Source organism: Citrus clementina, unplaced genomic scaffold (assembly GCF_000493195.1).
Source record: "Citrus clementina cultivar Clemenules unplaced genomic scaffold, Citrus_clementina_v1.0 scaffold_3, whole genome shotgun sequence".
Lineage (NCBI taxonomy): Eukaryota > Viridiplantae > Streptophyta > Magnoliopsida > Sapindales > Rutaceae > Citrus > Citrus x clementina.
The window spans coordinates 39000365-39069831 of record NW_006262339.1 but is presented as its reverse complement, the minus strand read 5'-3'; the positions used below and the strand labels follow the sequence as shown (position 1 = coordinate 39069831).

General features: G+C 34.7%; 9 protein-coding genes and 1 pseudogene across 14 annotated transcripts in view; 4 read left to right on the top strand and 6 right to left on the bottom strand.

Annotated features, from left to right (window-relative positions):
* LOC18046841 (inositol transporter 1) overlaps window positions 1–308 on the bottom strand; it is a 7416-nt gene extending 7108 nt beyond the window's left edge. Inside the window, exon 1 of the mRNA XM_024188752.1 lies at window positions 1–308. This exon is cut by the window's left edge and continues 324 nt beyond it. The gene's annotated coding sequence lies outside the window, so the exon portion shown is untranslated.
* Window positions 309–10491: 10183 nt separating this feature from the next.
* Window positions 10492–20219, top strand: LOC18046840 (probable E3 ubiquitin-protein ligase ARI7). The gene is made up of 15 exons (XM_006443006.2): window positions 10492–10972; window positions 12464–12588; window positions 12667–12772; window positions 12879–12969; window positions 13466–13638; window positions 15457–15561; window positions 15661–15749; window positions 16319–16426; window positions 16646–16736; window positions 16828–16917; window positions 17885–17932; window positions 18356–18427; window positions 19079–19178; window positions 19271–19397; window positions 19607–20219. Exons 1-15 carry the CDS (start codon window positions 10784–10786, stop codon window positions 19794–19796), a joined length of 1704 nt encoding a protein of 567 aa, XP_006443069.1. The 5' UTR covers window positions 10492–10783; the 3' UTR covers window positions 19797–20219.
* Window positions 20220–21317: 1098 nt separating this feature from the next.
* Window positions 21318–23911, bottom strand: LOC18046839 (calcium-dependent protein kinase 24). Its single transcript, XM_024188971.1, has 8 exons — window positions 23211–23911; window positions 23010–23133; window positions 22769–22912; window positions 22530–22682; window positions 22335–22450; window positions 22064–22231; window positions 21716–21949; window positions 21318–21606 (listed from the first exon to the last, which is right to left on the bottom strand). The coding sequence occupies exons 1-8, from the start codon at window positions 23796–23798 to the stop codon at window positions 21373–21375; spliced, it is 1761 nt and encodes a 586-aa protein (XP_024044739.1). The 5' UTR covers window positions 23799–23911; the 3' UTR covers window positions 21318–21372.
* A 7539-nt stretch (window positions 23912–31450) lies between these two features.
* Window positions 31451–34600, top strand: LOC18047606. Its single transcript, XM_006443004.2, has 3 exons — window positions 31451–31511; window positions 32673–32701; window positions 33788–34600. Exons 1-3 carry the CDS (start codon window positions 31451–31453, stop codon window positions 34598–34600), a joined length of 903 nt encoding a protein of 300 aa, XP_006443067.2.
* Window positions 34601–39874: 5274 nt separating this feature from the next.
* On the bottom strand, window positions 39875–40684 carry LOC112099971. The gene has a single exon (XM_024187510.1). It carries the CDS (start codon window positions 40682–40684, stop codon window positions 39875–39877), a length of 810 nt encoding a protein of 269 aa, XP_024043278.1.
* A 3577-nt stretch (window positions 40685–44261) lies between these two features.
* Window positions 44262–48641, top strand: LOC18047605. Of its 3 annotated transcripts, none has more exons than XM_006443003.2 (8): window positions 44262–44492; window positions 45084–45262; window positions 45438–45500; window positions 45936–46002; window positions 46182–46282; window positions 46706–46750; window positions 47485–47955; window positions 48172–48641. In XM_006443003.2, the coding sequence occupies exons 2-8, from the start codon at window positions 45125–45127 to the stop codon at window positions 48340–48342; spliced, it is 1056 nt and encodes a 351-aa protein (XP_006443066.1). In that variant the 5' UTR covers window positions 44262–44492; window positions 45084–45124; the 3' UTR covers window positions 48343–48641. The 3 variants fall into 3 exon arrangements, with proteins under 3 accessions (XP_006443066.1, XP_006443065.1, XP_024044895.1); XM_006443002.2 differs by having other exon boundaries at window positions 45063–45262; XM_024189127.1 differs by lacking the exon at window positions 45438–45500.
* A 558-nt stretch (window positions 48642–49199) lies between these two features.
* Window positions 49200–52991, bottom strand: LOC18047604 (gamma-secretase subunit APH1-like). Of its 2 annotated transcripts, XM_006443001.2 has the most exons (6): window positions 52718–52991; window positions 52224–52379; window positions 51419–51504; window positions 50529–50654; window positions 50199–50326; window positions 49200–49654 (listed from the first exon to the last, which is right to left on the bottom strand). In XM_006443001.2, exons 1-6 carry the CDS (start codon window positions 52828–52830, stop codon window positions 49535–49537), a joined length of 729 nt encoding a protein of 242 aa, XP_006443064.1. In that variant the 5' UTR covers window positions 52831–52991; the 3' UTR covers window positions 49200–49534. The 2 variants fall into 2 exon arrangements, with proteins under 2 accessions (XP_006443064.1, XP_024045574.1); XM_024189806.1 differs by lacking the exon at window positions 50199–50326.
* A 1106-nt stretch (window positions 52992–54097) lies between these two features.
* LOC18047603 (protein farnesyltransferase/geranylgeranyltransferase type-1 subunit alpha) lies at window positions 54098–58414 on the top strand. Its single transcript, XM_006443000.2, has 5 exons — window positions 54098–54403; window positions 54561–54670; window positions 56158–56278; window positions 56475–56570; window positions 57508–58414. The coding sequence occupies exons 1-5, from the start codon at window positions 54152–54154 to the stop codon at window positions 57946–57948; spliced, it is 1020 nt and encodes a 339-aa protein (XP_006443063.1). The 5' UTR covers window positions 54098–54151; the 3' UTR covers window positions 57949–58414.
* A 362-nt stretch (window positions 58415–58776) lies between these two features.
* LOC18047602 lies at window positions 58777–62870 on the bottom strand (annotated as a pseudogene).
* Window positions 62871–63036: 166 nt separating this feature from the next.
* On the bottom strand, window positions 63037–69034 carry LOC18047601 (endonuclease III homolog 1, chloroplastic). 3 transcript variants are annotated; one of them, XM_006442997.2, is made up of 11 exons: window positions 68915–69034; window positions 68735–68826; window positions 67298–67373; window positions 66308–66376; window positions 65776–65894; window positions 65360–65426; window positions 65046–65137; window positions 64489–64626; window positions 64237–64341; window positions 63633–63716; window positions 63037–63368 (listed from the first exon to the last, which is right to left on the bottom strand). In XM_006442997.2, exons 1-11 carry the CDS (start codon window positions 69009–69011, stop codon window positions 63234–63236), a joined length of 1074 nt encoding a protein of 357 aa, XP_006443060.1. In that variant the 5' UTR covers window positions 69012–69034; the 3' UTR covers window positions 63037–63233. The 3 variants fall into 3 exon arrangements, with proteins under 3 accessions (XP_006443060.1, XP_024044503.1, XP_024044504.1); XM_024188735.1 differs by having other exon boundaries at window positions 67310–67373; XM_024188736.1 differs by having other exon boundaries at window positions 63358–63440.
* Between the last annotated feature and the right edge of the window lie 433 nt (window positions 69035–69467).

Below are 69467 nucleotides of genomic sequence, written 5' to 3'. Positions count from 1 at the left end.
ATGTCAAGGAATAGAAAAATTTTAAACGATTTAAACGGCGGCGTTTTGCCGAGACGAAGGTTTTCTGTTTTTGTTTTCCGTTAAGTGGGAGCTGAATTGTAGGCTTTAAAACTTTGTAAAGCGAGCAGGAAAAGATTTGATTTGGTTCGTAAAAATTTTCTCGGGAAGGTTTGGGGGAATATTTTTCCTTCCGAGAAACTTGTGTTGAAGGAAATGGAAACAAAGTTAAGTGGTTGTTGAGACAGCAAGGCCAGACGGCGAGAAAATTTTAAAGAAAATTTGGAAACGTTACGTGGGCAGCCAGCAATAAGATTGGGATCCTCATTGTTATGCGTTTTCATAAATAACTGCATAGTCTACGCATTTGTATCAAATCAGTCGCCAATCTTACCGAAATGACCATACTACCCGTTTTGTTATGGAACTTTTGCCGTGACAATGTGAGGACATACTTGAGAATGTGGTCGATTCCTCAGCAATCACTTTGATAATTTTCAATGTATTAATAAAAATAATTCGACAATTCAAACATACAGCCTATTGTGCTGAGAATTTTGCAGCTATTCTTACAATTGAGCTTGCATACAGTAAATGTTAGAGAACTTTATAGCTAGAATGTAATTTTATGTTAGTTTTACATTTTTTTTAATAATAAGTCTCTTCAGCTTTATTGGATCTTACAAAACTGTTGGTTGAATTGTTGTCATCTCCTCAGCCAGATGGACTGTAGAATTAGTCATGCTTTTCGTGAAGTTAATTATGTGGCAGATCATTTGGCGAACCTACGATTAAAATGCTCTACTTACATTTAGTGGGATAATTCACCACATGAGATTTCTAGATTTATCTCTAATGATACTAATTGAGTTCTTAGTTATCGTTTCTCTTAAGATTATTCTTTTTACTTTTTTTCTTATTTTACTGTTTATTTTTTTTAACTTTTCTTGTAGTTGTAGTTTTTTTAGTTATTTTGAGAGATAAGACTCACTGTATCTCCCCCTAAGTAGGAGTATATTGTTATTTATCTTCAACAGTTGTCTTGTTTGATGAAAAAATTTTGACGACCCAAATATAATTAAAAAGTAGATTCTTAGATAAATGTGTATTTGAAAATTTACAATTATTTAAAATACACAATTAGAAAAAAAATTAAAATTAGAATATGAAATTTTCATGTGTTAAATAATTATTAATTTTATTATCCAATCATTGATAATATTGATATGAAATTATTTATTTATTAAATGACAAATTAAATGTTATATATTCTAACTTTTTTGTATTTGTAGTGTTACTCTTTTATTATGTCATTAGGGGTCACTTGGTCAGGTACCTATTTATTACAAATGGACAAACTATGTCCTTCCTTGCGAAATCATAAAATATTAGGTGTCCCACAGGCTATTTTCTGGAGACAGCTTTGTTGGAAATTGATATTGTTTTATTACCTGCCTGTGAGTCACAGACCAATGAGCTTCAACCATTTGGCCAGACAAGTTGTCCCGGACGTCAGGTCTTTCCAGCGTTCTTGGTCTACGAGTTTAGCAACTCGTTTGAGTAACGAATGACAACGTGGAATTTTAGAAAGATAAAGCTTTCAGGACAATGAGTTCCACGAGGGCATAACACTCCCACACGCTCCTGGCGCTAGATCATTAATTTTGATACTCGCTTTTCGGGTTCTCTGAGCCTTGGGTCGCTGTTTCACGCAAGGGTAGTCTTGGGACTCCAAAGTGTTTCGCCTTCTGTGTGCTACACGCGCCGTGTTATGAGGTTTTGCGTCTGGTTCACCCGTGCATGAACCGAAGTTTGTGGCTGCAATTGGGTTTTAGAAAGAAGACGCAATGTTGTCATGTAATAGAGCGCGTGTGTATACACGCTCTCGTTGGGAAATTTACTTAAGGATAAGTTAATGCGGTACCGTACTCTACACAAAAAGCAACGATACACATCACAAATTTTTATTTTAAATAATATATTATTTATTAAATAATTGATAATTTTTTTATAATATTTAAGTGTACTAATTATATTATCTAACCAATAAATTTATAAATATTGTATTATTTATGATAATTTTAAGATAAAAAATTTAGAATGTATAATATTATTCTCTAGACACAATCGTATTCTAAAGAAAAATTAATAAAATCCAAAGTAAAATTACTATTGCATCATCTTATCTTTGATGTCAACTATTCGAATTTCTATAGATGTATAAAGAACATATTTATTTATTATTTTATTTTATTTTAAATTTTTTGATTGAGTTTTAATTTAAACACATCATTTTTTTTTCGGCACATACACATTGGTTGGGCTTTTTAAGTGCCAACACACACATTGAATTATTTGTTTTGCACTATCCAACGTAATATTCAAATAAAGTGAAGGAGACACGCCCTCACATCAATTGCAACTGAATCTCTTTCTAGTGTCTATCAATGGGAAGGCCACTTAAATAAAAGGTGGTCCTTCAATTTTATAAATCATGTCATTTTAAGTTCTCAACAAAAAAAAAAAAAAAACCAAAATAAAAATAAATTTTACCAAAAATAATTTTATTAAGCATAGACAATAACACCATTATCATAGTCACGTATGACGTAACTAGATCGGCTTTGATCTTAATTAGATTTTAATTATCGTATTTTGACTAAAATTGGGTAGTATGGCTTAATCGGACGACGGTCGTTGCTCGACAACCTCTCCTTGATTATCAAATCAACATTGATTCTTTCTTTAATCAGAGAAATAATTAATCACCGTACAGTTAATCTCTTTTCGTCGCAGTCACCATCAAGAAGAAGAAACCATGAAATTAGTTGCTCAAACTTTTTTCTGTACAAATTTGGTGGTTGCTTCGAAAATGAAATGGCCTGCCTTTTTCGCCATCAGTTTCTGCATCCCACAATAGAAAACAAACTGTTGCATGTGAAAGGGTAAGGGGAAGACCGAAGACAACTTGGCTTTCGCTACACGTGAAAGCGCAAGGAGAAGACAAGTTGGTTTCCGCTGCCAATTTAACACTTGGCACGAGCGTGCACCACTAAATTCACTGGCCCTTTGCGGCTTTGCCACCTGTTTGGTGTCTTTCAGGTACCATGTTGACTCCATTCCGTAATCAATATAATAATGCACGGTTACTTTAACACCTAAAAGTTGGGACTCTTTCTCTTTCCAATATAGGACTCGACTAGCTTACAGAATCTGTAAGCTACAGACTGCAGCATCAGCCGTTGGATGTGGTTGGATGTGGAGTGAGAAACTGAACAATAGAAAATCGAATGGTGGGATGACGGGAGATGTTTGTTACAGAATCTGTACCATAGACAGGTCCTCCAATATAATATAATTAAGTCGACGTAAAATTCTCCTCGCTTAATTTCAGATTGACTATCTTCTTTATTTTTATTAGGAAAGTTATCATTATTCCACTTTTTTTTTGTCTTATATTCATACAATTATTATAAAATTTTAACATATTTTTTGTATTATTTTTCTTTTAAAATTTATATCAATTAGTCATTTTTTATACTAATACCGTTAAATAATTTAAACGAAATGGTAATTTTATCCCTAAATAAATTAAAAGATCATTTTATCTTATAAAAACTTTAAAAATAAAAAAAATATAATTATAAAAATACCCATACATTTAATAAAGAAACAAATCCAAAAATTAGAATTTTTATTTTTAATAAAAATTATTTTAATAAAAAATTATAATTATAAAAATTATTACAAAATTTTGGGATTTAATAAAAATCCCCTAAATTATTAAAATTTTGGGATTTATTTTTTAATAAATAAATTCAGTTATTTTAATAAAATTTTGCAAAATTATAATTTTTAATAAATAAATCCAGTTATTTTTTTATTAAAATTTTGCAAAATTATAAATTTTTAATAAAAATAATTATTAAAATTTTGTAAAATCTAAATTTAATAAAAATCAACCGAGCACCTCTATTTTGGATTTATTTTTTTAAATTTAAGGGTATTTTTATAATTATACTTTTTTATTTTCGAAATTTTTATAAGATAAAATGATCTTTTAATTTATTTAGGGATAAAATTATTATTTCGTTTAAATTATTTAACGGTGTTAGTGTAAAAATGACTAATTGATACAAATTTAAAAAGAAATGTGGTGTAAATAACATGTTATAATTTTGTGATAGTTGGATTAATATAAGGCAATAGAAAGGCGGTGTAATGATAATTTCTCTTTTTATTAAGAAGATTAAAAATATTCATCAACTCTTTTTTTTTTTCATTATCTTCTGGTTAAATATAAAAATTATTAAAATTAAGAGAAAATTTGAAAATAATTAATGAATAAAAAATTATTTAAAATTTATCTATTTCTTTTTTATTAATTTATGAATAGAATAAATATATCTCTTTAAATTAATGAGACTAAAAATTTAAACTCTATCATAATAAAATTGATCCAAATGAGTCCCAATGTTGCCAAATTTTAAGTTTTAATATTACAATGTACGTATACGATTCCCCAATCCCAAGTATCAAACAATTGATGACACTCTCAAGCGGATAAGGACGCGTGGCAAATTATAATTAGAACAATCATCAATCACTAACCATCACTCACTTTATTAATAAATTGTGTTATATCTATTTTGCTTCCATGAGATTAATGCATATTACATATATAATGACAAAACTTCTTGCCATCCCTGTCGGATTCTCCATGCCACCATGGCCTGCTCGGTATTATCAAATTCATTTCATGATCCTTTTTTATTTAGAAAAGAAAAAAAAAAAATTTATTAACTTGTCTCTATCGAAAGTAACTGATCTTATGCCACGTGTCCACTATTTATAGGAGAAGTCTATGTTACGGCTTCTGTAAGTAACAGCAGCTAATGGGGAACTTCCACGGGTGCTGGAGGAGAGAGAAAGAGGTCCCAATGCAAGGTGATGGAAATGGGTGTCCATATAATATATTGTAAGAACATTAAATTTTGCACAAGAGTTAAATAAGCACACGAGCCACTCGGCCAAAGGCCGAGTGGTGAGAGCTGCTGCTCTCGAACTTGGAGAGCAGCAGTTCGAACCCTTATAATATATTGGGGGATCTTTTTTTTTCAAATAAATTTAAATTAAGATAATTTATTTCTTTATTTAAGTGTGAGGAGTAGACATTCCTCGAATATTTGAGAGGGTTAAAATATGGGCAATGCTTTATTAGTATTAATGTATGTTGGTCCCAGTTATAGTCTTATTTATAAATATCAGTTATATTCTCATGTAATATGAGTTATAATTTGAGCAATAATCTCGTGTAATAAAAAAAAATAAAAAATAAGCACACAACTCACTTTTGTCTTTCCACTTGTCTGAGAGGGATAAGCTCAAAAATTCTATTGTGATCCGTTTAGGGTTTGACAACGAGACGGGACAGGTCAGGATTTTCCCAGTTTGATCCTATTTTGTACAGTAAATCAAAATAATAATGTGTCATAGTATAATATTTTTCGTCATACATTGTAGAGTCTGTTATAAACGACATGTTATACTAATGTAATCGACACTTACGATACATTTTTAAAAACTAGATTTAAGGACATTTTTTAAGATCCCGATCAGAATTTTCAAACATCTTGAATCCCAACCTCAATAGTAAATTTGTATAGAATTTTATCCCAAATCTTGTCCAGAATGAGCTAGATCCTGAATCCGATCAAGATTATGGAAATTTTGCCAATCCCAGATTCGTCATTCCACCCTAAAAAAAAAAAAAAAAAAAAAATCAAATTCAAGAATAGATATTTAAAGTAAAAATTTAACGTTTAATATTTCTAATTCCAACCATTCGATTTATACAGTGCTTCATTTTCGGTGAAAATCTTTTTGATGCCTCATTTTCGACTTCAATTCATCTCTTTTGCACTCAAACAACCAAACTACATTAGTTTAGCCAAACATGTGTAATAAAAAGTCATGGCTTCAAAAATCATTAAATTGCTTGGTACAAAGTATAGTTGTTTATTTAACTTTTTAAAGTTGTTGAATACTTGGAAGGCCGCTAAAAGAACTACATAATTAGTTTTAGAGTGGAGCTATTGGCACCCTTTTAAAACTCTCGTAATTTAATGTAAAAAAAAAAATCTCATATTTTTTTTTAATTTATAATTTTAACCCTGATTAAATAAGCCTAATTAAACCATGAAAATATTGAGAATTTGGAATGGGAATTAAAGATCGAATTTTAGATGATTAGCCTTCCTAATTTTCGACATAAAATACAAGAGTGAATGGCATTGTAAAATTAATTCCACAAATAATCCTATAATCTTTTTTTTCCCTTTAAAAATGGCATAAAAATAAAATTCATTTATTATAGAAAGTTTTTACTAGTTTAAGATTCATGGACGAGTATAATAATGATGATTTTAAGGTCTGTTCGGTACCATTTGTGGGCCTTTGTTTTCATTTTTATTTTGAGAGTACAAAAATAATACATGTTCGACGGCTTGAATTCAAGAAATAAATTACAAAATAAGTAATTTAGATTCACTTTAATAGTTTAATAGTTATAAAAAGTGAGAACATCTCTAACATGTTTTCTGTGTATTACAAAACTAAATTTAAAAATAAATTACAAAACAAAATCCAAAAGCCCTCCCCCTCCCCTAAAATATTATCCCAATCTAATTGTGCACCACTCTCTCTTCTTACTTCTTCATGCTAATCTAACCACAGTGGCTGTTTACTCTCTCTCCATGCCCAAATAGGCTGCTGTTGCCCTCCGTCTCCGCTGCTGCTGCAATTTGTTTCTGCTACTGTTGCTACTTCAACTTTGCTGCTGGTGTTGCTTCGTCTTCACCTATGCCGCTACTGCTTTCTCTGAATTGCTACTGCTGCTCTCTTGACTCCGTCCATGATGCCGTAACAACAAAACTCATCCGTGGCACTGTACATGATATGGAAAAAAAAATTGACAAGCATGATTTGATCAGAACCAGCAAAACAAAAAGAACTATCATATGCAAATTTCCTTAAGAAAATGGAATGATATAGACCATGGTTGGGAAATGATCAACTAAACGAAGTAAATGGTATCTGTTACTAGAATATGAAAGGGAATTACAAAAACATATAGCTTGATTATAGCCAATGTGTATATTGGTAGTGCTTACTCCATATCTGGTATAATTTGTTAAAAGTTTTATCCCGTATTTTAATTCATATGTGTTGTAATATATTGTTTAATTCTAGTGTATAAAACAATGACAATATAAAACTTGTTTTTATTAATGCTAATACTAAAACTTTATCATCATGTTATTTTTTTATAATTATTATATTTAACTTATTTATGGTATGTTTGTGTATATATTAGTTAAATAGTTTTTTTTTTCTAGCTACAAATATGACTTAAATGTTTCGTAAACTGTTTTTAAAATTAGTGTCACCAAACATATATTTACTGTTTTTATCATTTTTAATTGTCTCTACCGAACAAATATTATTATTTTTAATTTTAAAATAATGATACACAAAATAATATCAGACGCATATTTAAATTCAAAATATAACAACTGCAAAATACCATCTTCATTCTCATTTTTATTTTCAGAAAATACTAATTCAAAAACAATATTGAATAGCCCTTAAAGGTTTAACTAGACTTATTTAATTAGTGGTTAAAATTGTAAATTTCCAAAAAAAGAGGGTTTTTTTTTCAAAGTTCTAGAGGCGTCCCACTAGCTCCACTCTTAGTTTTGAAGGATTCATAATTTGACAAAGTTATTAGAATGAGTGCCATTATAGGCACCCTCAAAAAATCCTCATCAAACCCCTCTCCTATAATTACAAGTTTATCTATATTTAAATTTACAATAATAGATAAAAGAAAATTAAATTTTAATAAAATCACTTGTCTCCATAACTGTAATTTTGTGAAACCAAAATTCAAGTGAACAATTTACTATTTTTTTTTTTAACGATAATTGGTTAACATTCCTCATTAACCAAGCTATAACGTATTTCTTTAAATTTTGATACAAGTTTATTCTTTTATTATTGTTATTTAAGATCAAATCTCAAAATGTCAATAACTAATAATGGGTTTTTTTTTATATTTTATAATAAACTCCAATGAAGGTGTTTATGGCAACAGCCATGACAAGTACAAGCTTTAATCGAGATGTTGATTATTCAAAAGCCGAAGCCATCAGATTTGTCGTTCAAGACTTCAAGTTGCGAAGATGGTCTTCATCTGCTGTGGAATTGGACTCCAAAACTATTCGGAAGAAGACGAAAATGTGAAAATGGAGTTGGGGTGTAAGCCAAGGGTGCTTTTTTTGGAATCAAGCTTCGTGGGTTTAGAAGTATTGTATTTTTTGAATGATATGGTTGGGGTATTTTGAGTAAAGGATTCTATGAGGACTTTTAATGGGTGCAAATAGTTGTCCTCTAATGCAATTGGCACATGGGCTGGCCCAAATAAGTAGTCTTTTAGATCCTTAAACTCACTTTTTTTGTTTTTTGAGTCGAAGATTTTGAGAAATTAATAGAAATTTATATATTAAAAATTCTCTTATATACATGGTGGGGTCGAACTATGATACTCTAAAGGTGCAATACCGTACAGTCTAGACTTACTCTTAGAAATAAAATTTGGTAATCCAATGATGTTTAGGTTTTAGGATATGGTACCCTAAAAGTATAGTAATCACAATATACATGGTGATATAATTGTTTTCACTAAACAACGAACTGTGTGATTATTCTTTTTCCAATATTGAAAAATGGATACTTACATCCATAATATAAAAAAAAAAAATTGATGCTTACATCCATAAGGTTTAGAGAAATGATTATAAAAACTTCTAAATTTTTAATGAATGACGTCCAAACCCTTTTTTTTTTTTTATCATAATACCCTTTAACTCTATAAATTCAAAAGAACTGATCCCAAAATTTTATAATGAATAGAGACATGACATTAAAATAAATGTAATAATATATACATTTTAAAATAACTTTAATATTTATTTTTTTATATTTTACAATACATTTGACCTATTTTATTATATTAAAGTAATTCTTAATAATAAATAGAAGCATAATATTGAAATAAATTAAAATTATTTTTAATATTATGTAAAAGATAATTTTAATATTATTAATAGGGAGATATTTTATCAACTGTAAAATTATTTAAGCTAAAGATTTGTTTAAAATCTTTATAATAAATACAAATATATTATTAAAATAAATATAATAATTTAAAAAATTAATAGTATTTTAAATATAAAAGTAAATTTAACATTATTACTCTGCTAGATAGAATATATTATTTGTATTTATTAAAAAACTTTAAAACAAATTTTCTAATTACTATATTATAAAAGTATAGTGGTTAAAAATAGGGTTTTAATATGAATTGACTCTGCTTTGGTCACTAGTTCCGTAGGTTCCTAATCAACTCCTCTCATCACTAGTCACTATGCCCGAAGGTTAGCAAGCCTGTCCAAAAAGAGATTTTAATGTCTCTTTTTGAAAATTTGAAATCTTTATAAACATTTCCTCAAACTTTGGAGGCGTATCTATCATTTTCCCTCTAATAAATAACTATTCAGTTGGACCAATAAATCAAACTATTTGATACACGAAATAGCTTTCTTAAAATTGGATGACTAAAATTCTACAAAAGAATCCTTGGGGTTTTTCAATCAACAATAATTTTACCAAATAGTTATTAATAATCATCATGAACTTGGACAATTTCATCGTCACAAATTTGAAAAATCTTTTTCATTCAACTGTTTCTATTTAAAGTTGGGTGTTGTTTTCTTTAAAAGCCGGCTCAAGTCAACTTAAGAAGAATAAAGGTGAACCTGCGCTGATTTTATGGATTTTATTTTTTGGAAAATAATTTTTTTGATATTTTTTTTCTTTTTCTTAAAAAAAAAAAAAGAAGAAAACTCAACTCAACTCTTTTCTCAAGGATACGACGCTTGTATTGTTGTAGTTAACTTTCCCTTCCAGCAATTGTGTTTTCCAAGTCCGGAATTAGGCCATTAATGTCTTTGTCTAATGCTAGGCATGCCTCTTAATAAAGACATAAGTTATTAAGTTTGAGTACTTATAAAAATTCAAATATTTCTCCTCTCATGTATGTTAACAAGATAGATATTTACCTTAATGAGAGGAAGTAAATTTTCATTCCACAAATGTGTATATTAGATTTATAGTCTCCAAAAACCATTAAATTCTGCTTAAATTTTAACCCATATTAATATTAAATACCTCTACATTGTACTCATGGAGATTTGCACTTGGAGGACAACAGTCCTGACCACTCGGCCATTAAGTATTAATTAATTAGCTTTAAGTTTTTTTTTTAAATAAATATCAAACTCATTACTCATCTTTGTGGGTAAAATTGCTTAAGTGCCCTACCACTTACACTCCTTTTTCAACTTTCCCACTTGAAAAGTAGTTGAGCTTACAAACCCACACTAGTGACAAAACACGGCCACCAGGCTCCAGCCCTCCACCAACTCGAAAATACTTCAACAACACACAATAAAATCTCGATTAATTAATTAATTAATTTTTTTTTTTTCAAGTGAAATTGAAAAGCTAAAGAGGAGTAAAAACATTCTCTTAATTCCAAGTAAAGCGAGAGCCGAGAGGAGTCTCATTGGGCTACAAATTCTTTTTCCTTTTGTTTTGTTTTTTTTTTCTTTTTAATTTTCTCTCCATCCAAACAAGACCTTCGCTAGGGTTTTCGAGTTGGCGCATGGATTCTGAGGAGGATGATTTCTACAGCGGCGAGGCAATGGACGATGACAACGATTACTACAACTCCGACGATGCCGCCGCCGATTACGGCGTCGAAGATGACGAAGACGACGACGACGGTTACGGGTTCATCGAGGAGGATCCTGATCATGATGATTTCGATAATGCCTCCTTCCGTCGCCAGCAGGTTTATTTTTTGCTCAATTTTAGTTGTTCATCTAGTTTATTAATTTATATTTCTTTTGGGATTTTTTGTTTAGTGATAAAAGCTGTTAGCTTTTTTCATTTCTTGTGCTCTCTGTTTGGTTCTTGCTTCGAGTTGTGGAGAAATTGTTGTACTTTATGATGTTTATTTGGACTAATTGAGTGAGGATAGAAATATCGTTGTTTTTTGAAGCATTGAGGGTTGGTGTTTTGCCTTTGTAGGTATAAGGAACTTGAAAGATATGAATTCTTTGGTGCTAACTTAACTTAGTATCAGAACCTGCTTGATCAAGTGGTCTTGTGATTTGTCCTCTATATTTGATTAATTAATTGTAATATGCAGTGTTTGTGTTTTTTTTTTTTTTTTAAATCATGCTTTTGCTTGTGGTTGTGTTTTATTCATGTGTCTTCCATGCGAAGCAGCCTAATTAAGCTTAAATAGTTTCTGCTTTCTTCTTTCTCATGAAATGACGGAGTATTGTGTTGGTTTGGTTAGTTGCTGAGGAAATTGACTTAGAGTGACAGCCGGGGTTTCATACAGAAGTCTGTTTGGTTACTTAGGAAATTAATTGAATAGAGTGAGACAGTGGCTTACCGATTGATTGGTGTTGGGGTTGTGAGAGCAGAAAAGGTCAGTTTGATTACTCAGGAAAATTGATTGAATAGAATGAGACAGTTGATTACAGATTGATATTGGATTGTGAGAGCAGAAAAGGCTTTTCCATGAATGTAGCATGCTGTGGAGGTGCAATGTATGTGTGTAGCTTGGCTGCAATGATTCATTTGAATGCTAGGAAATTTTGGAAATTTGAACCAATGATTTGGTTTTTTTCAATTAGTAGTTTTCTGGTGATTTCGTTTTTTATTTGAATTTAATTAAGAGATCAGCTAAATCAAGCCAAGTTCTGATGCTGGACTCAGTTGCGTGAAAATCATAAATAGAGCTGATAGTTTGAAACTAGGTTTTAGGGTTTTGAAGGTATTGCTTTGCTTTTTCTGTTTTTCTTAGAAGGGATATGGATTCAATTTATTTGAAACATTCACTTTTAAGCTGGTGCAAGTCTATTTATCTTGGTGTTGAGTTGACAGCTCCTTTGATGTTTCCAGACCTTGCAACCCCCTCATTTTTCTTCCTTTGCTTGTACAATCTGAAGATACAGGATGTTAAGCACAATGTTTTGTATGAGTACATCCACAAACAACCAGTGGAAATATAAGAAGTTGGATTATTAGACTTGTTGTATGTCTTCAACTCCAGATTACTTGCAAGCTAATTTGGCACGACTGAATGCACACTTAAGAACCTCAGGTTGAGCAAAATTATAACAAACATTTGACTCATCAATAACTGTGATCCTTAGAGAATGCCTTACATTTTCATGTATTATCAAATTCTCATATTTTGTGGTTGATTGGCCCTGGTGTATTCTTTTTGTATCTTGTCAGTATTTTAACTTGGTGTTTACTGTTTCAGCATAGTTACACCGTATTGAGGGAAGCAGATATAAAATGTCAGCAGGAGGATGATATTACAAAAGTTTCTACTGTCCTTTCAATATCAAGAGTAGATGCAAGTATCCTACTCCGTCATTATAACTGGTAAGCAATTCACTATTTGGTGCTTGTCTGCTATGTTTGCTGTTCAAGTTGATGTTCTGAAGAAATTTGTCGTTTCAGGAGTGTTAGTAAAGTGCATGATGCATGGTTCGCTGATGAAGATGCAGTTCGGAAATCAGTTGGCTTTTTGGACAAACCAGTTGTTGAGTTCTCCAATGCTAGAGAAGTAAGCCTTGGGTCTATGGTTGTGAAATTTTAGAGTTGATTGTCTTGTTTTATTGCTTTCGTGTTTCTGTGTTGTACTTATAATACTCTGATTGTTTCCTGGCCAGCTAACTTGTGGGATTTGTTTTGATACCTATTCATGTGACAAAGTTGTGTCAGCGGCTTGTGGTCATCCCTTTTGCCGTGCATGCTGGAGAGGTTTGTCTTTGATGCCTTTTCTATTTTGGCTTCTGATCTCTCTCTTGTTCTTTATCTACCTTCATGTTAGGTGGTTTTTAAGGTTTCAAATTTTCATATTTTTGAGTTGCGGTTCTATTAATACCTTTTAGTTTAGCTTCATCCTTTACAAATAAACTGTTACCAATATTCAAAGTCTGAACTTTATGTTCATCAATATTAAATGGCTGTTTATTTATTTATCTTACCCAATTAAACCCTGACCATTTTTTTTTTCTGTTACAAATTGGGGTTGTAGTATTAATCTTTATATTTGACTTCTTGGTTGTTTGTTTAGATGGTAATCTGTAGTTTGCCTTGCCTGAATGCATGGCATACATTGTTTATTACTCATATGCAGATGTCCAATACATTCTGGGCAGTTGATCTTCCTGACATAACATTTCCTTCTCAATTTTTTGACTACCACCAACATTTTTTATGAATTTTTCTGGCTACATTTCATCTTCTACCATAGGTTATATTAGTGCGACAGTTAATGATGGTCCGGGGTGCCTGATGCTTAGATGTCCTGATCCATCTTGCTGTGCTGCTGTTGGTCAAGACATGATTGATATGTTGGCCTCTGATGAAGACAAGAAAAAGTATTCTCGTTACCTTCTTAGATCTTATGTCGAAGACAATAGAAAGGTATGTATGGGATTTTAAACCTTGATGATATTATAATCGATCATCCATTTGTATGTATTGGCTGACAACTTAAATTGGAGGTTGGGCCATTTATTTTTGGGTAAACTGTGACTCTTTGTACTTTAACCCATGGACATTTTCTGTAGTTACTGTTTTTTAGGACCATATAACCCATGAACAGAACAGGAAGAAGTATACCATTAGACCCTTCTTCTTGCACCCTTTTTGTAAAAACTAGCGAGAACTGTCTGAAGTAAGTCCAGGCTAGCAAAACCTTCAGCATAAATCCTCTCTATATCTATCTGTCTTTTCCCTTGATTTTGGACTGATTTATTTTGATTAATTATTTTTTGAGTCGCTTTAATCAGTCCAAATGTAGTTCTATGGTCACAATTTACTAGGCTCAATGCTGGTGATGGAGTTAGACTGGAAGTTCTTAAGAGAGAAATTAGAGGGAAAACACACAGTTTCAGATAGAGAAAGATAAGTTGCAAAAGAGGCTTATGTTTTGTCAAAACCCATATTCTACTTGAAGAAGCAAAGGATAAAAAGTTTAAACCAGGAAATAGTCTCTTGAGCATTGTTGACTATGAAGCCATGCCCAAAGTCATTGAAAGAGCTTTAATAGAAATTGAACCAATCTGATTGATCTCTCTGAGAAAACTTATAAAACCTAGCAGTGGTCTCTATATTAGATTTCTGATTGATCAAAGAAGTCTCAAGAATGCATTTCTTCCACCTCCCTCTACGAAGAAATTGATTGGAAGTTAGAGATGAAAGTAGATAGATTTGGATGCATAGAGTGTGCATGGTGATAATGTTCTGGTGATGGTGGTTGTAGATTGGGAGTTGAAAACTTATTTTCTGGATTATGTTTTTATATATCAGAAGAGTTGGTTGGCAAAGATAATATGTATATTTGAGGTTGATATTGAGAACTAACAAGAATCTGTTTTCATGTCACTTTGAGTTGTGTGGGTTTTCTTTTTCAAATGAAAGTTCTGAGGATTTTACTTCTTTTTGGGTCATAGTATGAAGAATATCAGTAAGATTCGCCTTTCTTAGATTCACCTTTCTTTTTTCTTTACAGACTGTCTTAGGTATTTCATTTTGATTTTTTATTGTGTTGAAGGATCCAGTTATTGTGGATATTCTTATGCTGATGAGGGTAGTTGCAAATTAAAAATTCTTATAAACCAATGTTGCAGTGCTGTTTACATTGGACATTTATGCTTATGATATTGTTCTCTTTTTGTATTTCCTAGATTTATGTTATTTTATTTTTCAGGCAACGAGTGAGTCTGGAGTACCCCATTTCAATTACATAGTTCACACTTCCTCATTGAAAATTATTATCTTTTCGTATCTCTTTATGATTCTGCAGTATAGAGAATGATTGTAAACATTTAAGTTCTCAATGATTGTTGTAGATTTCATTCAAATTGTGAACCCCTCTGTTGCCATTAGTGAGATTGGAGTCCAATGTTATTATTATTATTATTATATATCTTTTCATTAGATTGAAAAGTTGAATTGAATATTGTTTCTGTAATTTATTCTTTTAATGAGATTGTACAGTCTTGAATGTCAAACCTGCATTTGGATCTTTTATAACAAAAAATATAACCTTTTTTTTTTAAAAAAAAGAGACAAAACAGTTTACTCCTACAATCGTAGGGAGACTTCGCATAAGGGGAAGAGGTGCTAACCTACTCAAGTTGTTGGCACCCAAAATGTAACTTTATTTGCTTCCTTCCATGTTTTCTGTAATTCTGAGCCATGTAGTTCTTACCCTCCTTTTCTATTGCATACTGCTAGACCAAGTGGTGTCCTGCTCCAGGGTGCGAGCATGCTATTGATTTTGCTGCTGGAAGTGGAAATTTTGATGTTTCCTGCTTATGCTCATATAACTTCTGCTGGAATGTAAGTTTCGCTCTCTGAAACTGTCATGGTTAGATTCTGTAAGAATTATTAGCTATATGTCAGACCAGATTGATGAGCTGCATTGGATCTGAAATGCAGTGCACTGAGGAAGCTCACCGTCCAGTGGATTGCGGCACTGTGGCAAAGTGGATTTTGAAGAACTGTGCCGAGTCTGAAAACATGAATTGGTAGGGCATATATGTTTGTGCATTTAGAATTCTATGTTGTTTTGTGATTATTCTTGCCTGGATCTGTCTTTTGGATATGTTATTTCTTTTCTCCATATGATGAGTGATCTTTTGTTGCATTTTTTTCCCCCACTCTCCTATATGTACTTTTCCTAGATCTTTTGTTGCATTCTGTGATGAGATTTCTCTGGCCTGCCGTATAACCCAAGACAGATTTCAGCTTGTGACAACACTGACTGGTTTCTACCATATTATATCAGTGTCTGTTTGGAACCTTATTTTAGGTTCCTGGTTTCTTTTATTACTTGTATTTTTCGCCCTTGTTTCTGTCAGCAAAAACTCTGATACGGACTATCTGGTAATTGCTTTTAGTTTGAAAAAATATATGATGTTTTCTCTTGCAAGCTTGGTTAGAGATAATCAAGAAGGAAATGCTATAGATATAATTTAAATGGATATTTCAAATTGTCTGTTTATCACACAACTTTAATGAGATATAGTGGAATTATTAGTATGTTGATTTTGTACTTTTTGATTGCCATTTTAATCTTCAATCTAACAAACTGCAGGATACTAGCCAATTCTAAACCTTGTCCCAAGTGCAAGCGACCGATTGAGAAAAATCAAGGGTGTATGCACATGACATGCTCTCCACCTTGTAAATTTGAATTTTGCTGGTAAGTTTCTGCTTAGGACAAACTTAATTTGTTAGTTTCTGTATCTTAAATGAATTTTTTATCACTGGATTGCGGCTCATTGAGACACGTATCCTTGTAAATTTTGACTTCTACAAGATCCTAAAAAAGCTTGGATTTTTAATGTTTTCTTTTCCCCTTCAGTAATTATTGTTTGACACGTAATTTTAGTTTGTAACTCCAGTCATTTGAAAAATACAGGCTATGCCTTGGAGCATGGTCAGATCATGGTGAGAGAACTGGTGGTTTCTATGCTTGTAACCGTTATGAGACTGCTAAGCAACAGGGAGATGTAAGAGGAACTTTGATCTTTTGTTTTAATTTTGCCTATTGTTTTGTGAGTTTTGCTTTTTGACTTTTGACATTCACATCATCTTTTTTAGTATGATGAGACTGAGAGAAGGAGAGAGATGGCCAAAAATTCTCTGGAGAAATACACTCATTATTATGAACGTTGGGCGAGCAATCAATCGGTATGTTGGATTTGTTTTTTCTGCGTCATCTCCCTTTCTGTGCTCTGTTCTGGAGTTGATTCACCATTTTTCTAAGTTAAAACTTTTGTCTTGTTGCTTTTATCCATTCATTTTCCTCCATAGAAGGTTCCTGAATTTGTTCTGGGTTGGTTCATGATTTTTTGATCATACTGGTTGTGTCATTAAGTTTTCTACTTGCCAGTTCTGAATAGGAGTAGTATATTACGAACCATTTAGTATGACTTAAAACTAAATAACTTTTAATGCTCGAAATAATTGCACCTGTCACTTTTCTTGTACCAAAGGTTCTTCTTTGGCAATTATCAGTCCTTGAAAGTTGAAACAGATGTTAGTAATTAACTATGTCCATGTGTATGTGCCAACTAGTTCATAGTGTGTTTAATAAATTTTGACCATATTTAAAAATTATGCTGTGTATGTCTGACTGTCTTATCATTTGAAGTTGAATTAATTGGGTGAAAATGCAGAAAAGAGGGAAAATAGAAGAAGGCAACTCTAAAGCAGAGAAAAGTTTGACAATGTTTTAATATAACCTTCTAGGCCTGCATGAGATAATTGCTAGAATTCCTCTAATTGTTATTATCTGGTATTAACTTTTCATCAAAGAATCGGATTTGGGCAAACGGAAGGGCGAAAAAAAAAGGAATAATTTATAGTTTGAAACAGACAACCAGTTCAAATCTTACAAGCTTCCCAGAAATTCCCGTCTTAGTTCTCAGCTTTTGGTTCCTTCTATCCTAATAAAGTAAAATTGTTTTGACTGCTTGTAAGGATCTTCGGAGATGGTTATAGATAACTTTTATAGAAATATGTGTGGCATTGTACTCCACTACATGATACATTTTCTCCTGAAACTCTTGCATGTGATTCTGATTATCAAATTTAAAGCATTTGTTTAATGTAAATTACTTGTTATTAATCTGTTATCTTTTTTCATACCTGGCAGTCAAGGCAAAAAGCTCTGGCAGATTTACACCAAATGCAGACTGTGCATGTAAGTGATCTTCTTCTATACACACACACACACACACACGAATAAATATACGTGTACTTTGGCAGTTAATAGAACTCTGATTTGAACTCGAATATTAATTTATTATCATATATTTGTAGTAATATATTTATTATACGTTGGATAAATTACGCTGATGCAATTCCTTAAGAATTGGTGGTTGAAAGATAGATGGCTTCCGCTGCTATTTTGAGAGTTCCAAGAAAAGAAACAATAGAGAATTTTGAAATATGTGAGCATTGTTTTTGGCATGCTTGGTTAAACCAAAGTGAATACTGGTTTGAGATTATTAAAGCAGCGTAGGAAGGTCTTTACATTATGCATTTTGATAATTTGATATTTTTGTTTCTGAATTACTTGGGTTTTACTAAATAATAATTTTTTTTTTATCCATCTTTTTTCCAGCTTGAGAAGCTTAGTGACATCCAGTGCACGCCTGAGTCTCAGCTCAAGTTCATTATAGATGCGTGGCTTCAGGTAAATCCAACACTCATTGTCAGTGATGTTCAGGGTCTGTGGTTATTTTTTCGTAGAATACCTTGTAATTTAGATAGATGCCGCATGCACTTTTATGGTTTAATTAGAAAAAGTTATAGCTTTCATTAATTTTGTCTTTGTTCTTTATAAATGTGGTTTAGTGATGGACATGAAAGGGGTTATGTTCAGTGTTGAGGCGTTTCACGTTCTGAGTTTTCTGCCTCTCTATACACTATAGATCTGTCCCTCGACAATACCTCAAAAACTTTTGGATGGAAAATCTCCATGGTTTGGGGTCCATAATATTCTGATGGCTATTGTACTTTAATTATTCACACTTAAGCTGAAAGGACTTACAAGTATGCACCAGACACATCTACACAAGGACACCTATTCCTGAGGCATCCAAAAAATATACATTCTCAAGGGATCAATCTCTTTGAACATTACACTTTCCTAATAATTATTGGTATTTAATTTATGGGAATCCTTTGTCATGGTCGGTATTCGTTCACCTTAGCAGGAATATGTATCAGGAAAGTGTAACTGAGTCATCAAAACTCATTTCTCTTGCAGATGCTTGTAACTGCTAGAGTATGATATGTCAAGTACTGTAAATTGATTATTTGTCTTTTTTTAATACATTTGCAGATAGTTGAATGTCGGAGAGTTCTGAAATGGACCTATGCTTATGGATATTACCTACCTGAGCACGAGCATGCCAAGAGACAGTTTTTTGAGTACCTGCAAGGTATTTATACTATCAAATATTCTTGCAGAAATTTCATGTTACTTATTTTGGATATTAACATTAGAGATATAATGGCCTTTGCTTTCTTGTAGGTGAAGCAGAGTCGGGTTTGGAAAGGCTTCATCAATGTGCGGAGAAGGAACTACTACAATTCTTAAACGATGAGAGCCAATCAAAAGAGTTCAATGATTTCCGTACGAAGTTAGCTGGATTGACGAGGTATTTATTGCATCCAAATTGTAATAAACTGATAAATAAATGAATAATTTTATTTCAGGTTGTGTGCATAACATAAAAAATGTCTGGAATCTAGTTATGTATATACTTAGCTGCTCATGATACAGTGGTCAATGGAAATATATTCTTAGAAGATAGCAAAAAGCAGTCAAAAGGAAATATTTTTATGTCTTTCATTTTGATTGCAACAGTGTTACCAAAAATTACTTCGAGAACCTTGTTAGAGCTCTAGAGAATGGATTAGCAGATGTAGACTCCCATGCAGCTTGTAGCAAGACGACAAACTCTAAGTATGGCGGAGGGGGTGGGGCTAGCAAGGGAAAAAGTGGAAGGGGAAAAGGAAGTGGTAAAATTGGTGGTTCACACGATGCAGGCAGATGATCTCACAACTGAAGTCCCTTCTTTTGGTTTGAGGGCTGCTCAGTACATATCATTGTGTCAGCTTTGTCCCGGAAAATCAGTTGTCTGCGTTGTGGGATCTATGTTGAAAGGAAACCATTTCGGGGATTCTCTTGTTAACATGTGAATTCGGCCGAAGTCTGGTACAGGTCTGACGGTTCCGTATGTAATCTTGTATCTTTAAGTTTCTTTTTGGAGGCTGTTTGTTTAACTTGTTCAAGGTAAGTGGACATTAAAGGACCAAAAGTTAATGGAGAAAAAGAAAAACAGCCTTTCTTGAACTCTTGTTTGTGGAGCCTGTAACTCTATGTGGTTTAATGTATATATCAAGTTATCATTTTCAATAACGAGCTCCTACAACTTGTGATGATATAAAATATTTATGTGCACCTAATGGAAAGACAAATGAGTTATAGTGAAACTACATGTAAGATGCTTGCAGTTGCTATTGTGAAATTTTAGATGAGAGAACTTCATACCAAAGTCAGAACCTTCAGCTTCAATTACAGTTTCTTTATCGTTTTTTCCCATTTTAAATGGTAGGGTGGGCAAAATCGTAAGTGACTCTTTAGTTCCTTATCTCACTCAGAATTTGAATTTAGGCAGCAAAGAAAGCTATTTGAAGATCACTTGATAAGCTTGTGAGGATAATTATTCTTTTTATTTATTTATTTTTGTTTATTTAGAGAGACTAATTAGTTCATCTTGAACTGAATAACTGATTGTCTCCATGATAACAAATGGCATCCAAAAAAGCCAACCTTAATTGTACTGTCTCTATGATAATAAATGGAAAACAAATTGTAACTATAAAATAAAAGTTAATGATATGCAGTAAATATTATTTTTAAATAATAATTTTAATAAAATTAATAAAGATATAATATATTTTTCATCATACAATTGTAAAATTAAATCAATAAAATTAAATCATTTTAGCTTTCAATCTAAATCTCAAACAGAACTTTAATTATATTATTAATAAATGGTATTATATTAGTTAAAAATAAATAAATAAATAAACTCCTAGTCCCTTTTGATGAAAGGATGAACAAATGCTGGAGGATCCTTGAAGAAAAAATGGGAAAAAATAAATAAGAAAAGAAATGAAAGAGCATTCAAGTAGCAATTTACTAGAGGGGGGAAAAAAATTGATGAAAGTTTCTTCTGCATGAGTAGCCCAAACTTATTCTATGTAATTTTTCATGTATGAACTGATAATGATATATGTATGGAGGACAAAATGTGAGCTTTAATTCAATTTCAGTGCCAAGGAAACATGTTCATACCAAGCCCTTCAAAACAATTTACAAAACAACATCTAAAGAAAAAGTGCCTCATTTACAAATGAAAACAATCCAAAAACAACAAATTAACAAGATCCTTCTGATGGCAACAACCTCATTATCAAATAGATATATATATTTTTCCTCTTTCCCCTCAAGATGGTCTCCTCTATTCATCCTTTTAGATTTGTAAAAAAAAAAAAAACCAACTGCGCGCATAAAAATCTTACAATTATAACATATGTAACTTAAAATGATCAACATCTCTTTGTCTAACCTTGATTTTGGGGAATCCTTAGTTGCCCAGATTTCTTTAACTCCACGGATTTCTTTAATTCCATTGATTTATTCAATTCCATAGATTTGGTTAATTCCATAGATTTATCTTTGAACAACTTGATGCTCAATGCACTCATCATTGCTCTTGAATATTGCCTAGATGCCATTTTCCAGTCTGCGCCACTTGTCATCATTGCCTTAAACTCTTCGAAACTGATCCGACCATCCTGTTAATCATTTCCAAAAAAAAAAAAAATTATTGAAGATAACCATGATCACCCAAAAACTTAAATTTTAAATTAAACAGAAAAGAGGGGGAAAAAAAAAAAGGATTACCCTGTCCAAGTCGACATCGCGCAAAATGTCCCTGATTGTTTGGTCACCGTTGGGACCGGCATTGTCATCTAACAATACTTCTTTGAGTTCATCAACCTCAATGAATCCACTCTGGTTCTTATCAAAGAATCTGAAAGCTTGTGAGAGAATGTCATCATTTCCAATCCTTTTCAGGTGAACAGACATTGTCACAAACTCGTCACAGCTCAGAAGGCCATTTCCATCAACATCAGCCTTTAAGAAAGCATTAGACAAGGTTTTTAGTTTTGTAGAATGAATGTATAATATTGCCTGCAATGCTAAGTAAAATTAGTCCGATCAAATCCTAAATAAAATTGAGGAACTTACAGCTTCCATTAACATTTTGACATCAGGATCAGAAACTTTTTGTCCAATCATATTGAGGCCATCTTTGAGCTCTTCAAATGTCAGGTCCCCATTTTTGTCGGTGTCCATCATGTAAAACATTTGTTTGATTTGTGCCATTTGGTCTTGCGGCAAGTTGTCTGCTACTACCTGGAATCAAATTTAAAATCAGCAGAATTTTGTTACTTGACTCTCAAGAAACCCCGCTGCAAAATCAGATATCTGTAATACGAAAGGATTTTCAAAAGCTTACTCTTAAGACTTTCTTCTTGAACTTATTCATTATGGAGAATTGCTTAATCCTTGATGTCACATTTCCTCCCAAGGAGACATTTGGAGCATGATTATCATTTTTAATCCAAGGATTCTCTTCACATAACATTCAAAAACAGATTAATAAGGAAGGGGTTTCATTACTTGAAAAAATTGTTTCGATTTCACTACATACCAAGGACTTCTTCTAATGTTAGCCTGTTATACGGATTAGGATCTAGCATATTCTTCACTAGTTCTTTAGCTTCCTTAGAAACTTTTGGCCATGGATCCCTTTCGAAATCTATTTTCCCCCTAATTATTGCGTGTGCAATTCCTTCTTCAGTTTCTGCACTCGTTCATGGCAAAATCAAAATGTTAATGAAAAGTTTTTCCTACAGACACGAATGATATTTTGCAGCGCATTTAACTTGCCTGCCCAAAACGGAGGAACCCCACAAAGCAAGATATAGATAATCACACCAGCACTCCACACATCAATTTCTGGTCCATAGTTACGCCTTAAGACCTCCGGCGCCATATAATATGGACTCCCAACAATTTCACAGAATTGTTCCCCTGTCAAAAATAGAATGAAATGGCCAGATTTTGCGGCTGCGATAGATATAATACTCAACAAAGTTTTATCAGCAGGTTGCTAAACATATAACCATACCAGGTTTAAAAAATATGGAGAGGCCAAAATCAATCGCCTTCAATTGCGAGTTTTCACTTCCATCCGCAAACAAGAAGTTTTCGGGTTTTAAATCCCTGTGCATAACTCCATTTTCATGGCATACCTGCAATGATCACAATTTTATGTAATAAAAATCATTTAAAGGAACATCTAAAATGAAACAACCAAAAATAATTATACCTTAACAATTCGTAAAATGGTCTTGCCAACTGCAGCTGCTGCACGTTCTGTGTAATGCCCTTTATTAACAATCCTATCAAAAAGCTCTCCTCCCTCACAAAGCTCCATGACCAAATAAATTGCATCTTTATCCTCATAAGCTTCCTTGTATGTAACGATATTCGGATGCTTCGGCAAATGCCTCATAATCTCCACCTCCCTTCTCACATCATCGATATCAATTTCCGTCTTCAGCTTCTCCTTCGCGATCTTCTTGCAAGCATATGTTTCGCCTGTTTCTATCTCGAAACACTGATGGGTTATTCCAAACTCTCCTCGACCCAACTCCTTCCCGAACGTATACTTATCCAGTATATTTCCCTCAGCGGGGTTCGAAACCACAGATCTCAGTTGGAAAGATATCGATTTTTTGTCTACATTGGACGCGTGTTTCGATACACTTTCATGCTTGGGAGATGGAGATGGCTTCTTGCTGCTGGCATCATTTCTTTTGTTGTTGGTGCTGGCGGTGTTGTCAATATTACCAATAGCTTGGCTTTTCTTGGAGAAGAAGGCACCTTTTCTGGCTAAAGATATGCAGCTTCCCATAAAGAAGGTTTTTAGAATTATTATTATTATTTTTCCCTTAATTCTCAATGCAAATTTGCTTTATGTCAAGGCGAGCAAGAACAAGAACATCCCATGGGAAGCTGAGAGAAAAGCTTCTCGGAGAGGAAAAAAGAAAAGAAAAAGAAAATCGTGTTTTTTATCTTTTCTTTTGTTATTTTTTTTCTCTAGTTTTTACCCTTTGTTTTGGGAGAAAGAAAATAGAAACCCTAACAGGAAAGACAGAACTAAATTTGGGAAAGATGAGTTAAATAAGTATGAAAAATAGTTACTGGAATCTTTCATTTTTGACTTGTCTCGCCATTTTTTTAGGAAACAGTTTGAACGCTGTCAATTATTTAACGGATCAAATGAGTTATTTCATATTTGTTATTCAATTTTATTGAACCGGGAAGATTTTCCACGGTCGTTATGTTTAGTGGCTTAATGATTAACGAGAAGACTTATGTCTAATATCTTTCCTAATTTGATCTATCTGGTTAGAGACTAATTAATTTGTGGGTAGTGATGATGTATACAAATCAAGGTAATGATCCATGAGTAGTTTTCATGTCCAGGATATTAAAGTACGGGGAAAGTTCAGGAAAATTTTAAAACCGCGGAGTTTTAAAGACTTAAAACTTAAAGCGTTTAAACCACACGGTTTATATATTTTTCCAAACGATCCCGCACTTTAAAATTCGGGATTGGAATATTTCTAAATGATCCATAAGGTAGAGTTTACAGAGAAATAAAATATATAGGAGTTGTTATTTTATTATTATTATTATTTGGAATAAGAACATTGTAATGTTATTCATTTCGGCAATTTTTGGAAGCAAGTAGGAGCTGTCTTTTAAAAATAGTTTAAAAATAATAAAATAAAATAATTATGACACTTTATATGACTGAACGATGGAATAAAAGATGCATTTTTTTTTGGGTTACAATAAAGATCTTGATCTCATTATCAAAAAAATAGACATCCAAACTTCATCTACTAATGCATTTTGTTTGTTTCGATGGTAACACTAGCCAATCTACTTATATTAATTTTTTCTTAGATATAAATTGAACTATCTGCTTATATTAATTTGTCATTAGATATAAACTAAATTAAAGTAAGCGCATTTTATGAATTTTTTTTTCCTTTATTGACAACCATGTTACTTTGACATTCAATGCTAAATACAATGTGTACAGATTAAGGGAAAATATCTTAGAGCCAACGTCCAAGGTTCAAAAAATTAAACTTTAAGTATTTCTAGGGTCTATCATAGAATAGTAGTGGGACTAATGCGGCAATCAATACCATAATAGTTCAACTGATTACTATAGCAAGTATTTTTTATATTTTGAGACTTGACAATAGACTAACCAAAGGATTGATGTGACTGTCAATACTAGAACATCTAAATTAATCTAAACAATTAGCGTAACAAATAACAATTACTCAATAGTGTAATTCAGTTTCCTCCAACATTTCAATACTATTAAGCGTGTACGTCCGCTTATGAATAAGTCCAAAATATAAGTTATACTAATCTGTTTGATACATTGCATATGTCAAAGGCGTAATTAAAATGAGACTTACCATATCGACGTCCGTAAACGGTTTGGACATGATATCTTCTCGTCCATCCATATAGTTGTTCAAGTTGTTGCCATATTGTAATGAATGAACATCACAACTACCATTGTTCCATAATTGCTTTAGGAATATCTATTACACGATGAGTAGGAAATTAATAAGATTTCGAGATATTTAAAACATCGGAATTATAGTTAATGATTATAGAGTTCGTAAACATGCCCAAAAGTATGTATCTGTATGCGTGACACGTTGCGATAGTGCATTTGGAAACCGTCGTTGCTTCTCGCTGATCAAGCGGTAAAACGTGTGAATATGCTGTGAAGGGATTAAACCAAGTAAATTTAGAACATAATCCATGCCAGCGGAAAGATGAACAATATTGTAATGTTTTGACCATTAAACACACTTACCTCGTCACCAAGCCACCCCATCGAAGCATTGCCCATGAGTATTTCAAAGAAATTTAGGGACTGTTGAACGGGCCGATCCACGAAAATTTTGCCGGCAAACCACTGATCAAACTCCTCACATAGCCTTGAATCTTCTAGTCCCCTAAGCGGATTCATATCCACACTCAGATCTTTCATCAATTTCATAGTCCGTAATGTTGAGTACGGGTAGAGGCCTGACATTCCTAACTCTCTTGAAAGGAGGAATGAAGTAAGGACTGCCAAAGATATACGACGGTCTATGCGGACGACCAAACTTACTAACGCCGGGCGGTGCCTTCGTGAATATCTGTACACTGTCACCACTTATGTCCCCATAGAGACTGTACAACGACATGCGGGTGTGCTCGTCGTCATTACCAGCATCAGTATGCGTACCGTAGCCAGCATCAACGTTCGGACCATAGCCATCTAGGGCCTATTGTTTCGAGGAGATGAACATATTAAACTAATTTCGGGTTTCAAATCATAATAACATAACAAAAGCATATGAAACTTGCTCATAGTGTGCGAAGGGCCAAACGGAGAATCACCGTACGCGCCCTTTGAAGAATCCGCGCCAAACGAAGCCATAAACCCTATGACCACTTCTCTATATTGTTGTGCGTCTATGCCTTCTGCCTGAAGTTCTAACCTCAGTTCGTTAATGGAACTGTGTCCAGCCTGAAGTTCCGACTTTAACTCATGAATGGAAGACTCTATTTTGTCCAGCCGTTGAGCGAAATAATCATTGCAGAACTTAGTCCTTGCCTATTATTAAAAAATAAGAAAGTACTGAGAAAGTGCTGAAATTAGGTATATGTGATGAAACAAAATGATCAGGACGACGGAAGTAACCTCTAGCTCATTTCTGTCATCTGAATTATGTGCGGATTCGTAATGGTCGTCGGCAGCACAATCATCCTCAACAGGACTCTGCTGCAGTCCTATTTGGCTCGTGGTGTCATGATCCGCCTCTTTTGTCCCTGTAATGGATGGCACGTTGATTAAAGGCTGGTTCTGCACCAAGTAAAACAGAAAAACAGTAAATAAAAAAAAAACAAAAATTCAATTTTGTTTATATTTTAAATGATACTGTAAAGGATACCCACATTACGGACCCAACTTGGCAAATATGACACGTAATCCTCGACACTCTTCCAATAATTTGTGGCTCTCTCCTTTGCATCCGGTTTGAGGGTTTGGAAAATGGTGCCATCCTGTCGTAAAGAATACCAAATTTTCAATTAGTATAACCATCTAGTATTTAACAGTTATATACAGGCATACATAAAAATGACTTACAAGATGCTCGTTGAGGTATGAATAGACTTCGCCGAAGTTTATATTTGAAGAAGCCACGGGCTTCCATCACACGATCTGAGAACCTTTCCTCTTAATTTTCACCACCCACTGTGATTGTAGTCCTCCAATCACTTCAAAAATCCATGCCTTCAACAAGGAAAGATATGAAGTCAAAAAACGTGTCATTAAATAATTATTATAACAAAACTAAGTTATAAAAAAAAAATTCTTCACTCACATGCACTGCAGACGTAAAACTGTAAAAATTATATTTTTCAATTCTATGCAAGGGATTTTCTGCGCTTGCTCTCTTAAATTTATTGGCTTTGCCGTTCAATGCATTATCAATGCTTTCATATATTGTTTCCCATGACAAACGACCCCACGGATAACTTCGAAAGTGATTTATGTCATCTACCGCATTAAGCAAATTGAAATTGATTTGACAATGATCTTTTCTTCCGTTTAGTACTCTATCAGCAAAGTAAAACATTGCGATTTTGCACATACTCGTGATACGCCCGGGAAAGTGATCGGTATAAGGTATCTTCATCATTCCCGGTTCTTTTCTTGGTCCGGGTGGGTTATGCAATGCTATTTTTTATTTGTCCATTTATCTGGTACAAGTTAAAAGTATTACATGTTAATAAATTATGAACAAAAGCAAAAAAAAAAGAAAGGTGTTGTTCGCACCAAGAGGCAACACCAAGCGCTCGCGAGTTACGCGCAGGCTGGCACACAGCTCGCGTGCGGCATGCGCATCTCACGCGCACGAGCCCTAGCCTGTCGTACGCGAGATGAGCGTGGCACGCGCATCCCGCGTGCGAGGCCGCGACTGTCGCACGCGAGATGCATGCGACACGCTCATCCCGCGCGCGCAGATGGGCATGTCCTGCGCATCTTGCGTGCGACAGGCGTAGCCTCGAGCGCGAGATGCGCGTGCCGCGTGCATCTCGCATGCGATAGGCGCGGCCCCTCGCGAGCGAGATGTGTGTGCCGCGCGCATCTCGCGTGCGACAGGTGCGGCCTCGCGAGCGAGATGCGCATGCTGCGCGCGCGGGATGCACCATGGCCTTCCCTTTCACTTCCCTTTCTCTTCCCTTCCCTTTCCCACATGCATCTCACCCACCACCGCCATTAAACACCAATAACAGCCCAAATACTCAATCCATCACCAACGCAACAACAACAACAACAACGGGTTTTCAATAACTCACCTAGGGTTTCCAATTTTTGTCTTTGATTTTGGAGATCTCCGAAGATTTTCAACGTGATTTAGCTTGTTTAAGCCGCCGACAACTTCCTCCGCTGCCGATCTACGCCGCCGACGATGTATACGGATTCTGGTGATGAGATTTTGGTGAGAGGGGGAGTAATTTGGCTTGAGAGAAACGTGAGAATGATGAGGGTAATTTCGTCCACAATTTAGTGATTTGGCTAATATTGATAGAAAAAATTTGGGGGAATTAAAGTTGGAAAACGCATAAATTTTATGGCCATTTTTATAAATTTCCCTTGAATTTGAATCTTTCATGCAAGTTGATCATGTGGGGGATTATTTGTATTGGATTCTATTCTATTTAATTTATTATTATTACAGATTGCCTGCCATGTTCACGCTTGAGTAATGGACCCCCAAATGCACGTTTCTTTCTTATCTCTTTCCGGTACTAGAGTTCTCGTTTTTTATATCAATGGATAAAGTAATGCTAAATATAAAATTTTATTTACACAAACTGATATGACACTATTATGTCGCTGCAGTATATCCCATATTTTCATGAAAATGAAAGAAAGTGTAATGCTATAAGAACAGATTATCTGTACAAACTATTTTTTCATGCCATCTATTTTGACTTTTGTGTTTGTATCCAACCAGTACTTTTATAACAAGCATAATAATTTCCGAGTTTGTATCGCTAACATCTTTTTTTCCAAAACGTTTTTATTATTCGCACAATTGTGTTAATGATATTATAATTTATTTATTCTAAGAGTTTTAAATAAAGGTAATTCCTACATTGACAAGTATATCAAGTATTTATGAAAAAAAGAATTTTTTAGGTATATCCTAATACTCTTTTACTAGAGTTTGGGTGAAATACTTGCCTTCTTCTTCCTACTCAATGAAACACAAGAACATATCTGAGTCAGCAAGTGGGTCTTTCTCCGAGACCCCTGTTTGATTCCGGTTTACTACTGGTTTGCTTGGAATGCACCCACCCTTACTGCATTGCTAACCTTGGAGAGCTCTCAAGCGGGAAGGATGAAAGAAGGATCTCAGAGTTTGTGGGCACTAAATCCTGGATGGTCTTTGTTGTAGTTTACCAATCTCAAAGGTGGCAGCTTCAACTTAGACTACAGCATTAGATGGGGCAACTTCTATTTCCCTTTCTTTGTTACACATTTCGGATCTTGACTATAGTTGCATGCAGTAGGCTTTCGCACCTTTGATAACTGGTGACAGCTCAGCCTGCTTTGAAGAAGCAATTTGTCTTGGTTTCTATGGAGTTCAAGGTGCAGTCCTCATCACAAAAGATCGATTCTACGGCGAGGGTTTAAGCGTACAAATTTCTTGGAGAAGGATTTCTTAACACCAATAGAAAAGAAAGAATTTAACACATTGAAGGCTAACAAAGACATTGTATTTTATTTAAGAGAGGCAGCCAATGCAAAAATATGAAGAATTCACACCATGATCACATATGATATTTCATATTTTCATGAAGTTTCAGTCTTTGCATCTTCAATCTATATAGTCTTTGATTAGATATCTCTGACTTTGATCTCTTCGGGATAAAGAAGTTATTTATTGTGCTCAAGGGATTTCAAGGAAGTAGCAAATACAATTGAAGGTGAGTGGTGCTCGTTAAAAAGGTTCGATTAGGTTAATTCAACTAGGTGGCGGTAAGAAAAAAAGTCTATAAAATTATTTAAGAATCCAATAAGATGTAATCTTTCATTACTTAATTAATTGCTTAATATTTGGTGTGGTTCGTAAATATAGGATTATGATCTGAATCACGTAAAAACTCTCTGTGTGCTTTACTTGATGCTATTTCCTATTCTTTGTATAATTAATAGATTTTGGGTGAATAAATAATAACAAGGACAATGTGATGAATATAGATTTATAAACAATAACTATAAACAATATAAACAACATAACATGAAATGAATGGTCATTTATGGACAGTGAATACCAGATACTTAATTTATTAATTTTTAAAATTTTAATTCACCTGCACTTATTAAAATAGATCTAAACTCTTCACAATTATTATTATGATTTATATTTTACAGACTTTACCCGCATCCACCTCACACAAATTACGAATTGGTGTGGGGAGAAATTAAGGTAAAAGCTCATTTAGTCCATGTATTTTAATATTAGTATCCATTTAGTTCCTATATTTTTAAAAAATGCCTCGAAACATCCATGCCGTTAAAGTATTGATACAACTACCATTACTTTTTATTCCTTTTGGCTTACTTTTACAATATTACCCTTTTATAATATTTTTTTGTTTGGACATTAATAAAAAGAAAATAATTAAATTACCAATTTAACCCTAAAAAATAAAAATAATATTAATTTTGAATTGTCAAAAATTAAATTGTTACTTTTATTTCTTTTGGCTTACTTTTACAATATTACCTTTTTATAATATTTTTTTGTTTGGACATTAATAAAAAGAAAATAGTTAAATTACCAATTTAACCCTAAAAAATAAAAAATTATATTAATTTATAATTGTCAAAAATTAAATTGTTACTTTTTATTTCTTTTGGCTTACTTTTATAATATTACCCTTTTATAATTGTTTGGACATTAATAAAAAGAAAATAATTAAATTACCAATTTAACCCTAAAAAATAAAAATAAAAATAATATTAATTTTTAATTGTCAAAAATTGTATGCAAACTACCAAGTGTACAAATGGTGTTTGCAAAAAAATTAATATAAGTTTTTTTTTATTTTATAGGGTTAATTGGTAATTTAATTATTTTTTTATTAATGTCCAAACAAAAAAAATTATTATAAAAGGGTAATATTGTAAAAGTAAGCCAAAAGAAATAAAAAGTAACGGTAGGGGTACCAATACTTTAACGGCATGGATGTTTTGAGACATTTTTTAAAATATATGGACTAAACGAATACTAATCTTAAAATATAAGGACGAAATGGGCTTTTACCCGGAGAAATTATCCATTCTTCTCTTGTTTCAAGAGCAAAAGACACACTAATTGGACAATCTCTTACAACGTTAGCAGTAATGTGATTGAAACGTGAAAGAAATGAATGATATACAATAACTAGTACAGAATGTCGATAGTCCAGGCCGACGGATCAGAGTTACAGCCCAATTTCAACGGCTCAAATGCTGGCTAGCTTATCTTTTGTATGGATTACACAATTAATATTCATCATCTTGCCATAAAAAAATATAATCATACTCTTTCTCCTTCATTTATAATTTACTTTGGATTCCAATTATCTTTCTCCTTGCTGCGTAGGCTATTGGACTGTGAGAAAAACAGAGAATCGGCAACGCGTTATGCATGCATAAAAATATATGTTTTGATAGGCAACTATCGCAGGAACAAATGCTATCGAATATCCATTTTTAGCAGTGCAAAGTACAAACTATTCTTTGATAACATTTTGTACTACAACGCTTCTCAAGCATTGTATATCAAGGTTGACTAAAATTTCTGGAAGTACACCTTTAGAGGTTTAAGGTCAGAATATCATTTGATTATTGAGGTAAAGTGTTAAACTACAAAAATTATATTGTCAAATATTAAGGATGCAAAACTTACATATATATATATATATATATATATCTGTTTGTGAATGTGTGTTGCCAAAAATCACATCATTTTTATATAGAAACTTATATGTCCCTTTTAGATGGAGAGACCTATCAAAGGGTGAATATGCATATATAACAGATTGGAAATTCTAAGCCCAAATCACCGATTAGTAGCTCTATATATATATATATATATATATATAATTAAAGAAAAATAAGGGTCTTAATTCAAATTTAATCATTTTAAAAAAATTATTTAAGATCTTAGTCCCCTTTGTTTACAATTTATTTCTTAATAAGTTTGATCCTATTTTTGAAAAGAAATTAATGGCTACATGGGTTACGCGGTGAAATCAATATAATATGTATTGTTCCGAAAATGAAGGGCGCCAAACTCCAAATTTGGTAATTACAGACAATACACATTCTCTGCTTTTATCACTACTTCGATTCAATTCTTTTTTCTTTCAATATATGTAATTATACTATATTTACTTGCACACAATAATACTCTCAGTAGGGTTTTTCAATCATCCTCTTTTACTAGAAGCCTTGCTTTTTCTGAAGGTTCTAGGGTTTATCTCAGCTCCATTCAACAAAGGTATTTCTTTGTTTATTTGTTTTTCATTTTCCATATATATTTTCTTAATTTAGTGCTGATTTTTTAATTAAAAAGTACTGCAAGGTCTGCAAACTTTTTCATTTTAGTATTTTGACCTTTTTTCTCCCCAGATAGTACTAGTGTCCAGTTCTTGCAAATTGCAATGACCCTGATTAATTGAAGATGATTTTTAGTGTTTAGGTTAGAATATTTTGAACTGCTTTGGAGAATTATTTTTCTTATGAAAGCTATATTTTTGTGAATCTGAAAGGATGTAAATCCAGTCAACTGAAAAAACAAACCTTAAAAATGCTCCTATGAAATGCATTTTAAGTTTTTTTTAAATTTCATTTATACAATCTAGGGTATATAAATAACATTATCATACTAATAATGTTATTTAATGTCTCAGTAACAAAATCTATTATGTTATTTTAGCTTTAAAAAAAAAAAACTTGAGAAATTTTAAATTTAATGTGAAAAATTCATTGTGACATATTCTTCTTTTGTTTTTTTTTTCTTACCCAGTTTATGCTTGAAAAATTTATTAGTAATTTTTTTTTTAAAAAAACCTTGAGATATCCTTTTTAGTTCATGTGCAAATAGTCATTGCTTTCATCACCTATTTCATCCCAGGTTTTGATTAATTTGGATTTTTTCCACAATATTTCTCTTTCATCTGAATGGTTTGATCAAAACATGTACACCATTTTAAATTTCATGCACTGAATGATTTTTTTTTTTTACCTTTGAATGATTCAATAAAAGCTCTTGTGGACTAAATTAACCTAAACTTTACATATTTTCTTTGTTGGTGGAGAAATTCTGTTTGAATTTAACAAAACATTCAAGCAATTTGGTGAATTATTATTAATACTATTTACTGTATATTAATTAATCGTTAAATGTCAATATCAAATGTCCTCAATCCCTTGAAGTTTAGGTTGAAATTCTCTCTTTTGTTCTTTAATATGTAGACTATGACACGATCTTTTTGTTTAATCTATTTGGATGTGCTCAAACTTGGCGCCGGTCTTAGAATGTAGTGCTGATACTTGATGTTTACATTTCACTAATGATCGGTTAATCCAATGTAACAGTGATACGTGAATTAATGGGATTTACTGAAAGAAACAGGTCTAGAAATGAACCTGTTGGATTAGATTTAAAAAATATGTGGCCTGTTTGCAAAACCAGGAAAAGTACACTTGCTGCTACCGATGATGTTGATCTTGTTGTTATGGAGAGATGCTTGGATGATAGTGATGAATGCATGTGGTTGTCTTCGGATTGTATGTTGCCTCCTTCATCATTTTTCGCTGATGATGATTGGTTAGTTTCATGGCTACCAACTAGTTATGAAAGTGATTCCCCTGTTTCTTCTTTAGTGATTCATGATTGGGAAGATTTTGAAACCAAGTCATCAAATTCTAGTGCTAGTTCAGTGACTACGACTCGGGCTGCTGCCTCAGAAGCTGAGGATTTGGAAGATTTCATTGCCGCGGCTGCTGCTGATGAGCCTCTATTCTGGCCATTTGCTCGCGAGCAAGATTGGAGTTCGGAAGAAGCGTGGAAATGCTTTTCCATGTCTCCGCGGAGAGACATGGCAAAAGTTGAATCTTCAGGACAACAATTCCCTGTCCGGAAAACGAATCCAAGAGCCGGTTGTAGCAGAAATAAGCCTGTATTTCTTAGCTCAGGATCATCAACGGCAGCAAATATATTGGAGTTAGAACAAAGAGGCATCATCAGCAATACTAAGGATGTCAAGAAAACCAACGCCGTGCCTTCGAGGTTAAGGAATTTGAACAAAGTTTCTATGGAAGTACAAGTAGTGCTGCCACTAGAAACGGGAAATGATCATGCGATAAAACCAACAAAAGGGAAAGCTGCCATATCAAGATCCTTCTGTGTGGATGATGTTGTGTTGAACGACGAACTTCCAATCGAGACTGTTTTGGGGCTTGGTGAGTTTGATGGACATGAAGGGATTGATTTAGATCTCAATGAAGATGTTTTCTTCCTGGACAAGTCTTCAGAATTTTCCATCAAATATTAATTTGCAAATTTTGTTGTTGATTTGGTTTAATCGCTACATCAGATTTCACATGGTCCTTTTTTGGGAAGGATTTGTATGTAGACATTTTGATTAAATGCTAATTTAGCTTGAAATAACAGCAGAATTATAAGTTGTATCTCTTTGGATTTAGTTGATCAAGTGAACAAATCATGATCCTATGAAGCAATGAAAACAATATAAGTGGTTGGATAACAAATTTGATCAACGATACAATTTGGTGTTATAGAGAATGATTTTTCTGTATTTTCTTTTTTTTTTTTGATGAATTGGGGCTCTAAGAAGAGCTAGAGAACAACAGAACGGGGGTGAGAAACCCCGTAAGAGTCATGCAATAATAGAGCCCTAACGCCCAAAGGGGGGGAAGGGTACACAGTAAGGCCTAGCGGAAGAGAAAAAGCGAGGTTCGCCATATAATCTGCAGCAAAATTTGCTTCTCTGTAGACGTGAGAGATGGAAACATGCCAATCCAATTTGAGATAATCTTTTATAGCCTGGACCAAGGGAGCATATTCACTGGTCAACACCGAAGGTCTAGCCACCAATTGAGTAATGCAAAGGCTATCCGTTTCAACTTTCAATCTGCTGATACCAAGATTCCATGCAAGCTGGATCCCTTGATATAAACTCCAGAGCTCCGCGACAGTAACAAAGCAAGAACCAATCATCATCCCAAAGCCTGTTAGCCAACGTCCTAAGTGGTCTCGAATCAAACCACCTGCAGTAGAATTCCCGTGAGACTTGTGAGCACCATCCGTATTCAGAGTACACTAGGGCCACTCAGGAGGATGCCAAGAAATCCACATGTGAGTCCTAATATTCCTAGTGAGCAACGGGTGGTTATGAAGCTTGTGAATCTCCTCAGCTCTTGTATGAACATCCACCAACAGAGCCAAAGGGTCCAACATCAATTTGTTAAACAGAAACTGATTTCGCCAATACCAGATCCTCCATATCGCAACGCCAAAAAAAACAGCCCAGTTTGAAACATTCCCTACCTTACTATTAACAGCCAGGTTCGAGCAGAGCCAAAGATGAAGTCGAGAATTAAAGAAACTGTGACGTTTGCTTATCGGAATAATGTTAAGCCAAAATTGCTTAACCAACCAACAATCACGTAGAGCATGCGTAATATCTTCACACACCGCCCCACAACGATCACAACAAGGCGAGATGGGTAAGTGCCGCCGAGCCAACTCAGCCTTAGTTTTCAAACCAGCGTGAAACGCCTGCCACAAGAAGATTCTCACGCTTTGAGGGCCTTTCCACTTCCATACTAACTGCCAATCTCTATCTGCAGACTTTGGATCATACTCAGAGAGAGCCAAATACGCCGAGCTTGTAGAAAACACTCCGTGTTTTGAATGAGCCCAAAAGAAAGTGTCCATGTCTTTCATGTGGGAAGGGGGTTGAAGAGCAGCTATTTGAAGAATAATATGGTTGGGAAGATATCGATCAAACCGATGCCAACACCAAGCCCCATTTACATCAACAAGATCTGCCACCTTACAATCCAAAATGCCCACAGGTATAGTAGTTGTTGCGTAGGCGATTAAGGGAACCGTATCAGTGACCCAAAGATCCCACAAAAAACGAGCAGATTGACCATCACCCAAACTCCAGCGCCTGCTTGCGAGAGCCTCACTCCAAACCTGCCCAAGAGACCTCCACAAGTGAGAACCATAGTGAGTTGGAAGGACGGGGGGTAAGTTGTAAGGATCTATTTTGTACTTCGAAATAAGGACCTGGACCCATAAATTATTCGGAGAGGAGATTATGCCCCAAGCTAGCTTCATGTGTAATGCCCGATTCATCATTGCCAAAGACTTGAAGCTAAGACCGCCAGAAGCTTTAGGCTTGCACACATTCTTCCAACTAACCATATTGAGCTTCTACTGAGGAGACGAACCGCTCCAAATAAACCTCCTGCAAGCTCTATCGATTTTCTCACAAACCCCACGAGGAAGGGAAACAATTTGCATAACATAGATGGGAATTGCCTGGAGAACTGACTGGGCTAGAGTGATGCGGCCAGCCAAGGACAAGTGAGAGGCATTCCAACCCGACAGCCGCTTCTCCACCTTGTCGATGATCCCCTGATACATATTGGTAGAAACCCTTGAATGATGAAGAGGGACCCCAAGGTATTTGCCGAGGTCAAAAGTAACTGAGAAGCCAAGTAGACCCGAAATTGCAGAGACATTTCTGGCACCCATGTTCTTTGAAAAATAAAGCAGAGTTTTACTTGTATTTACTTTGGCATTAGAACAAGCACAAAATTCTGCTAACACTGTTGAAATAACTCTAGCTTGCTCAACTGTAGCCTCTGCAAGCAAAAGAAGATCATCAGCAAAAAAAAGATGAGATAGACGTGTTCCATGGCGAGATAACCCGATCGGACGCCACTTCCCGGCACTAATAGCATTGTGAATCCCATGACTGAGCCGTTCAATGCAAAGGACAAAGAGGTAAGGGGATAATGGACAACCTTGGCGAATTCCTTGGGAAGGAGAAAATTCATCCGTAGCCTCCCCATTCCACAAAACCCTCATAGTAACCGAAGTGATACAAGCCATAATGACTTGAATAAGATCAGAAGGAATGCGAGCTTCACGCAAAGTATCACTGATAAATTCCCAACTGAGACGATTATAAGCCTTTTCTAAATCAACTTTAATAGCCATAAACCCAGTGGATCCCGTCTTCTTGCGCATAGAGTGAACAACCTCTTGAGCAATCACGATGTTCTCCGTGATATGACGACCAGGGACGAAGCTAGTTTGATGGGGGCCAATCAGAGAGGGTAAAATAGATTGAAGGCGATTAGCCAGCAGCTTGGTGATAGTCTTATAGGCAACATTGCAAAGGGAGATAGGACGGTACATTTTCAACGAGGAGGAGCTTTCTGTCTTGGGAATGAGAGCAATCAGCGTGGAATTAAGCCCCAAAGGAAGATATTTGTCATGGAAAACAGCTTTCACCAAACGACATAAAGGAGAGCCCACAGTGTTCCACTGCGTCTGATAAAAAATGGCATGGAGACCATCAGGACCCGGGGCTTTCAGAGGGTGCATGCCGAAGATGGTTTGTTGAATTTCAGCATCCTCCATGCACTTATTTAAGGTATGGAGCAAGTCATCCTCGATAAGAGGAAAACAATTTGGATGGGGGTACTGCTGAAGGTCAGGAGAATCACAAGAGAATAACGTCGAGTAGAACTGAATGACATGAGCTTTAATTTCCTCTTCCTCATAAAGCTAAAGCCCTGTATTGTTTTGGATGGCCGCTATATTATTTTGTCTCCTTCTAGAAAGAGTTTTATGATGATAGTAAGATGTATTACGATCACCGAGAAGCAGCCAGTCTCGCCGAGATTTCTGATGCCAAATAATTTCCTCTTGGGTGAGCACCTCTTCCAGATCCGCTTTTAATTGTTTCTCAAGATTTAATAACCCTTTAGAATAATAACTTTCTAAAGCCCGCTGAATCCCTCCCAGACGAGCTAATAAACATTTTTTCCGCCAGAAAATATTCCCAAAACACCGCTTATTCCATTGAGTAACCTTATGACGAAATATATTAGCAGCATCTAAGTAATGAAGATTCTGATCCCAGGATTCAGACACGAACTCTTTGAAACCTTCATTGGTAAGCCAAGCCGCTTGAAACCGAAAAGGACGAGAGCTCAAAACTCCCGAAGACAAATCAGTACTTCGCACCAGGATAGGCCTATGATCAGAGTTCAATTTCGGCAGATGGAGCACAGAAGAATTGGAAAAGGTACGAGCCCACTCACTGTTGCAAATAACGCGATCAAGGCGTTTCAATAGGCTTCCACGAGACCAAGTAAAACGTGGCCCATGAAAATAAAGATCATGCATGTTGTGAAAGTTAAACCAAGACTGGAAGAGAGTGTAAGCGCCTGTGCCTGTAGAGGAGCCACCTTTCTTTTCCGAATCATACAAAATAGTGTTGAAGTCCCCACCCAAAATCCAGGGACCATAAACCGTTTGAGCTAAATTATCTAGCTCACTCCAAAGATATTTTCTAAGACTGGGATTAGGGCTCGCATAAATAGCTGTCAACCAAGAGAAAACATTATTGTTGTTGGAAATTCGAAGATGAACAAACTGAGAATGGCTGGCAACAATCTCAACCTAAAAAATATCTTTCCACAAGACCCAAATGCCACCAGAAAATCCCTCTGCTTCCACCCGGAAGGATTTATCAAAACCACTTCTTCTAATAAAATGATCAGCCTTATAACCACTAATACGGGGCTCCATCAACACAACCAGGGAAGGCTTGTAATTCTGAACTAAAACCGAAAAGGAACGACGAAACGACGGTGACGCTGCACCTTGAGAATTCCAAAACATGGTCTTAATAAACATAAGAGTTATTTGAAAGGGAAACAAGTGGAGTTACCGGGAGGACTCCAAAGCCTTAGCCACAATTTCCATGCCAGAATCAGCAACAAATAAGATATCGTTGGCAGACAAAGGAGAGCCACTCCTGCTTGCAACTGGGGAGTCTTCAGGCTCAACAATGGCTTCCATAATGTAAGGGTCATTCGGAATGCCCTTGTCCGGTGGTTCACCAATAAGAGAGGGGTCACCAACAGGTTGAGAGGGGTCACCAACAGGTTGAGAGGGGGAATGATTAATTGCCTTCGGGGAAGAAGTCTTGGGCAAAAGATACGGCACTATGGTGTAGCGGGTTAAGGGAGATGGATACTGGAAATGGACCTGGATTGTGTTGGCCATAATTATGATAAGGATGCATACCATGCATGGAAGTGGAGGCAGCATTAGATGGAGCAGAAGGAGTGGACGTGGAAAATTTGGGTGGAGCATGCATGCCATGCATGGCTGGGGGTTGGTTATTTTGGTGGGAATAATTGGTGGGAATTTGAATATTGGGGTCAAAATTTTCAATTACGGGTTGACTTGGAGGAATGGTGATGGAAGCTTTACGAGGGGGGTATTTTCGGGTGAGTTGACTAGGGTTTTTCTTTTTCATACTCCGAGGTTTTGGGGCTAGGATTTGGATGCTTTCCGATGTAGGCATCATAGGTTCCCGTTGAGAACCGGGGTCTGTATCATGATCTTGAGAGATCTCATCCTCAATATCAAGGTCTTCCAAAACACCAAACCGAGACTGGCTAGTTTTTGGCATGTGCTGATCCTTATCTGGAACTTTATGATTATCCTTAGCTAAGACTTTACGAGGGCGCGGCTAGCGGGCCACCACCATTCACGATCCAAATTTAGGCTCTTGGTAGTCAGATGCTGCAGCCACCACAACGGCTTGCCTCTCAGCCTCCGTAGGAGGGGTTGGATTGTCCTTGGCCATGATGTTAATGTCGGCACTATCAGGACATGCATCGTTAAAGTGGCCAAATTTACCACAACCGAAACAAATCGTCGGCAAATTTTCATATTCCACTTTTTGAATCCTTCCTTCAAGATTAAATTGTGAGACTAGAGGCTTTTGAAGATCTAATTCAACCGCAAGACGAGCAAATTTGCCTCTCTGTGCCGTAACTGTGTTATTGTCAATTTTGATGACTAGACCAATAATGTGCCCTAGCCGCCGGATAATATTTTTATGATAAAATTGAATATTCATCTTAGACAGACGGATCCAAGCCACGATGCGGTTGATTTTATTATTAACTACATCAAAGTCTGGAGACCATTTCTGCACAGATAAATAATGCCCCATCACCGTCCATGGTCCCTCAGTAAGGGCATACTCCAAATCATTATTGTTGTTGAAACGGATCAGGAAATAATCATTAGCTAAATCAATTATTTCAAACCCTGTGGTAGAACTCCAGATCCTGTTCAGCCGAGAACTGAGAACACGATACCCCAAGTTGCGTCCTAATATTTTGACCACCACTGAGTTTTCCCAGGGTTCCACTAACCGTTCATGAACTCTGCTTGAGAATGCTATGAATGGCATAGGTTCCTCCTCCCTGTACGTCACATCATCCTCCTCCAACTCCCAGTCATCCTTCCGGCCAAACTTCCCACTATCAGAATGTACTTGCATGTCCATTAGCATGTCACGGAAAGACAAAGGAGATGGGTTATCCCCATCCGCCCCTTGAGCCTTAAACTTTGCTTTCTTGGTAGATCAGTCAGCCGCCGGTGGCAGTTGAGAGGTTTTGTCAGCGCACATTACCATAGCCCTAATTAAAACGATCTTTCTTCTCTGTATTTTCTTTTTTAATTTTGAACCAAATCTTTCATTTTATTGAAAAAAATAATTGTATCCAAATGAAAAACATAATTGTTAAAAAGCAAAAGTTTTTGAACATAAGCCATGAACCCCTATGGTTTCAATTCTTAAACATGTGGAGGCAGCATGGAGAATGGCCCAGTTTTCTCATAATTTTCTATCTTTTGATTGGCTTGGTCCATCTAATTAAGTCAGAACCGAATGATTCAACCGTTTAAATTAAAGAACAGAATGATGAATTAAACCTTCGTTTCTGCAACCTCTTGTTGTTCTTGTTGTTTTATTATTATTATTATTATTATTTTTATTTGTGCAAAAGAGAGAAAAGTCTTGATGCTTTTAGAGCATTGCTCATTTTCTATTCATTTTTTTATCATGTGTATACTTTAATTAATCAAAAATATATATAAACCCACGTAGTAAATATATATTGAATTGATAAAGAACTAATGCCCCACAAGTACCAAAGATCGGGTTGACAAAATTCTACAAATCTCGATCTAGATTTAAGATCCTACCTCGAACAGTATGAGATTAGATATAAACTTTATGTTTTGAACTACTATTCAGATAGAGATTCGAGGCCTAACTTCGTCTTGATCCACTATTTGCGAAGGGATTCAAAATATTTTAAAATTTTGATTTGGATTCCTAATGTTCTAAAGTGAAGCTCAAATCTGAGTTTCCAAAATCTTATGACAAGTTAATTTGATGAAGTTTCATCAATCTCGATTTGATCGAGTAGAGAGATCTGATATGTTAGTCACATTAGTATATCGTTTATAATAGAATTTACAGTATATGCCAACATATTCACATCATCCCAGACATTAGGGATCTTGATTAGAATTTGAGATTTTAATCGGTTAAGAATCGGGGCAGATTTTATTAATTATTGAGATTTCTAGGCAAGGCGGATTAATATTTGGGTATAGATATTACCTTTCAAATGATTGAAGGCTTTTTATTCAGAACCGTCTTAGGTTTAATTCCTATTATTTTGGTTGGATTATTTGTAACTGTTTATTTACAATACAGACGTGGTAATTAGTTGAATCATTGATCAATTAATATTCTTTTTCTAGCTGACCCTCTCCCTTTTTTAATTTGGTTCGAAGGAGAGGCCATGGTCAAATTCAAATTGCTGTTCAATTATATGGAACAAGATTGAGGACAATTATTCATCGCGATTCATAATTACGGCAAAATCAAAATTGACCAATTCCGATCGAAATGCTCCAATTGCTAATCCGAACCAAAGACCTTCTCACAAAAGATTAATGCTAGATTTATAAATTTTACTAGATTTATTGGCTTTCACACTAAAATTTTGCCAGATTGTAAAGTTTGACACAAAATTCATTTGGGAAGAATTGTGCTGCAATAATTCTTAAACACACTAACCATTTGTGAATGGGGTTCTAAGTACGAGATAATACAGCTCTACATAATGGCAGCGTTCACCATAACGTCACTAATGTCATCACCCACATGATGATTTTTTCTCATTATCATTATCGCAATAATTCAAAAACACGTGTGAGGCATATAGACCGGTGTGACAAAGACTCGGTTCTACCTAAACAGCGAAGAAGACAGCCGACCAACCCGCCTCTCTTCGCTCTCTTTCCACACGTGGACCGACTTACCGGAGTCATCAAATCCCACCAAACTCCCCTCGTGTCTCTTTCCAAGTAAAGAATTTCCTAATTTTTTAATCCTGCATTTTAAATTAAAAAAAGAAAAGAAGAAGAAGAATATTTTTTAATTTTATGGGTGTTAAATGTATTGAACTAAGCTAAAAGTAAATTTATGATTTTTAGTTACGGTAAAAGTCTATTTACATTGAAGTGTTGTATTTTTTAATTCATAATTATTAAAAAAAGTTATAATTATTTGATAATGTATAATAAATATGATTTTTAAATTATAATTTTAATGTCACTCGGCCAAACGGTTCGAGTTCATAGAAACTTAGTCCCTTGAATAAGAATGATCGAGTGTAGTTGTAATTTTCTTCTAAAATAGCAGTGTAGTTGTAATTGTAATTGTATGCTGAAATAGCATTATAAAAATATGATGTAATAACAATTGTTAAAATTATAATTTTGACAAAAAGAACAAATATATTATAAACTTTTCATTGTACAAGTGTGGGATTAAATCATATTATCTTTTAAGGCACATCAGTAAATGTTTATTAGATGTTGTAATCATGTAGCGTACATCTATCCAACCTCATGTAAGTATCCTTTAGAACTTAAAACCTAAAATGTTATAAATTTTTAGAACTTAAAATCTAAAATGTTGTAAATTAAGTATCCGCGATTACAAATTTTACATCACAAGTTATTTATAAAGAATAATTGCACTAATGTCAAATCAAAATGTGGCCAAGTATGTAAAATGGTATGTTCCTAGAAAGAAAATGATATTAATAATCTCTTTCTAGAAAGTTTGTAATTTATCACCATTTCAAGGCAACGCACATATAGATTCAAACTGTCCACTTCAATAATGAGGTTAGGACATATCTACCGTTTATTTCAAAGGATAAAAGTATGAGAGATTTTTTTTTTTACATTTTAATTAAGAAAAAACTTCAACATTATATTGTGGTGAAATGATTGCATGATCCTCTTATTTTAAAAATAATTATATAGATTTCTTTGGGGGGAGAAACATAATTTTTAGATAAATTTTAAGACTCTGTCACGATTTTTAAAAGTAAAAGAGCGTCAATTTGTTGTTAAAAGAGTTTTATATGAAATGGTTAAAAAAAACTTTAAAAAAATGAGCTATTTAAACTCACCAATTTCCTCTCTACACAGTCTTTTAGTTAAGACTTTTATTATCTAAATAATTTTTGAAAAGATTACTTAATTAATTCTTTCTTCTCTTTCTCTTATTAATTTCATAAATTTTCATTAATTCATTTAGATATATTTTTTTAGTTGCAAATAATTAGTATCACCAACAAAGAGGAATAAAATCCACTATTTAAAAATAGATATCAATAAATTTTTATCAGCCATAAAAATTAATAAATATTAAGAAATTAATTTTTATCAAATACAAAAGCTAATGAATATGAACAGAAAAATTCGTATATATATAAAATATGAAATATAGATTACGATATGTTAAGAGAGAAAAAAAATGAATTTAAAAAAGAGTGAAATTGAGAATTTAGTTTGGAGAATATAAAAATAAATTTAAATGTTTAATAATTAATTTATTTTAAAAAATAATTTAGATAGGAATTTAATAAGTTCGGATAGCTATAAAAAAAAAAAAAATTCCACTGAGGTTCTACCCCGTGTACGGAAAAGACCACTTTTCCCAAATTTACAGAACCGTCCATTTTGTTATTAACAAAAGAAGGTTGGGGTAGTTTGGGAAATCAAGGGGTCCAGCCAGAGAAGGTCTCTGAAGTCTGAATGGAAGCTTCTGCGATTCTCTCTTGGGCTTTGCTCTTCTTTTTTGACTTTTGAATTTCTTTTCTCTGAAATGGCAGACTTTGTTTACTTTTTATTCATCTTTTTTCCTTTTTGGTTATAAAAATAGAAAAAATTAAGAGCCTTTACCATCTATGAGAGTTTCTGTAAGTGAAGATTCTTCAGAGGTAAAATCCTTCATTGTTGATGCGGATTGCATGACTTTTGGAACTTTAATTCCGGGTTTTGTTCTTCTATGCAATTTGATCATGTGGGCTGATACTCATTTACTTAATTACACACGTTATTACCTGTTTTGAAAAAAAAAAGATTTTGTAAATGTTTTATATGATCTGTTGGTATAATCAAGCTTAAAATAGCTTATTTAGTTTTGTTAAATTTCTTCATTATTAATTGATTCATTTGGTTTTTTTAGGGGATTCAATTGGAGATGTGTGTTGATCTTGTGATGTTTGTCTTTCTAGATGTTAAATTATTATTATTTTTTGTTATCAATGCTTAAAAGTTTCATTTTTTCCTTCCACTTAACCTGATTCTTCAGTTGGTTTTGACTTCCTATGTATTTTTTTATTGGAATTTTGTCTTTGGTTGTACTAGTTATTGATGATGCTTGGAGTTTCTGGTCATAGATTTTGAGCTGGAAAGTGGAAATTAATTCTTAATTACTTCAATCTGCATTGCTTGTTATTACTACTTTAATTTCTTTAGTAAATGATCTAGTTGTTAATTGTAAACAGTTCGCCCCCTTTCCCCAACAGGTTGTTATATCTTGAGTGTATTTTGAAAAGATCAAGGAAAAATGCGTGCACCATCATTGCTCGCACAATGCTTGCCAGGCTTGGCACCTCAAGACCGGGGAAATCATAGCATGTCTTCAACCATTTCAGAAAAGGATGCGCATCTCCCTTGTCCAGCTGTCGAAATTCTTCCTTCAAAGGTTCGTTTTCTCTCCTTTAACTTAGTTCTTTGATGTTTAGTATGGATGTATTGCTCAAAAAATGAAAAATTATTTATGTTTATATTGCCAAGTTATCCATCTACAATTTTTATTGGGAGAGGTGGCGTTGTAAGTTGGTATCAAGATTAAGTTATTCTCCTTGCGTACTATACAGGTTGCTCACCTATATAAATATGCTGGAGATAATGTAGACTTGCAAGCGATTAGTATGTTCAAGGTATGTGAGATTGTAAGACTTTTTTTTGTCTATGTTATTTAGAAACTTGCAGTTTATATAGATGCCATTCTTTTCCTGTCCATGAAAGGAAGGATGGCTAATTGTTGTTGGTGGCTCAAATAAGATCCTGTGCTTCAGTGAAAGCAAACAGAGAATAATATTATTGATGGCTTTTATAGAGGGCTATCAAAGTTACTCTTGTGTTGCAAAGCAATGATTCAGAACTCTTTTAGTTCTTCCTAATGGTTCAGATTTTTTTTTTTCAAAATAAAGGCTATGATTTGCATGTTTCTGAAGAGTAGTATGTCATAACCTGGACAATGCCACCCTGCTTTCATGAGCTATGTCATGAAATATTTTTTGTGCAGGCTTAGTGCATGTTATTATCGGTGCCTGCTTTGATAGGTTGGTAATTTCTTTTTCAATCTCCTGCAGGGAAAAGTTAGTGTCGCTGATATTATTGGGTTTACGGGTTCCGAAATGATATCCTCAAAACCTGATGGTAGGTACATCACTTTTCAGTATGGATACTGAAATTGAAATTGTTCTTTTTTTTAATAATTTTGGGTTTAGAAATTTCTGCTGAAAAACGTTCCAGTGATGTTCTTATTGGAGCACGCGCCTTGTCCTACAAGGATAGGAAGTTTGAAACTAAAGTGATGAATTTATCCTGTTTTACAGGGTTTCTGAAATGTTGGGAAAGCTCTATTGATCTTGTTAATGTTCTTAAGCATGAGATTCGTGATGGACAACTGAGCTTTAGAGGCAAAAGGGTACTCGAGGTAATCCAGTGAAAAGTTATTTTTACTCACCATTCAAGCTTAATTTCTATCGTCATCGATCCATCCCATCCCGTTGCGTTTACCAAGCATGGTTAAGTGATCTGATAAACTAACATTCTAATCTTTTGCTAATATATTACCAGTGTTCAGTATGTATGATGTCATTGAGTCATGCATGTTTTTATCATGGACAATCTTCTTCCAACCCATTGGTTCTTGTCCATGGAATAAAAAAATTTGTTTAATATTTTTTTGTTCTATCTTGGATGAAATATATTGTTATCCAAGGAAATCACATCTAAAGAATTAATTTATCTGCGCCTGCTGTTAGAAATTTGTCTCTTGTTTGCTGATGGTGATTCTAAGTTATGCTTTTTGTATATGAACCACAACTTGATGGTTTTTCATTGGTAATTCCTACAGTTGAGCTGTGGCTATGGACTTCCTGGGATTTTTGCTTGCCTGAAGGTATGTCCACGTTATTTTTTATATTTTAATTTTATGCTTAAGTTGTAACTTAATAAAAATATGTGTCACATGACAAACAAGAATCCGTGCTTGCTTCCCATAAATTTGTCCTTTCTCATTATTCATAGCATTTTTTTAAATTGGAGCATCTTGAATTTAAACAAAACTTTGCAAAGAGTTACCAACTGAATGACTGGTGTTAACTATTATGGTTATTTATTTCCTTTCAGTTTATTTGAGTGGCCTGAAGTTTTATGTGCATAATAATGTTTTTTATGGAATATTCTAACATGTGGCCCAATATATCCTGGTCCTTTTGTATTCTTGAAGGCACCAAGAGTAACTAAGGTGCTTTGAGCAGAATTTTTCTTAATATTTTATGTGAATGAAATTAAAGTTCCATGGGTTCAATAATTTGTTAGTTTCTTAATCTATCATTTAGAGCTAATTTAATCCCTGCAAAGAGGGATGAATCAAATTGCTTTAAAATATGTTCTTTGAAGATTTGTCATGTTACTAAATCTGAAAGATATGGTTCTGATCTAACAATACTTGGATTTAAATAATGTTGATCATTATGTATCAAAAAGAAAATTGGAACTTGTAGATGTTCCCTTTTTTAAAGAGAATTTGCAGTTTACACCAAATGCGTAAAAAGCTAAATAGTTTAAAGAAATAGATTTGGTTTTATGGGAAACATATGTTTGTGCTCTTTCTGATTTATATTTTTACAGGGTGCTGGTACTGTACACTTTCAAGATCTCAGTGCAGAAACAATAAGATGCACAACTGTACCAAATGTCCTTGCCAATCTTGAGCAAGCTCGGGAGAGGCAGAGCCGACAACCAGAGAGTTCCCTGACGCCATCAAGGCAAACTCTGGCACCATCAGTGCACTTCTACGCTGGTGATTGGGAAGAACTACCCACAGTTTTATCTGTTGTGAGGAACGATGTTTCTGAAGTCACAACAGGGATGAGCCTGAGCTTCTCTGAGGAGGATTTCATGGATGGGTGTAGTAGCCAAGATGGAAGCATCATCGGACAGGACTCCTCCTCAAGACGCTCAAGGAAGCTTTCTGGAAGCCGGGCATGGGAGAGGGCTAGCGAGGCAGATCAGGGTGAAGGTGGTTATGATGTTATTTTGTTGACAGAGATCCCATATTCAGTGACCTCACTGAAGAAATTATATTTACTAATTAAAAAGGTTAGTTTCTTGCTTTCGTCCTTATCCTTTTACAATGTGGTGTTAGTGCAGTGTTCATGCTACTTTCCACTTCCTCTTGTCCTTGTTCAAAAACATTACTTGCTGTGATTTTTAACACAAGTGTAATACTTTTTACATGAAAAGATGTTTTCCTCATTGAAGTGAAGAGTCAATTTCCTGTTTTATCTTATTCGAACTTTTTTCCTGGATGACCAGTGTTTGAGGCCTCCATATGGAGTAGTATACTTAGCAACAAAGAAGAATTATGTCGGTTTCAATAACGCAGCACGGCACCTGAGGAGTCTGGTTGACGAGGAAGGCATTTTTGGAGCCCATTTAATTAAGGAGATGACTGATAGAGATATTTGGAAGTTCTTTCTGAAGTGAACAGAAGGTCACCGGTTGTCAAACTACCCGGCCAAACTCATTTATTGATAATACTCCAATATGTATAAACGCAGATCACAAGTCCTTTTTTTGTTTTTTTGGTTAAATTTTTTGCTAGTAATAAGTAAAGCGGAATCAGAAAGCTGTGTAATAGGTAAATATGCTTCTAATACTGCGGCGATGGCTTATTCTTTTTTTCTTTTATCTATTTTTTTTTTTATTTACAGTTATTGCTATCTAAAGTGTAAATTGATGATACTTAAATTCCAAAGTCGACAATGAAGATTCTTAATTTCTCCTGTTTTTCGTGTTTTGAGTTGGAGATGCATTTTTAGTTCTTTGCTTAGAGATGAAATTGGGCAGTCCATGTGGTGTTGTATGATTGAGTCCAGTCAAATGGAAGAACGATGTACTCTATATACATAATGTTGGTTCGTAGTTCTGAACATTTCAGCTCTAATCATGAAAGCAACTTATGAAACCTTCCAGTTCTACTGTCGCCCCCATCCTTTTGCTGTCTTAATGACATACGTTTAAGCTAACCCTTCCGGCTATGTGGTTCGGCGAATTTTGCCGATTGTTTTAAATTCCACCGGTACCTCTCTATTTCTGGGATAGTCCCAACTGGTACTTTGCTCTTAAGGTCTAGCTGGGCATAACACTAGCACCGTTCACCAAAAGGCCGGATTGCCATGACCATTACCATCACCACAACTCAAATGAACTATCTGATCCCTTCCTTGCTAAAGAGTTACAACCTTAGGCACTAGAAGTCCCAACAGTTAGGTTATACCGCAAAAATTTGCCAGAATCACCGGCTTCCCACAGAGTTAATTCTTGGTGTTGTGGAAATGATGTAAAACACACATCCTCGAAATTGCAGACTTACCATTGTTGGTTTACAACCCTTAAATTCAACAAAAAAGCTATGTTCCTATACACTTACACAAAAGGCTATACCCCTATACTCCTAGAAAATACATATTCCCAAATATTTGGCTGAAGGGGAGAACCAAGAGAAAATTTAAACAGCCGTTTGAATTGAATTAGTATGGATGTCAGTTCACAAAATAAATGGTTTTGAGAACCTTCCAAGATACATTTGTGTAGTACATTACATGTTCAGCTGAGCTATAAATTTTGAGAGTGACTTTCCAATTGCTATGGATCACTAAGAATTACCCTGCATGCTTCAGCTTGCTGTTAATCTTCTCCACACCATTTTCCCACAGTGTAACAGGATCAAGCTTGCCAGGATATAGAGCAGAGGAATCCCAACGACACAACCACCAGATGCAAAATTTACCAATGTCTGAGGAAAATAAAAAAAGGTAAAAGAAACAAAAGATTTAAAAAAGAGACAAGAAAGCTGGTAAAGATCATTCAAGCACATTGCTAGCCCAAAAAAAAAAAAAAATCAATTCATTAAAAATCACAAATTAGTCACATTTTATTGGGCATTTTTGAAGCAAACAAAACAACGAAGAACTAAGTCAAATGTCCAAAGAATGCGGTGCTTTTCTATGAATTAATAAAGCGATTTATAGTATAGTGAATAGTGTGTACTGGATCAACTCCAGTGATTAAAAGATAGATTTCATGATTCCTTCCTACTAACACCACAAAGCAATCAAAATCACACAACTGCCAATAATTTCCCTCTAAAATATGCAGAAAACAGAAAACATAATTGTTCAAAATGAGCATGCATGACATAGCACATTCAACCAAACAAACACAACTAAGGCAGTTTCAGGACTCAATTGGCAATTTTTGAGGACAATGAGAAATAAAATTCTCAATAATGAAAACTTTTGAGATAGAAGGCAAAAACATCAAGCAGATGCAGACTTTACCACCATTCCGGCCACAAGATGAACAACAGGAACAAAATACTGGTCCGTTGTATTCCCTTCAGCATACCCATTAAATGCAATGACCATTGAGAAAGTGTGAATTGTAACAAATGCAAGAGCAATGATTGCTGCAATAGTAAGGCCAAAAATAGTTAGGAAAAATGGAAAAGAAAAAAAAATTGAAATATTTTTCAGCTAATATCAATTCCAAGTGAATAATAACAACAGAAAACTAGGCTACAATTACATAAGTCGACATTCACCGACAAACAATAGAGTCAGAGACACTGTATTTGTGTACAAGCAACTAATAAGAATTGCATGACTCACCAGAAATAAGAAAAAAGGGCATCTGGGGGCATCTGTCAACATAAAATGTAGCTGGACCAAATGCTGGAGTTAACAGGCTAAGACAAAAAAACACAGCATGGGCCACACCATGGCCTAATCCACCAGCTGCAAAAATTTTCAAATTGACATCAGCACGAAAATGAGATTATCAGGAAAACGTGGAATAAATCAGTGAATATGATATTCAACTTGTCCTCTTTAGAACCAACATAGCTGTGGGTGGTGGCAGTGGAATGATAGTTATAATATGACATGTTTCACATATATATAACATGTCAAAGAAAAAGAGCAAGGTTCCAAACTTTGATTTAACCAGACTAACGGAGGATCATATGTGACATGGTGCAATTGTGAATATTCAACATGACCTGAGGATTGGAAGACAGCATTACCAGAAAGAAGCCTAACTAAAAATCATACTCAACAAATCGATGCATTTGAATATATCAATCACTAAGGTCAACCTAATGTTCTTTTAAGTGAGACCAACTAAGTACAGTTTTGTTTCAATAGGACATCATATTTCTTTTACATTGAAACTCATATATGAAATAATGAGTAATTGGGGTCACTAACAGTGTTAATTCTTACGCTAAAGAATGTATGAGATTTAACAATTCTGACTTTGGACAACAAACATAGCTCAACAATACCTAATGTTTGCTACATCATGGTGGCTTTTTCAACTATAAAGAAAGAATATAAATGCAGCCAATCTCACTGCTAGGTTAAAGAAGGAGATAAATAAGACTTGAATATCATCTGAAAATGGCAGTGAAAAATTATTTTATGGTTAAATCAAACAGAAGATATAGGAAACATGGCAATCTTGGTGGCAAAAGGGATTCAACAGCCTCTTCAAAGCTCACCAAGAGCAATTTGCATCTTATCAGTCAGAAATAAGCGTGGTTTTCCAACTCTGTCAGCAAAAGCATCCAACGTGTCTTCCAACCTCCTACATTAAGTATGAAAGAAAGAGATGTTAACAAAACTAAATACCTGTGAGATGCTATGCAGGTTCCCCATTGTCCACTGAATTTTGAAAACAAGGTACCACCTAAATAAAATAAAAGGATGTAGGAGGATGGAGATGGGGAGAGGGTTTGAAAAAAATTCGAAACAGTGAATATTCAATGCACCCAAAGAGTTGAGGAATATGACAATGAATCCTTTGACAGCCCATCAACAAAGTTGTTAATCAATAGCTTGCAAGAGAACATTATGAGGAAAAGAATTGAACTACTCAGGCATGGGAAAAGAGCAGAAGATATTGCAAGGACAACACTGTAAAACATGGAGAATGATTCTGAAAGGACATATCAGTTTGCTCATAGCAGAACCATGAAAAAAGAAAAAAGTAATAATAATAATAAAAAGAGAGAGCAAGACAAAGAAAAAGCTCCACCGAATGGCACCATTGAGAACTGAGCAGTACCATAATTTGATGATTTAGAATGATATTGATGCTATAAGTAGGTTGAATTGAGTTCACTATTCAAATTTTTGTATGAAATACAAAGGTATCAAGCAAATAATACAAAGAAGAAAAGACGACAAATGACTAAAGTCTGTAACAAATCTCAACTAGAAGACTTTTGATAGTTTCTAAAAACTAACAGTAAGTAACATATGAAATTGCAAACTGAACTTTAAGATGCATAGATAACAGCTTACTTGTAAACTTTCCAGAAAAGAACACGAAGCCCTTCTTGGAATCCGACAGATGAAATTATAAGTAGTGCAAATGGCCACCAGGTGGTTGATTTTAGAGGAAGAAAAGCCCTCCATATCCCCGACAGCACAATCAGACTTATAAGCCATAACAATGTACTGCATTCACACATTCATAAATCCATCACAGAACTCATACATTAATCAAATTACACCCAAATTTTTAGTTTCTGAGTCCAGCTGCCATTTGTCTGTCAGTTGATTGAGAATAATTAACTTATAAATCCTAAAATAAACAAATAACAGCCACAAATTGACCATAAACAAATACTAATATTCACTTATTTACACAACACTGTTAGATTACTCATTAGTCAAGTAAATTATCTAAGTCACTAACAACAATGAGAGGTTTAGATATTCAAAGTTGAAAACTTTCTTTGCTTTTCTCGGGAAAACGGCAGTGAGAGAAAATTGAAAAAGAGGATAGACAATACCTAGAAAGGACAGTGAGGATCAAGAAAGGCTTTTTGGAGATGACGGCGACGAATAGAGAAAGAGACGGCCCCAGCGCTATCAACGCGTACCCGATCCCTGCCGCTACTGTCATTTCTCAATTTTCTTTCCGCCTTTCCTTTTTCTTTTCCCCGGTACCCAAGCAACCCCCTCAGCTCTCTGGGGCTTTTGAAAATTTTGGCAATTTCAAGCCCTTTCTGCAGAATTTACTTTTAGAATTTTGTACAGTGGAACTGTGGAAGTGTTCTATTCGGGTTTTTTTAATTAGATATCCCGATTTGTTCTTAAATACCAAGTTTATACCCTATTACATGCATATACCTTATGAAGATATGAAAAGTCAAAAATAACCTTAAAAAAATTAAGAATCCACACCTTTCTTCCTCTTACAGCTTCTCTCTTTCGGGCTTCTCTCACCATTCTCTTTCTTTTTCCTCTCACGGCTTCTCTCTTTTGGGCTTTTCTCACCATTCTCTTCTTCTTCCTCTCACGGCTTCTCTTTTTCGGACTTGTACACACACTATTTCATAAAATGTAGGGATTTAAGATTCCATTTAAGTTACGAGTGATTGAAGAATCAGTGCTGGAGAGAAGTCAAGTACGAAGTCGGGTAAGTCGAGTAAGAATTGGAGATAAGTAAGTCGAGTATATAGTCTAGTAGGAAGTCGAGTAAGCATATTAAATGAGTCGAGTAAGAAGTGAAGATAATTGAATAAGTCGAGTATCTAGTCGAGTATAAAATCGGGTATGAAGTCTGGTAAGTTGAGCATTCAGTCGAGTAAAAAGTGAAGACAATTGAATAAGTCAAGTATGAAGTCAGGTATGAAGTCTGGTAAGTTGAGCATTCAGTCGAGTAAGAAGTGAAGACAATTAAATAAGTTGAGTATCTAGTCGAGTACGAAGTCGGGTATGAAGTCTGGTAAGTTGAGCATTCAGTCGAGTAAAAAGTGAAGGTAATTGAATAAGTCGAGTATCTAATCGAGTACGAAGTCGGGCATGAAGTCTGGTAAGTTAAGCATTCAGTTAAGTAAGAAGTGAAAGTAATTAAATAAGTCGAGTATTTAGTCGAGTAAATAGATTGAATGAGTCAAGTATTAATTTTTTATTGACATTTTATTGAGGTTATTTTTATATTTTTCCTGAATTTTTTAAGTATGTATGTGTAAAGTCATAAATTTTAATAGATTGGAGGTATGTTTTGGGTATTTCGAGGGAAATGGGGTACATCCCACGCAATTCCCTCGTTCTTCTATTCTTTGTGCAAACCATAGGGCTATTTTTGTAATTATAGCTGATCTGGTACAAAGAATACTAACGATAATATTATTTAAATTTTAATTTAAAAAAAAGAAACAAAATAACATCGCGATCAAAGGAGAAAGAGAGAGGGTTCGGTACTAGTGAGATCAACAAAAATGGAATCAGACGAAGGGGACGAGCAGCAGCAGGAGGCGGAGAGATTGCCACTGAGTCAAAGACCCGAGTGGTCTGACGTCACTCCAATACCACAAGACGATGGCCCGAATCCAGTGGTCCCGATCGCATACAAACCAGAATTCAGCGAAACCATGAGCTACTTCCGCGCCGTCTATTACTCCGACGAGCGATCGTCTCGCTCCTTTCAACTCACCAAAGAAGCCATCTGCCTTAACCCCGGAAACTACACTGTAATCCTTCATCTCCGATTTCATAAATTTCAATAATTCTTGGAAATCTATATATATTTTTAAGTTGGAGTGTTTTGTGTGTTCAAGTTTTGATTTTTATTCCATAAAGAACAAAATTAGATTTTTTTTTTTTCAATTTTCTCGCTCTGTTTTGAAGGTATGGCATTTCAGGCGCCAAATAATTGAGACGCTTCATACCGACCTGCAAGATGAACTGGCTTTTGTTGGCCGCATTGCCAAGAGTAACTCCAAAAATTATCAGTTATGGTGAGGCACTGTGCAATTCATTTCCAGCTCTTTTGTTTGTAGTTGTTCTTACTAAATTCAAGTTAGATTGATATGTATTAAATAAAAATGAAATAAATTGTTTGAGAATGAATTGAAAAATTAACTTTAGTTACCTGAACGTACTTACGTTTTTTGTTCGATAAAACGTGTATGTGTTTGCCTGGCTTCTTTATATCTCTACATATGTGCTTCTGAACTGCTACTTTGGTTGTGCATCCATCTTTACTTGGAATTGCTATCCTGGTTTTGATCATGAAATTCTGTGAAACTACCCAGTTTGGGTGAAGTGATGTGGGTCTAAGTACTGGAAATGTGTTTCGTAAGCTTTCTTCGGTGCATCTCTGTGCTCTTGTTAACATGCTTTATATGTTCTAGATGGAGTCTTGAAGTTTTTTCCTTTGATACTAGATTATTACAGCTCCTTTTGGAAGGCTTTTCCTTCAATCAATATTCTTGCAAGTTTAATGATTGTAGTCATTGTATCTGGAATTAGTTTTGACTTAATTATTTTTAATCCATCCTTAATTACAAGGTGAGGAGTGCCTTAGATATATGGGGTTAACGAGAAAGTTGCTTCTTAATTTGTTTTTGTACTGAACTAGTAGGTCTTAGAGGTCAAAAGAGCATTTTATAGAACCAATTTCAGATCAGCCTTGATTTCTGGAGATGCAAACTACGAAGTTTGGAAAACGCTAATTGCATGCGACTAGTTTTGATGAATCTCCATGTTAAGTCTCAGATTGATTATATTCTTTGACTCAAACGTGCGGGATTGCTGTGTGGTGGATCCTGCCTTTTTATAAGGGTGGGGTTGAGTGAGACGCTTGAATGACTAAATCTTGCTTCTTCCATATGCTTTTTCTTCTAAAGAATGCAGGGTCTTTTGTGTCCGCATCTCCCCTTTGTCGCTGGTATGCCCGTCATAGGTTGAAACTTTTGTGCTGAACTTGATTTAGAAGTCCTAAATGCATCAAACAAGGGCCTGCTAGTGGAAACTGGTAGGGCAGGCTAATGTTGTTCTCAATGCTTGCAATGGATGATAATAAGAAACTAATTTATGCATGTTTCGTCAGTTTTCTATTGGAGTTATGAGCATAACATTGTTACTTGTGGTAGGCTGGCTTAGGGTAGCACTATAACTAATCCTCTGATGTAGCGGCGTTGCTCTGCTCACAGCACCCTGGAGAGCTTCAAGCAAATTGTAATATGTCTTAGTCATACTCGTTGATCAAGAGAACATTTAAGAAACAAAGTTATTGTTGTTGAAAAGGATTTTCCACTGGAGCAGAAGATGGTGAAATAAAGTTATTGTAATATGTCTTGTTATTTGGCATATCATTTATGGGCTGAGGAAAATAATTTTATCTGCTCAATTTTTTATAGTTTTAGAAGTTTCATGAGTTTTATTTATCTCATTTTCATCTGGTATCTTTTTATATCCATTATAATGGTGAGTGTTTTTTCAGGCATCATAGAAGGTGGGTTGCTGAGAAATTGGGAACTGGTGCTGTGAACAAGGAACTTCAGTTCACCAAGAAGATGCTTTCTCTTGATGCTAAAAATTATCATGCCTGGTCCTATAGGCAGGTTTGTGCTCTCCTTTCACTTACTTTAAAAACACCATGTATATGACGCTATGCCCTCTATTTTTCCTCTTTTGAGCATTCGAATCTAATGGCTAATCTCTCTTTAGTTAACTGTGTAGTTTGAACATCATTGACTTAGCACTTCGTATATCTGACAAAAAGTATTGAGTTAAAGGTTTTTTTTTTTCTTTTTGCAGTGGGTACTTCAGGCATTAGGAGGGTGGGAAGATGAGCTTGACTATTGTCAGATACTCCTTGGAGAAGATATATTTAATAATTCTGCATGGAATCAGGTATTAATTTCTTAGAGAAATCTGCTCTTTGGATCTAAACACAGTATGGATGTGTTTCTGAGGATTCATTTGAGAACAAAAAGCACTTTGTGCAAAATCACTTGGCGCTGTTTCCTGGTTAACTACCTGATGGATGTTCTCTATTTCTATCTGCACTTTTTAATATGAACTAAATACTTGAAAATTGGTCTAGAAAGAGCTTCTGGCTACCTGGCAGCTCTTTTGCCAGCGCCAATGGCACCCCTAAACTTACCTTCAAGTGGCAGACTTGTAATTCATGTATGTGGTATGCAAAAAACTGTAGTTCCCATTTTACCTTCTGTATCAGAAACTGGAAGTGAGATGGGCACTCTAATTAACTTCCACCTGTTCTCTATGTATCTTGAATCTGCTGGAAAAGTTAGGCCTTTTTTTCAAATTTAAAAAAAATACTTGCTACTGTATATTTGAATGGGTACATCATCAGTTAAAATTAATTCTTATGTTGCTTAGGACCAATGGATCTTGAAGTTAGCGAAAGGAAGTGTAAGGAAAATTAGGAAAAAGGAGAAAGATTTAATTTATAGCTTCTCTGATTTCTCGGATTCTTATTTTGTTGAGACAATGTTTTTTTCATAAGAAAAGTTTTCTAAGTAATTTTTTTTTTCCTTTTCTTATGATGTCATCTTGTCAGCCACAACTTTTCTTATTAAAAAATTCACTGAATTGAATCAATTACAACCAACTCATTCATCAATCTTAACAAATGGAAGAACCTAATGGATTGCCTGTGCTAAGGCATCTGGCAAGTACTAAGATTACTTCTACAAAGTCTGATAATATATATCCACTTTGGTCTTTGTTAACTCAATTTTGATTATTTGCTTCATTGATTTGCTTGCAAAAACTTGCCATGATAATCAAAATTTAATTATCTTCGTCTTTGTGTTTGTAACAGAGATACTTTGTAGTAACCAGATCTCCCTTACTTGGAGGCCTAATAGCAATGAGAGATTCTGAAGTTAATTTTACCATTGAAGCAATTTTGGGTAACCCTGAGAATGAGAGTCCTTGGAGATACCTTCGAGGCCTTTACAAGGATGACACCGAGTCTTGGATTAATGATCCTAGGATCTCCTCAGTGTGTTTGAAAGTTTTGAGTACCAAAAGCAACTATGTTTTTGCTCTGAGCACACTTTTAGATCTTATTTGCCATGGTTTTCGGCCAAGTGAAGAGTTCAGAGAAGCAATAAATGCTTTGAATACTCCAGACTCAGGACCACTGGATTCTGACTTGGGGAGGGCTATTTGTCGAGTTTTAGAGTGTGTTGATCCACTAAGATGTAACTATTGGTTGTGGCGCAAGAGCAAGCTTCCTCTGACTGTCTCGAGTCAATAAGAGATAGGATGTTGTCCAGTTTAGGTCATGCTGATGGATGCATGGTCAAACCTACATCCTTTTCACATGCAGAAGACTGTTTGTTCGATCTTGACTAATTTATTTTAATCAAAGGGAGCAACCAATAGCTAGTTGAGTGATTTCTTTGAGTGAGCAGCGCCATTTGTCGTAGAGCTCCAGATGTTGTGCCAATAACATGTTCCCCTCAGCTGTATCATAGAGTGGAATCTACTGGAGGAATTGATGGATCCCATGATTCTGTTAAGGACTCCAGTTTACGTAATATTTCTGTTGTACAAGAAAACATTTTTGCATCGAAACTAGAATTATATGAATCTGGTTTGTATGATGTAATGTTTGCCGGGAGCACTGTGCTTTTCACCTATTGATGGATAATTGCTGCTACTATCGAGAGATGCTATATTTATCTCTCTAATTTCCTTAATGAACTCGATTTTAATTGTTTCTTGACTGTGTAAAAAGCTTAAGAAACTAAATATACACAATTTGTGTACTTTGTGTTGATGATTCATGCTACACTTCTCAAATGTTGTGATATATGCTTTTGGCAGTCTCTTTTTTTTTTTTTTTTCATTCATTTTGTATCTAACGTTTGTCCTACATCTTGGATACTATGTCATTATATAGCTTTTATCTTAAATCTTGGATACAGTGATATAGTATTCACTCAGGATTGTTAATTGATGATTAATTGATTAGGTAACGTGATAAGTGATATGAAGGTCATGATATTGTGTCGAATCACTCTGCTGCCATGGTTGCTCTTTTGAGACTCTTATTGCCTAATGCAGGATGTTGATTACCTTCTCATCCATACTATATTCCAATTGTTTATTTTAGGAGGTTGATTAACACGCACTGTTTAGTACACTAGATATAGCATGGGATTGAATATGGAAGGGGACCTTTGGGGGTTAAATCTTTTTCTTGTAACAAAAACCAACTCTTGACAATTTGAAGAAATGAAAGCAATTTTGCTGAACGGTTGGTAATGTTTAGAGCAGTTGATCATTTAACAGAAACATTGAAAGTTTTGAAGACAAGTAAACACAATACAAACCAATACAATACAATCCAATGCAATAAAATACATCCTGATACCATAGGATATAACATAATGTATTACAGCACCAAACGGCACCCAAAGGGAAAAATTAGAGGGTAAAATGTTCTTCCTAGAATAGCCAAGTTCAAACCAAGAATCTGCCTCTTACCAGACTTCTTCGACTTAGACGATGAAGTTGAGCTCTCCTTGAATGCAGATGGGCAGAACTCACTCACAGTGCACATTCCACAGCGAGGTCTAAGAGGAGTACATATTGTTTGGCCAAATCCCACCTATTTAAAGTGCAAATTCCAGTCAATGAATTTCAGCTGTACAAAGGAATTTGCCGGTTTGTAATACAGATTGATATGATTGCTTATTATAAAAAGCAAGCGACTTATTGCCGAACTGGAGTATTCAAACCTTTTTTTTTGGGGGGGGGGGGGGGGGGGGGATAGCCTAAGGCTTAATCACGAACTTGAAGCAAAGATATCCCAGAAAGCTTTAGTTTTAAGCTTAATCAGAATCCAGCGGATTAAGATGACTCAAAGCTTAATCACGAACTTGAAGCAAAGATATCCCAGAAAGCTTTAGTTTTAGGGGGGAAAACATTCAGAATTTAGTAAGTTACTACGAACTAGAATATGTGAACATGTTAAATATTCATAGTGTCAAAGACTAAATGTGTATATAACAAATTCAATATATATATTTATATATATATATAAATTTCAATCATACAATGGTGCATTTGGTAAATCAATGAGCTACACGTACCAAAAGAGGGTTAATGCGAACCCATTCTTCCTTTGGAAGCCAACGTTGTAGCGCCTCTCTTGTTTGCTCTGGAGATGAAGTTTTCTACAGACAAACAAGAAAATTTGAAAGTGAGCAATGCAACTTGCTTAATACTGACATAAACAACTCACGTAGAAAACTGATGCATTCATAAGCTGGACCTAAGTTTTTTATACATGAATAACATAATCAGTATTGGCTACTACAGAGCTAATAATACTTGGTGTAGATCTCATGAGTGCAAAAATGTGTCCCAGCCTTGGAAATCAGTTCTGCTCAAGACAGATGAAATCTCTAAATTAAAATATGCAGAATGATGCAATCATTGGGGTATCAGATGGAGTTACCTGTTTTGTGCCTGGTTGAGTTACCCATCCAAGGCGATTGCATATGCGGTGCACATGAGTATCTACGCATATTCCTTGAACATTGAACCATCCAAGAGTCATGACCTAAAGAATCACAAAACCAAAGAACTTTTGTGAAACTAACGTTTGAAAGGAGATTTAAGTTTCAAGCTAATAGTAACTAATCCTACCATATTAGCCATCTTAGGACCTATCCCTGGAAGTGCGAGCAACTCGTCCAATGAGCTAGGTATGTCCCCATCATACTTTGTGAGACAAATTTTGGCAATTTTCTTCATATTACAAGCCTTTCTTGTATAAAATGCAACCTGTTGAAATGAGCAACAGTAGAGTTCATAACCTGATAATGTAAACTATAACATTAAACAAAAGACAGAAAACATGTTAGGGAAAACAAAAAATTAGTGGAAAAAACTAGTATATTAAAATTGTATAAATATTAAACCTCTGGCAGACTAAGGCTTTGCTCTCAAAGTATATGACAGTTCAGATAAGGAAAATTTGACAGCCTTTTTTCAATTGGATTCTGAGAAATATACCGGGTAAATCAAGTCCTTGATGGTTGCCTCATCTGCTTTATCAATGGCTTCAGCAGTATGCAGACCATTTTGAAGGAGACGCTGTAATGCTCCTGCACTCCCAAAAGGAATTCAATTAGGAAAATCAGTACTAAAAGCATGAAAGATAACTGTGAATATATGATTTAGAATGCCTTGCAATAATATTCTCCCAGTAAACGCGAACAATGAAAAATGAATAAACATAGGTGGAATCACTTGCCATCAGCAACCTTATCCTTGGTTAAACTCGATAGAAGAGCAGATAACAGCACTGCAAACCTTCTCTCCTGGTAAGATAAAAAGGAAAATTAAATTCAGCTGTGCTGAGGCCCTGCATTTTATAGAATGTACGAAGACAAGGCACTGGTTTTTTAGAATCTACCAAAAATATATATATATATATATATATATGAATGTAGTATGGGATAACAACTTGATATAATTCATGTAATACTTGTAAAGGCAGTGTTGTAATATGCAGTGTGTGTGTATTTCTCAATTTTCACAGGCAAGCGGTTAGTTGATTGCTCTTCTGATGCATTACTTTGCTTATCTATATTAGTTTTCCAATTGCGGATGAATTTCTATATTCTTTATTTTATAGATATTTACATATATGATGACTCTACCTTAGGAGGAAGAGAACTGTCGGTTTCATCAACACCCAAAGAGTATACTGGTTCTAAAGTCTTCATTTTACGAATTCCCTCAAGAACTTTTTCCCAATTGGCTGGTGGTTCACCTATAAAACATTAAGTGCATTGTTTAGACTTCAGGCATAAACACAATCAAAACATTATCTAACCAGAAATTTGGCACCAAAAGACGAGCTAACAGGGTGTAATTTCCTCGAAATTTTATCAAAACCGGAATGCAAAAAGGTAATACCATCTCAAATGAGAATGGCCTTCGTCTACGCAGAACATCATCAAGTATTGATCTTATTTGTATGAATGTCTCAAGACAGATACAAAGAGCAAAGAAATACTATCACCAGATAACTTACTGGAAACGGCAGATCCATTAGCCTTATTGTAAGATAACTCTTCTATGTCAGGTAGTCCAGATGGCTGTACATCAAAGAGAAAAGAAAAATGATTGTGCCATCAACTATTCTTTATGATTAGCACTCAAACTTTTACAGTGAAAGTAAGTTTCAAATATCAGTGGGGTATTATTACACATCAATCACCAATAACATAGAAACAGGACACGGTATTGTTTGAGTAGACACTATCGCTTTTGGGATTCAAATTCATCCAACGTGGTTTTAGATTGAGATTGACCACATTAAAAGGTATTATGTTCAAATTCAACACTCTATTACTAAGTAAATTACTATGCAAACAAACAAGTCCATTGCATAAACTTGACCATGCACGTGAGTGGGTACATTGGAGTTTTAGATGCTATGCCGAGTATTTCCTATCAATTTACTCTTTTCTCATGTCATTTTCCCCAGCCAAAAATGATTAACTGTTAAATACTTTTTAAAAAATTTACTCAGTTTAGCAGCCAGAAACAAAACTTCTTAAAATAAAATAAAAAAACAACGGAAAACAAGATCACATTAAAATAAATTGAAAAAAAAAAGAAAAAAGAAAAAAGGGTGTTAACTTTATGTTCAAAGGGTAGTACATTTTTCGTCTCTTCTTTCGATATCTTCAAAGCATTATTTTTCTGCCTCTTTCTCCCCGCAGAAACACGAGGCTCTACGCAGAAATGCCATTACAGAAAAATGAAATTAGTTATTTTTTTAAATAAAGAAATATTTAAATAAATGGAATAATAAATTACATTCGAATAATTAATTGAGAGATTAGTTTTAATATCTGACCTGGGGCTGGGTTTGGCGGTGACGTGGACAAATCAGCGCCCGGTTGAACTTGACCTTGCTGAAGAATGCTTTTTTTAGTAAAAGATCTTGTAATTGGCATTCTTAGCAGAGTACGATACATCCAGGTTTCTATTTTTGGAAAGATCCGTGTTTTAACACCGGCCCGTATCTTATATTTTGAAATAACTGTTGCGAGTGAACGTGGAATCAACACGATACCACATATCGAACACCACACATTTGTCTTCCATGTTTTTTTTTTTTTTTTTGTTGCAGGCAATGCATGCAGACATTTCTCGAAAAAAGTCAACTGCCCAAACCCAAGTTTAACGACGTGTCCCAGCGCCGTCCATGCATGCACGCGCGTCGAGCGAGTCGTACGTTACGACTTACGATCATATTTGCTAATTCATTATTCTGTAATCTTTAACAGCAGTTGGTCACTTGACAGAAACAGAAAAGTTTTGAAGACCATTGATATCCTTCTAATCACACTCCTCAAGCATTTGATACAAGTTTGCAAAACGAGACCATTGACCTTGAAATGATATTACATCAATTCCCTATGACCAAAATACACAAGGAAGCCATCTATCAAATGTATATTGCTCAATAACCCAACTGTGTTAATTTGGAGGGTAAAATGAGCAGCAAGGCTATTTCTGAGCGGACTTCCTCGACTTAGATGATGGACTGGAGCTGTCCTTGAATGCAGAAGGGCAGAGCTCGCTCACACTGCACATCCCGCAGCGAGGTCTGATTGGAGTACATATTGTTTGTCCGAATCCCACCTATTTAAAGTGCATATCCGGTCAATGAATTCCATCTGTAACAAGGAATTTGCGTGTTTGCAATATAGATTGCTATGATGGCATAAAGCATAATATCAGAAGAAAGCAGCTGTTATGCATTTTCTGAAATCGAGATGGAAGCTATATCTCAAATAACGTAAATATCTCTGAGAAAGCTTTAGTTTCGGCAAAGCCATCCCAATATATTATCAATTAAGATATGTAAACATGACAAATTCATAATCAACAATGGGCTACACGTACCAAGAGAGGGTTAATGGGAACCCATTCCTCCTTCGGAAGCCAAAGTTGCAGCACTTCTCTTGTTTGCTCTGGGGATGAAGTTTTCTAGCAACAAACAAGAAAATTTTAAAGCAAGCAAAGGCTATGATGTGGTAAAAGTGAATACATAAAGGAAAGAAGATTAATGAGGATAGGAACAAGATAGTTGTAATAAAAAAATGATTATTTACAGCCACCAGAAGGCAAATAACAATTGTCTTTCTATTGTGAAGATAGAATTTCAGTTCAAAAAGTAACTGGAACATGTATACATATACTGGTATAGGATTTCTTCACAATTCGAACTTTGAAATCTTTGGAAGAAGGATTATAAAATTGCAAAAGCACTAGTAATATGGATCACATAATTCCAGAAAATTTTTCTCAGCCTCGTACATCATCAGTTCTTTTCAAGATAGGTGAAATAGACAAAAACGCTTACTCTGATAAATTCTATTTTACAGTCAAAACATTTCACTTTGTTTTGAGGAAATTTCTCAAAACGAGGATCAGAATTTTCAACAGCAGAAGTATCTTATTAAATATGCAGAATGATGCCATCATCGGGGGTATAAGATGGAGTTACCTGTTTTCTGCCTGGCTGAGATACCCATCCAAGGCGATTGCATATGCGATGCACATGAGTATCTACACATATCCCCTGAACATTGTTCCATCCAACATTCATGACCTAAAGCACCACAAACCAGAAGAACTTCTGTTAAACTAACTTTTGAAAGGAAAATAAGTAAGTTGTTATTCCTTCTTTTTTTTTTTTTGCCCCCCTGAAAAGATATAAGTTGATATTGTGATTCAAGTGAAATGTAACCAACCCTACCAAATGAGCCATCTTAGGGCCTATCCCTGGAAGCAAAAGCAACTCATCCAATGAGCTAGGTATGTCCCCATCATACTTTGTGAGACAAATTGGAGCAATTTTCTTCATATTACTAGCCTTTCTTGTATAAAATCCAACCTGTTGAAAGGGAGTCAACAGTAAAAATTCATGAACAGATGCTGTAAACTGACATAAAAAAGGCAAGGAAAAAAGTATTAGCCAAAAAAAAAGGGACATAAGAATTAAGCCTCTGGCATTCAAAGTCGTGCTTATCTCTCTCATAGAATTTGACATAAGCCAGACAAGGAAACTTTTAAAACCTTTTTTCAGTTGGATTCTGAGAAATATACCAGGTAAATCAAATCCTTAATGGTTGCTTCATCTGCTTTATCAATGGCTTCTGCAGTAAGCAGACCATTTTGAAGGAGACGCAAAAAACAAGACATAAGATAAGCCTCTGGCATTCAAAATCATGCTTATCTCTCTCGTAGAATTTGACATAAGCCAGACAAGGAAACTTTTAAAGCCTTTTTTCAGTTGGATTCTGAGAAATATACCGGGTAAATCAAATCCTTAATGGTTGCTTCATCTGCTTTATCAATGGCTTCTGCAGTAAGCAGACCATTTTGAAGGAGACGCTGTATTGCTCCTGCACTCCCAGAAGGATTTCAATGAGGAAAGCCAGTATTAAAAGCATTAAAGAGATGTGAATACAGGATTTAGAATGCCTTATCCCATTCATTCTATCACAGTCATGATTACCGCCTAAACAACTTCAAGCATACTAACTCCATATAGGAAAATCAAGAAATGCTTGCCACATAAAGATCATTCTCAATCAAAAAAGAGGAAACAATAGTGAATGACTTGCCATGAGTAACATTATCCTTTGTTTGACTTGATAGAAGTGAAGATATTAACACTGCAAACCTTCTCTCCTGGCAAGATATAAAAGAAAAGTTAATTCAGCTATGCAGAGGCTCTTCCATATAGATAATGTGTAACAACAAAGCAAAGACTAATTATAATCTACCAAAAGCTATATAAGAATGCAGAATAAGATAACAATTTGACATAGTTCATGAAATACTAGTAAAGGCAGTGCTGTAATATGTATGATTAACATATCTTGAGACTTTCTTGATTTCCATATGGACCACCCCAAGCAGTTAGTTGAGTGCTCTTCTGATACATTTTAGCTTTATTAGTTAGGTAGGTGGTCCAACTGCAATGGACTTTTATTCTTTATTTTTTTTAATATTTATTACGTATGTAAGATGATTGTACCCTAGGAGGAAGAGAACTGCCAGCTTTCTCACATCCCATAGAGTCTACCGGTGCATCCTCTGAAGTCCTCATTTTGCGAATTCCCTCAAGAACTCTTTCCCAATTGGCAGGTGGTTCGCCTAAGAAATATGAAATGCATTAATTAGACTTTCTAAGGTAAACACCCATCAAAACAATATTAAACCAGACAGGCTATCACTATTTCTTAAAAGACTAGAACAAGTTTTTACTAAAAATACTTGCTGTTGTTGCTCCCCTAATCCTGCAAGGGACTAAGCATGATTTGTCAACACAAACAAACAAATTGTAGTTAATAATACCACAAGACTAACTGGTATCAAAACCATGTTGTGGGGAAAAGGGGGGGAAAACATCAACTAAACTGAAGAGATCATAATTTGAAAGTTACAAACAAAGTTATTTAGTATGCACCAACATAAGAGTCCAACTTAGTAATTTGGATGTTACTACTTGGAACTCTCTCCATGCCAGTTTTAGGACAAAATTTGCAAGTATACACATCTTCATTTACCTCTCATTCTGTTTAGAGAGGCAACTTCAGTTCCCACAACAGGCATATCTTGGGTGGATTTTGATTTTCCTGCAAAATAACTTCTATTAGAAAAAATTCAAGCCTAAACCACAATAAAATGTATAGGTATGCATGTATATTCATGCATGGTTATGCCTCTGTGTGGTAAGTCCCATTTCTGAGTCAAACATATGTTAACTTAGCTCTCAACCAAAAAGCACTAATAGGAGAGTGTGCAATAATACCTAAGCACTAAAGCAGCCCCTCCCCCCCCAATGAGCAAGATTAAATTCAGACCAGATTCAATTAATAAAGTTGTCATATAAACCAACTAATGATACAAATTTAAGCACCACCCACCCCAAAAGTTTAAGCAAACAACTAAGGGCCAACAGTAATATTTAAGTCCTAGCAGGCTTTATGTCGTCCCAGAGTCTAGAGTCTAAAGTCAGAAATTAAATTTTATTGTACGATGTAAAAAGGATGTCAAAGGTAAAGATTCCCAAAAAGTATTATTAGCACGTTCATGCACCTAATAAAAAGGCTTCATCTGGTCTGTTGTTTTAGATACAGCATTTTTCAATTGTGTACGTGTGATCATAACAGTGAAATAATGGAAGTTCTATCTTTATTTTTCCATCATATTTTTATTAAAACAAGACAAAACCTGAAAATAGGCGGCAAGCTCATGTAAACTTGGCATAAACAAGCGACCACCTTTAAAGCATAAAACATGAAGACAGGGAGAGAGCGAGTTTATAGACTTAGAACCAAGAGAACAATGTCTTCTAAATCAATTTTCAGAATATTGGTTTATATTTCCTTCCTCGCAAATGCCCCACTATTACATTACAAAAGCACCAAATAAGAAAATAAGACCTTTTCTAGAAAGATCGTAGTCTATGCAGAACAATGGAACATCATCAAGTATTGGTCTTATTTGTATAAGTATCTCAAGATGCATACAATGTGCAAAAAAAGTACCATTACCAGCTATCTTACTTGAAAGGGCAGATCCATTAGCCTCCTTGTATGCAAACTCTTCAATGTCAGGTAGGCCACATGACTGTATATCAAAAAGTTAAAAAAATGATTGTGACATCAACTATTATTTATGATTAGCACACAGAATTATTCAATTAAATGAAATTTCAAGTATCAATGAAGTGTTACACATTAATCATCAATACCACTTGGGATAGGGTTTGGCCCATGGCCTGATTGGTCTAATGTGACCTTCAGTAAGGTCAAACTATTGGGAAGGATTCCTAACCATGATCACTCAGAGCCGCCCACATGAACTATCAATATGATAAGAAGTTCTAAGAGAACTAAACACATCTCTGTCAAACTATCAATATGATAAGAAGTTCTAAGAGAACTAAACACATCTCTGTCAAACTAAACATGAATAGGAGAAAAGGATAAAATCCAATACATTTGTTTTCTTGGGAAAAATGAAAGAGAATGGATCATTGTTCCATTTTCTGGTGTGCTATCTTGAGTTGTTCGCTTATAGTACCTTCACCAGAGGATACTAATAGCTTCCGTGTGACCACTGCCGTAGGAGAATTTAGAAAATATTTGTGATTGCTGAATTCAAGAATATCTTCCTATATGCTGCATAACTAAATTAATCAAATAAAAGTTCAGAAATTTTCCGACAAATGACCTGCCAAATCTCAAGCCTAAATCTTATGAGTAGGGCTTGGTTTTTTCATTTGGGTTTGTCTCGCACCATGAACAATATGAGAAGAGTTTAAATGTAACCGAGCAAGGCCAGGCTAATATAGGCACAGCCAAACCAAGGTCATGCACACCCCTGGAAATCTAGCAATAGGATTTGATCACAAAAAATGATGAGGGTGTACCTGTATTGAATCATTTGTACTCTCAAGAAAACGAAAATCTAAACCAAGACACTTTAGCATAATACACTAGCTCCTAATTGAATGAGCAAAATGATTCAGTAACTGACTCAAAATAAGGGTTTGCTAATTTTAGATGTAAAATACCACCTACATAGCCAATGAATAATTACTTTATATGCACGACTTGCAAAATTCTATAATTAGTATGGAAACTAGACAGAAAGTTTGACCGGTATACTCAACAAGAGCTTAATATACTGATACATACTAGCCTAACAGCTTAAGCTTTTGGGGTCAATGCTTAACAATATGGTAATTGTGTTCAAATTCCGCATGCTATTAAGTAAATTAGAAAGCAAACAAGTGCATTAAATAAATTTGACCATATACTTGAGCGGTACATTGGAGTTTTTGATGTTATGCGGACTCTTTCCTATCTCTAATAATTTATACTATGCTCAAGCTTGAACAAGCATTCACTAAATCATACAAGTTATAATACGAGACAAGATCACACTAAAAATTGATAAAAATAAAACGGGTACTTAGTATTTACTTTGTGTTCAATGGGTGCTTCATTTTTGGGCTCTTCTTTTGATATTTGCAGAGCATTTTTCTGCCTCTTTCTCCTCACAAAAACACGAAGCTCTGCACAAAAATGTCATAAAAATAATTTTGAAATAGAAATTATATTGTGGATAATTAAACGATTAATTGGGTTAAAATAAAATCTGACCTGGGTTTGGCGGTGACGTGGAGAAATTAGCATTGGGTTGAAGAAGGCGTTTGGAATAAAATCTTGAATTTGGCATTTTTAGTAGAATATGAGACATCTGGGTTTTGGTTTTGGTTTTGGTTTTTGAGGGACTAAAAAGAAGAAAGCTAAAACGTCCTGCGCGCATTTATATTGAGGTGAATTACATTTAGCTCCTTAATGTTTAATAAAATTATAAATACTGCTCGAACTTTTTGTTTTCTATACATATTCTAATAAAACCAATAATTCAATCATAAAATCAATGATACAACAACTTGGGAGTAGTTGATTTCACATTTCACAAGTTTAACCGTTAAAATTACAATTAATTTAAAGTCATATATATTTACCAAAACACAATTATAATTTTACAATAATTAGAGCTTTCAATGGAATCTTTTTCATATGGTTTTGTCAGAACTCATATTCAATGTATTTAATAAGTGTTTAAAAAGTGTTGTTTAATAACCAATGGGCCTTTGGTCCAATGAGAGAAGCTTTACACTTACAATGTTAAGTGTAAGGGTTCGAA

Bases quoted from the DNA above. Each gene is read 5' to 3' on its own strand.
- LOC18047605 (XM_006443003.2), top strand. From the start codon at position 45,125: ATGCGTGCACCATCATTGCTCGCACAATGCTTGCCAGGCTTGGCACCT. The intron at 46,283-46,705 runs GTAATCCAGTGA...TAATTCCTACAG, and splicing joins GAGGCAAAAGGGTACTCGAG to TTGAGCTGTGGCTATGGACT. The intron at 47,956-48,171 runs GTTAGTTTCTTG...CTGGATGACCAG, and splicing joins TATATTTACTAATTAAAAAG to TGTTTGAGGCCTCCATATGG.
- LOC18047601 (XM_006442997.2), bottom strand. From the start codon at position 69,011: ATGTCTCATATTCTACTAAAAATGCCAAATTCAAGATTTTATTCCAAA. The intron at 63,717-64,236 runs GTAACTCCATCT...GTTTGTTGCTAG, and splicing joins CTCAGCCAGGCAGAAAACAG to AAAACTTCATCCCCAGAGCA. The intron at 63,369-63,632 runs GTACGTGTAGCC...CACTTTAAATAG, and splicing joins TTCCCATTAACCCTCTCTTG to GTGGGATTCGGACAAACAAT.
- LOC18046840 (XM_006443006.2), top strand. From the start codon at position 10,784: ATGGATTCTGAGGAGGATGATTTCTACAGCGGCGAGGCAATGGACGAT. The intron at 13,639-15,456 runs GTATGTATGGGA...GCATACTGCTAG, and splicing joins ATGTCGAAGACAATAGAAAG to ACCAAGTGGTGTCCTGCTCC. The intron at 15,750-16,318 runs GTAGGGCATATA...AACAAACTGCAG, and splicing joins GAGTCTGAAAACATGAATTG to GATACTAGCCAATTCTAAAC.
- LOC18047604 (XM_006443001.2), bottom strand. From the start codon at position 52,830: ATGACAGTAGCGGCAGGGATCGGGTACGCGTTGATAGCGCTGGGGCCG. The intron at 50,655-51,418 runs GTGAGCTTTGAA...AAATTTTTGCAG, and splicing joins TAAGATGCAAATTGCTCTTG to CTGGTGGATTAGGCCATGGT. The intron at 49,655-50,198 runs GTAAAGTCTGCA...TATTTTCCTCAG, and splicing joins ATCTTGTGGCCGGAATGGTG to ACATTGGTAAATTTTGCATC.
- LOC18047603 (XM_006443000.2), top strand. From the start codon at position 54,152: ATGGAATCAGACGAAGGGGACGAGCAGCAGCAGGAGGCGGAGAGATTG. The intron at 56,279-56,474 runs GTTTGTGCTCTC...TTCTTTTTGCAG, and splicing joins ATGCCTGGTCCTATAGGCAG to TGGGTACTTCAGGCATTAGG. The intron at 56,571-57,507 runs GTATTAATTTCT...TGTTTGTAACAG, and splicing joins ATAATTCTGCATGGAATCAG to AGATACTTTGTAGTAACCAG.
- LOC18046839 (XM_024188971.1), bottom strand. From the start codon at position 23,798: ATGGGAAGCTGCATATCTTTAGCCAGAAAAGGTGCCTTCTTCTCCAAG. The intron at 22,913-23,009 runs GTATGGTTATAT...TATTTTTGACAG, and splicing joins CTCCATATTTTTTAAACCTG to GGGAACAATTCTGTGAAATT. The intron at 22,232-22,334 runs GTAAGCTTTTGA...ATTTGATTCCAG, and splicing joins TCAAGAAGAAAGTCTTAAGA to GTAGTAGCAGACAACTTGCC.
- LOC112099971 (XM_024187510.1), bottom strand. From the start codon at position 40,684: ATGGACATGCAAGTACATTCTGATAGTGGGAAGTTTGGCCGGAAGGAT.
- LOC18047606 (XM_006443004.2), top strand. From the start codon at position 31,451: ATGTCGATAGTCCAGGCCGACGGATCAGAGTTACAGCCCAATTTCAAC. The intron at 31,512-32,672 runs GCTAGCTTATCT...TTTTCTCCCCAG, and splicing joins TTTCAACGGCTCAAATGCTG to ATAGTACTAGTGTCCAGTTC. The intron at 32,702-33,787 runs GCAATGACCCTG...GTTGTTATGGAG, and splicing joins GTGTCCAGTTCTTGCAAATT to AGATGCTTGGATGATAGTGA.